Consider the following 61,237-nt stretch of genomic DNA (forward strand, 5'->3'; position numbering starts at 1 on the left):
GAAAAAATTTCAGCCATTATCTCTTCAAATATTGTCTCTTATTCTGCCTCTTCTTCTAAACCTCCAATTAAATATGTTATATCTACCCACTGTATCCTATATGTCACTGGTTCTCTATGGCAATTTTCATGTTTTTATCTTTTCATGCTACATTTTGGATAGTTTCTTCTCATTTTTTCCTTCAGTTCTGCAATTCTTAAGTTGTGTCCAATCTGTTGTGAGACCCACCTATCTTTTGTTTTTAATTTCATTTATTGTATTGTATTGTTTTATTTGTTTATTTGTTTAAGTTCTGTTTGATTCTTTATCAGATCTGCTATGTTGCTTTTATAGTTTCCTCTTCCCTGGAGATATTTTCAAGCTTATATATTATTTCAACATAATAAGCATGGGGACTTCCCTGGTGGCACAGTGGCCAATGCAGGGGACACGGGTTCGATCCCTGGTCTGGGAAGATCCCACATGCTATGGAGTAACTAAGCTGAGAGCTACAGCTACTGAAGTCCTCGTGCCTAAAGCCCGTGCTCCACAACAAGAGAAGCCACTGCAATGAGAAGCCTGCACACTGCAACGAAGAGTAGCCCCAGCTCGCAGCAACTAGAGAAAGCCTGTGCGCAGCAACAAAGACCCAAGGCAGCCAAAAAAAACCCCAAAAAACATAATAAGCATGGAGGCCTGATATCTCCTGGAACTGTTCATCGTGTGTGTTGATTCTCACTTGTGCTGGCTTTAATTTATTTATGTGCTGGTCATCATGTTTTAAAAAATATCTGTAGAAACAATCAGAAACCTAAGATGAAATAATGATTTTCATCTGATTCTTCCAGGCACTTGAGGCCCTTTACCTTTCTAGGACTATCTTAATCTAAATTCTGAGATTGAAGTTGCCTTAACCGCCCAGGTGAGGAATCTGGGTTATCTCTTGCTTTGAGAGTGTAGCCCTTTGGAAGACCTTAGTTTAATGGAGTAATGAGGTATGAGAGTCTCCGCCTGTGGTTGGACCTACGTTTTTGGCTTCTGTGCCCTTTGTCCAGTAAGGCCATTAAACCCAGCTAGGTTTGCTTCTCCAGGTTTTGACCTTCTCTTAGATTTTAGCCAGGTAAATTTCTCATTATCTTTTAAACTCTTTCAGTTCTTTTAAGAAGATTTAAAAAAATATTTCATCCTGCTTAATTTTCTTCAGAAGGATTGGTTTGAATTATTTAGGCCGTAGTTGCTGAATGCAGAGGCAAGTAAATATTTTTTGAAAAATTATACAGGAATACCTCATTTTATTGCACTTCACTTTACTGTGCTTCCAAGATGTTACTTTTCTTACAAATTGAAAGTCTGTGGCAACCCTGCATTGAGCAAGTCTATTGGCACCATTTTTCCAATAGCATTTGCTCACTTAATGTCTCTGCAACACATTTTGGTAATTCTCAAAATATATCAAACTTTTAAGTTATTATTATATTTGTTATGGTGATCTGTAATCAGTGATCTTTGATTTACTACTGTAATTGTTTTGGGGCACCGTGAACCATGCCCATTTAAGAAGGCAAACTTAATCAATAAATGTGTGTGTTCTGACTGCTCCCCTGTCTCTCTCCCTCTCCTCAGGCCTTTCTACTCCTTGAGACACAACAATATGGAAATTAGGCTAATTAATAACTCTACAATTGTCTCTCAGTTTTCAGGTGAAAGAGTCACATATGTCTCACTTTAAATCAAAAGCTAAAAATGATTAAGCTTAGTGAGGAAGGCATGTCCAAAGCTGAGATAGGCTGAAATCTGGGCCTCTTTCACCAGATAGTTAGCCAAGTTGTGAATGCAACAGAAAAGTTCTTGAAGGAAATTAAAAGTGCTCCTCCAGTGAACATATGAATGATAAAGTGAAACAGCCTTATTGCTGATATGGAGAAAGTTTTAGTGGTCTGGATAGAAGATCAAACCAGCCACAACATTCTCTCAAGCCAAAGCCTAATCCAGAGCAAGGCCCTAACTTCCTTCAATTCTATGAAGGCTGAGGGAGGTGAGGAAGCCACAGCAGAAAAGTTTGAAGCTAGCAGAGGCTGGTTCTTGAGGTTTAAGAAAAGAAGCCCTCTCCAAAACATAAAAGTGCAAGGTGAAGCAGCAAGTGCTGATGTAGAAGCTGCAGCAAGTTATCCAGAAGATCTAGCTAAGGTAATTAATGAAGGTGGCTACAGTAAACAAGAGATTTTCAGTGTGGATGAAACAGCCTTCTATTGGAAGATGCCATCTAGGCTTTCATAACTAGAGAGAAGTTAATGCCTGGGTTCAAAGCTACAAAGGACAGGCTGACCCTCTTGTTAGGGGCTAATGCAGCTGGTGACTTGAAGTTGAAGCCAATGCTCATTTACCATTCCAAAAATTCTGGGGCCCTTAAAAATTATGCTAAATCTACTCCACTTGTGCTCTATAAGTGGCACAAAGCCTGGATGACAGCACATCTGTTTACAGCATGGTTTGCCGAATATTTTAAGCCCACTTTGAGAACTGCTCCTCAGAAAAAAAGATTCCTTTCAAAATATTACTGCTCATTGAAAATGCGCCTGGCCACCCAAGAGCTCTGATGGAGATACACAATGAGTTTTCTTTTATTTTCATGCCTGCTAACACAATGCCCATTCTGCAGCCCATGGATCAAGGAATAATTTTGACTGTCAAGTCTTATCAAAGAAATACATTTCGTAAGGCTATAGCTGCCATACATTGTGATTCCTTTGATGGATCCGGGAAAAGTCAATTGAAAACATTCTGGAAAGGATCCACCATTCTAGATGCCATTAGGAACGTTTGTGATTTGTGAGAAGAGGTCAAAATATCAAATACCAGTTTGGAAGAAGTTGATTCCAACTCTCATGGATGACTCTGAGGGGTTCAAGACTTCAGTTGGGAGATGTGGTGGAAATGGCAAGAGATTTAGAATTAGAAGTGAAGTCTGTTATTTGTTTCTATGTGTCTGAATTGCTGCAATCTCATGATAAAACTTTAACGGATGAGGAATTGCTTCTTATGGATGAGCAAAGTGGTTTCTTGAGATGGAACCTACTCCTGTTGAAGATTCTATGAAGATTGCCAAAATGACAACAAAGAATTTATTTTTAAAATTTTATTACTATTTTTAGTTGGAGTATAGTTGCTTTACAATGTTGTGTTAGTTTCTGCTGTACAACGAAGTGAATCAGCTATATGTATACATACATCCCCTCCCTCTTGGACCTCCCTCCCACCCCCACCCCCATCCCATCCATCTAAGTCATCATAGAGCACTGAGCTGAGCTCCCTGTGCTATACAGCAGGTTCCCACTAGCTAGCTATTTTAACATGACAGTGTATAAATGTTAATCCTAATCTTCCAGTTAGTTCCACCCTTCCCTTCCCCCACTGTATCCACATGTCTTTTCTCTAGGTCTGTGTCTCTATTCCTGCCCTGCAAATAGGTTCATCTGTACCATTTTTCTAGATTCCACATATATGCATTAATATACGGTATTTGTTTTTCTCTTTCTGACTTACTTCATTCTGTATGACAGACTCTAGGTCCATCCACATCTCTACAAATGACCCAATTTTGTTCCTTTTTAGGGCTGAGCAATATTCCATTGAATATATGTACCACATCTTCTTTATCCATTCATCTGTAGATGGACATTTAGGTTGTTTCCATGTCCTGACTATTGTAAATAGTGCTGCAGTGAACATTGGGGTGCATGTGTCTTTTAAAATTATGGTTTTCTCAGGGTATATACCCAGTAGTGGGACTGCTGGGTCATATGGTAGTTCTATTTTTAGTTTTTGAAGGAACCTCCATACTGTTCTCCATAGTGGCTGTACCAATTCACATTCTCACCAACAGTGCAAGAGGGTTCCCTTTTCTCCATACCCTCTCCAGCATTTATAGTTTGTAGATTTTTTTGTTGATGGCCATTCTGACTGGTGTGAGGTGATACTTCAGTGTAGTCTTGATTTGCATTTCTCTAGTAATTAGTGATGTTGAGCATCTTTTCATATTACTTGTGATTGGTCTGTTTATATTTTCTAATTCTTCCTCATTCAGTCTTGGAAAGTTGTATCTTTCTAAGAATCTGTCCATTTCTTCCAGGTTGTCTATTTTATTGGCATATAATTGCTTGTAGTATTCTCTTATGATCCTTTATATTGCTGCAATGTCAATTGTAATTTCTCCTTTTTCATTTATAATTTTGATTTGAATCCTCTCCCTTTTTTCTTGATGAGTCTGGCTAAAGGTTTATCAATTTTGTTTATCTTCTCAAAGAACAAACTTTTAGTTTTATTGATCTTTGCTATTGTTTTCTTCATTTCTATTTCATTTATTTCTGCTCTCCTCTTTATGATTTCTTTCCTTCTACTAACTTTTGTTTTTTGTTCTTCTTTCTCTAGTTGCTTTAGGTGTAAGGTTAAATTGTTCATTTGAGATTTTTCTTGTTTCTTGAGGGGAGATGGAATTGCTATAAACTTCCCTCTTAGAACTGCTTTTGCTACATCCCATTAGGTTTTGGGTTGTCATGTTTTCGTTGTTATTTGTTCCTATGTATTTTTTAAATTTCCTCTTTGATTTCTTCAGTGATCTCTTGGTTATTTAGTAGCATATTGTTTAGCCTCCATGTGTTTTTGTATTTTTCCTGTAATTGATTCCTAATCTCATAGCATTGTGGTTGGAAAATATGCTGGACACAATTTCAGTTTTCTTAAATTTTCCAAGGCTTGATTTGTGACCCAAGACGTGATTTATCCTGGAGAATGTTCTGTGTGCACTTGAGAAGAAAATGTATTCTGCTGCTTTTGGGCAGAATGTCTTATGAATATCAATTAAATCTATCTGGTTTATTGTGTCATTTAGAGCTTGTGTTTCTTTATTTTATGTCTGGATGGTCTGTCCATTGGTGTAAGTGGGGTGTTAAAGTCCCCCCACTATTATTATGTTACTGTCGATTTCCCCTTTTATGGCTGTTAGCATTTGCTTAATGTATTGAGGTGCTCCTATGTTGGGTGCATAAATATTTATAATTGTTGTATCTTCTTCTTGGATTGATCCCTTGATCATTATGTAGTGTCCTTCCTTATCTCTTATAACAGTATTTTTATTTTTTTTATTTTTTTAATTAATTTTTTTTGCAGTACACGGGCCTCTCCCGTTGCGGAGCACAGGCTCTGGACGTGCAGTCTCAGTGGCCATGGCTCATGGGCCCAGCTGCTCCACGGCATGTGGGATCTTCCCGGACCGGGGCATGAACCCGTGTCCCCTGCATCGGCAGGCAGACTCTCAACTGCTGCGCCACCAGGGAAGCCCAACAATCTTTATTTTAAAGTTTATTTTAGCTGATATGAGTATTGCTACTCCAGCTTTCTTTTGATTTCCATTTGCATGGTATATCTTTTCCCATCCACTCACTTTCAGTCTGTATATGTCCCTAGGTCTGAAATGGGTCTCTTGTAGACAGCACATATATGTGTCTTGCTTTTGTATCCATTTATCCAGTCTTTTGGTTGGAGCATTTAATCTATTTACATTCAAGGTAATTATCAATATGTATGTTCCTATTACCATTTTCTCAATTGTTTTGGGTTTGTTTTTGTGGGTCTTTTTCCTCTCTTGTGCTTCCCGCCTAGAGAAGTTCCTTTAGCATTTGCTGTAAAGCTGGTTTGGTGGAGCTGAATTCTTAGCTTTTGCCTGTCAGTAAAGCTTTTGATTTCTCCATTGAATCTGAATGAGATCCCTGCTGGGTACAGTAATCTTGGTTGTAGGTTCTTCCCTTTCATCACTTTAAATATACCATGCTACTCCCTTCTGGCCTGCAGAGTTTCTGCTGAAAAATCAGCTGTTAACCTTATGGGGATTCTTTTGTATGTTATTTGTTGCTTTTCCCTTGCTGCTTTTAACATTTTTTCTTTGAATTTAATTTTTGTTAGTTTGATTAACGTGTGTCTTGGTGTGTTTCTCCTTGGGTTTATCCTGCCTGGGACTCTCTGCGCTTCCTGGACTTGGGTGGCTATTTTCTTTCCCATGTTAGGGAAGTTCTCAACTATAATCTCTTCAACTATTTTCTCAGACCTTTTCTCTTTCTCTTCTTCTTCTGGGACCCCTATATTTCGAATGTTGGTGTGTTTAATGTTGTCCCAGAAATCTCAGAGCCTGTCCTGTCAGTTCTTTTCATTCTGTCTTCTTTATTCGGCTCCTCAGCAGTTATTCCCACCATTCTGTCTTCCAGCTCACTTACCTGTTCTTCTGCCTCAGTTATTCTGCTATTGATTCCTTCTAGTGTATTCTTCATTTCAGTTATTGTTTTGTTCATCACTGTTTGTTTGTTCTTTAGTTCTTCTAGGTCTTTGTTAAACATTTCTTGTATTTTCTCAATCCTTGCCTCCATTCTATTTCCGAGATTTTGGATCATCTTTACTATCATTACTCTGAATTCTTTTTTAGGTAGGTTTCCTATTTCCTCCTCATTTATTTGGTCTTGCAAGTTTTTACCTTGCTCTTCCGTCTGTAACGTATTTTTTTGTCATCTCATTTGTTTTGATGGGTGGGGCTGTGTTCCTGTCTTACTGGCTGTTTTGCCTGAGGCATCCAGTACTGGAGTTTACAGGCACTTGGGTACAGCTGGGTCTTGGTGCTGAGATGAGGACCTTGGGAGACCTCACTCCATTTGATATTCCCTGGGGTCTGAGGTTCTGTTAGTCCAGTGGTTTGGACTCAGTGCTCCCACCACAGGAGCTCAGGCCTGACCCCCAGCCTAGGAACCAACGTCCTGAAAGCCATGCGGTGTGGAAAAAAAAAAAAAAAGAAAAAGAGAGCAGAATAACAAAGAATAAAAAATAAAACTAGAAAAATAAAAAATATATTAGATAAAAATACGAATGAAATGACAAGGCAAAACAGAACCACTACAGAAAAAAAAAAAAAAAGGCCAGAAGAAGCCTTGGGGGTGGGGCCTAGGCTCAGGACCCTCATGGCCAGAAAAGGCCTTGTGGGGTTGGGGTCGTGGCTTAGGCTCAGCCTAGACAGTGGGGGCCCCGGAGAGCGGAGGTAGAGGCCTGGGACCCCAGCAGGCTTGCCGGACCCGAGCAGTCAGGGGAGATGCTAGCTGCGTTCCCCTCTGATCCCCCAATCCCCCAGAGGCCTCTCTCTGTCCCCACTGATCCCTGCACCATGGGTGGGCTCCCCCTCTGGTCATGGAACCCCTCCCCTTCCCCAGCCACCCCTCACGGGTGCCAGTCCCCTGCTCCCTCCACTTTCTCTCCCCACTCCTTCCCTGCCACGTCCTACCTGGTTGTGTGGGTACTTTTCCTGTCCCTTTAGGTGTCCGACGTCCCCCACCAGAGCCTGGGAGTTGCCCTAGTTGTGTCAAGAATTTAGAATATTACATAAACGTAGTTGGTAAAGCAGTTGCAGAGTTTGAGAGGGTTGACTCCAATTCTGAAAGAAGTTCTACTGAGCAGGGTAAAGTGCCATCAAACAGCCTTGCATGCTACAGAGAAATCCTTCATGAAAGACAGACCTCCTTGCTGTCTTATTCAAGAGACTGCCTCAGCCACCCACCTTCAGCAACCACCACCCTGATCAGTCAGCAGCATCAACATCCGGGTAAGACCCCCACTGGCAAAAAGATTATGACTCACTAAAGGCTCAGATGATGGTTAGCATTATTTAGCAATAAAGTATTTTTAAATTAAGGTGTATACATTGTTTTTTTAGACATAACACTATTGCACACTTAATAGACTACAGTATAGTGTAAGCATAACCTATATGTACCGGGAAACAAAAACAATTTGTGTGACTCACCTTATTGCTTTATTGCGATGGTCTGGAACTTTACCTGCAATATTTTTAAAGTATGCCTGTATGCCTTTTATCTTATTAAGTACATATGTACACCTGAATACTCTTACACTATATGTAGGACTGCACTAATGCATGGAAATGTAAATATGTAATGCAAATTTAAAAAACAGGGCATGATCTTAGCAGTGATTTATCGAGTAATTCTGAAAACCTTTGACATCTTCATGTAATGTTTTTCCTTTCTTATGCAATAAATGCAGTTAATAAACTGTGACCGTTTTTCTTAATCAAGTTATACTAAGAGTCTGCATACCTTTCCCAGGAGAATTGTCAAGAGAACAGTAGTTAATGCCTGTATATTTCCTGGTTAAGAGTGTCTGCTTGATTTTTTCTATTAAAGGCAGAGAGAGAAATTTGCTCCTTGGTCTTTAATGAAGAGAAGAATGATTTTATTTCACCAAGTGGCAAATATTTAACACCAGTAGAATTTTAAAAGATTCAGGTTAAAGAAAATACAAAACCAAAACCCTACAATGGTAGTACCATGAATCTTGGCTATGGGTTGGTGAAAAATCCCTGTACCTGCCACCAACACCAAGACCCTTCTCTCCTGGGGTCTGGGATATGTGGGAAAAACAAACATAAACAAAAAAACCAAACTCCACAATCAGTGAATTGGTAATGGAATGTTATGTCTGAATTTGTTATTGTCTTGGATGGAGAATCAAGGGAAAATAAAAACCCTTTTGCCACGTCTATATCTTGGTGTTCTAAAGCATCATGTTAATAGCAATTAAAATAACTTTAATTAAATGAAAAAGGGAAGAGAACTTCCTGGCGGTCCCGTAGTTAGGACTCCTCGCTTTCACTGCAGAGGGCCCTGGTTCAATCCCTGGTGGTTGGGGAATTAAGATCCCACAAGCTGGGCGAGTGGTGACGATAGGTCAAAGTGGAGATATTCTTAGTTATGACAGGCTCCAAGTCCTATTTTTACATGGATTGTAACTAAAGAATAAATACATGAAAAAATAGACATATTTTAAATGAGATCAAAGGTGTAATTTGGGGGTCTCTTTATTTCTGAAGTCATTCAAATGCATAATTAAAAAATTATAATTATATCCATAAAAATATTTTAAAAATCATTTTTCCAGATTATGAAAGTAACACACACTCAAAAATGCCTTTTGTTTTTCCTTATCTCCAAATGATGTGCTAGGTATAGTTCTAAACTCCTAGGAAGAAGTAATAAAAATTCTTGGACTTTTTTTCTGTATTTTAAGTCTGATAGAAATCACACATTAAAAAAAATCTGTACAAGGTAATGAAAATATTGTTTCTTAGATTTTAACTGGCATTATTAAGTTGATGGTACAATGCTGATTATCACTGTAGATGTTCTGATTGACAGCTATATGCCTTTGATTAATAGAAATGTCACTACATAATGAGAGCAATATGTGACATGTACAGCCATTCAAAACATACAGTTTATGGGGAGAAAATACCTAAAGTGTTTCTTGGTAATGAAAAATACTGGAAGTACCCTAAAATATTTTAGTCCTCACTGTCACACCCTCCCTTCACCCTTCTGCCTTTATGGTGGTCTAAAGAACTTTTATGTCCCATACGTCTCATGGTTCAAGGGTAACCAAAGTAATCACTCAATTCCATAGGACAGGGACTTCCCTGGTGGTCCAGTGGCTGAGACTCCACGCTCCCAATGCAGGTGGCCCGGGTTCCATCCCTGGTCAGGGAACTAGATCTCACATGCCGCAACTAAAAGATCCTGCAAGCCGCAACTAAAACAAAGAAACCCGTATGCTGCAACGAAGATCCCACATGCTGCAACTAAGACCCGGCACAGCCAAATAAATAAAATAAATATCATAGAAAAGCTCTCTCATGAGAATGAGTAGTTGCTTCAGATTATCTAGGCTCCAGTTTCATCAGAGAAACAAGAATGAATCAATTGTTTTTTGTTTTTTTAAAATACTTATTTGGTTGCACTGGGTCTTAGCTGTGGCAGGTGGGCTCCTCAGTTGCGGCAGGCATGTGGGATCCAGTTCCCTGACCAGGGACTGAACCCGGGCCCCCTGCATTGGGAACTCGGTCTTAACCACTGCACCATTAGGGAAGTCCCAAGAATGAATGAATTATAATCAAACGCTACTTTCCTACAAAAGACTTCAGCACTCAGACTGCTGACCAATCTTAATGCTTAGAGATCCCTCCCAGAAGTGGCTAACACTGAATCTAGTCCTCAGAGATGCTTGATAGACTCCAAAATGTAATGAGTTACTTTCAATTAGCTAACTTCCTCAATTTGAAAAATCAGGGGATTAATTATGGTTTTCCATAAGTCCTTTTATGGGGTTGGCCCTTCCTGTCTCATCAATAAAACAATCACCCTGTATTTGTTCACCAGCCAGCACACAAACTTCTGAGAACATTTGAAAGAAACTCCCTTTGGGTAACCGCATCAATGATAGCAAATTCAATAAAATTTGGAAATTCCCTGACAGTCCAGTGGTTAAGACTTGGTGCTTCTTACTGCTGTGGGGTGGGCCCGGTTTGATTCTTGGTGGGGGAACTAAGATCCTGCAAACTGCATGGTGTGGCCTAAATGAATGAATTCTAGTCAATCTGTCACCGTAAGAGCCAACTTTGAGTCTTTTAAAACTAGATAGCTTTCAAAGTAGTTTATCATTTCCTTGAGACATTTATATATAGCCATGGTTTTTTTTTGTCTTAAGAAAACGCATTTTAGTCAGATTCTCAAAAGGTGATAAGCATTGGAACAGTATGAGAAAACCTGTCTGCAGTACAGTGCTTCTCACATATTTATAACACATGCTAGCCTTTGATAAACCAAACTCTTAAGCATTGTTACTTGAAATTTTTAGATTTTAAGTAACAAATCAGAGACTGTTGAATATCCCTTTCCCAATCACACTGAGATCATGATATACCTCCTCAAATGGGGGTACTCCTCTTGAATGAGTAGACCAAATAAGGTCAGGAATTAAACTGCCACTTAAAGCAACAATCTTTAGGATGTTCAGCATTACCCTCTAATCCATAGAATACCACTGTATTCTTTCCTACAGTTTATAAAACACAGTGGTTAAGTCAAAGTTTCCACTTTTTTCTATTCAACCAAAACTCACTGAAATCCCACATCTGACTATTTCAAGACAAATATAAAACCTCAACCAATCCTAAAGGAACAGCCCACATTTTTATGGCAATACACTTTTGAATGACTTTACATGAAAACAAAGTTGTATTGCTTTTGCTCAGAAAGTTGAGACCACAGTAGGTGGCAATTCTATTAAGTTGGAAAGTTTGAGAGAGATTTTTACAGAATGACATTTTCTGACTTCGCTTAACACTAGGAGCAATTCAAATGGCAGAAACGCGCACACACACACACATCTGTAACTAAAAACTGCAGTTTATATAAAATTACATTTAAAAGTGCAATTATAATTGCAGTGTCCTTGAATCACCTTTTTCATCAGTGAAACATAGTATCCTGTGGTGGACATCCTATCAGATACTTGCAACCTATAGCAATTAATTTCTCAGGTTTCTTTGTATTGAAATTTATAAGATTAGCAAAGGGTCCAGTTACTGTCACCATTATGAAAAAGATGCATGGAAGAGAATGAAATAAATGCTCTGCTCATCCATGTTAGTATCCCAATGACAGTTTAACTCTTAATCCCTAATCTTGTAAATGTAGCCATCAGACTACAGAATACTAACGTGTTAATCAACAAAACTGCTAATTAGGCTTCTTTCAGGGTAAGTAGCAACACATAGAACTTGCTCAAAACAACTCAGGAAGCATATTTAAGAATATACAGGTTAATTATGTTTGTCATAGGTACTTCAGTTTTTCTAAAAGACCTCAATAATCTCTAGATGTATTTCTTCAAAGTCATATATATCAAGACTTGACTGAAGAGTTTGGATTTTGTTTGAAAAGCCTTTATTCATTTTTGATCAGGGAAAGGACAATCTCAATGTCAACTTGTCACCTAATCATAAATTTGAACTTACAGGATTCACTGCCCTAAAGACACTGCACCTACTGACTTTGACAACATAACTTAAAATGAAAATCTCCTTTCTGTTCCCTAAGGTTGCATGTTGAACGAATCAAACAATCCCTTGCAACAGCCAACATTGGTACTTGGCCTAGGTGTAAGGTCAAATAGCAAAAACAGGAGCAAAAGGCCAAAAGCATTATAACTTGATAGCCCAGCAAGTACAAACATCATCGGAACAAAGAAAGTTGCAGGCACCAAATAAAACAAGGCAGGTTCATTAGCATAAAAAAATTTACACTTGGTTGAAGGTGAGGTCAACTATTCCACATATGAACATGTATGCCAATCCTAATGGCTAACATGGAACCACAGAAACAAAAACAAAAACCTTAAATTCAATAACTACACTGAATGTAAAATTCAAAACTTGAGTTTACCCAGGACATCCTCCAAAATCTACAGCTAAAACTTTTTTTTTAATGCACCAGAAGATCTGTTGTAATGACATGACTTGGTCACACTTAGATTTGCATTTACATAAGATTTAAGGGATGCCTTTCCCCACTATTCCTTTTACGTTTGAATATGGATATGCTTAACTATTCAGCTCATGCACTAACTGCGCTAAAAATGATGAAACTTACTACCATGATTTTTTCTAAGAACTCACACCACGTAACAGTTAACACCCAATACAGCTTCCTAAAAATGCCCCAACAGAAAACATTTTGTTCAGTTTGGTGCTTGCTGTGACATAATACCAACAGAATAGTATACAATTAATTTAGTTACTCATCCACTACGTCATATATTTTAATCTAACTTTTGTTCAAATTTTAGTAACTTCATACCTATTTGCCAAAATCCTTGTGTTAAATGTAACTACATCTGATATTCTTAAACTGTGGCTCCTATAACACAGTTCAAGTGTTTTTTCCCCTGGGTATATTTAGACAGTTTAATCAAGAAAACAAAGTTATGGTATTATGATTAGCCAAAGCTCTTTCTAGCAGACCACTGAATACAGCAAGTCGTAACAAATGCCTTTCCAGAGACAAGAGCAAAGCAAAATATTTTCTATTCATAAAAGGAGCTACCAGCATGCTTTGTGCCATTAAAAAGTTACTTTTCAAAATATAACCAGAAGACTTATGGTCTACTAGAAAGCTTCCACTCATCACAACACTATAACTACGCCACAGACACTTTCATGACAAAGTCTCCAGATATACAAAGAGAAAACAACATTACTTAAAGGTAATGTGGAAGCCTCAGTTAACAGGGAAATGAAGCCTTAGAACACAGAATACATCTAACAAAAAGAGAACAGAGTAGACACTGTAGCTGGCTATTTGTAAAGGACCACAGTTTCTCCCTATGGATCAACACTCCCTACAAAATAAACTGTGCCTTAATTATTGCTTATTTAAAATTACACTTTTACAGGGCTATTTAGTACCTGACGCAGAAAAACAATCACATAAGGAAGCATTTATTTGAGGTTTAACATGAAATCATACAAATAAAATTTGTATAAACACAAATCCACGTCGAGTCATAACACAGATAGCAAAAGACAAAGTAAAAACAAAAACTAATTGGCGGCTATATACAGTTGGACACAGTTGTGTCTTGTACACTAGAAAGTCTTTTACAAAATAATCATCTTAGATCAACAGAAGACCAATCTTCAATGTCGTCCTGCAAGATGGGTTACTTTAGCAATCTCTTCCTAAAAACAAAAACAAAATGGCAATTAGATTTGTGCAACTCTGACAAGCTTTCAAAGGTCCACTTTCATGAATTGTTTTAAGTTCTCACTTTATTCTTTTCTTCAATAATTAAAGATCACATGCAAATTCATTGACAAAACGCAGTTCGGGTAATTAATAAATTCACCCTGAAATTCCCAAATGATATTAAAGTAAAATTTACTTAGAAAATCTGGGAATGCAGTCTTCCCATATTCACAGGTTGAACTGTGCTAGGTTCAAGGTCTACTAGAAACATCTCTAGTAAGCCACGTACAATGCTATTACAAACATGAATTTCTAATAGGCTTGTATTGCAAGAAAACAAATTTCTGTGTGCATATGATCTTTAATTTATATCCCAGATTTTAAAGTTCTTGTTTTGGTTTGTAGATTTCACTATTAGCTATAAAAAGAAAAAGCAAGCATTAAATCTTAAATGAACACTTAAAATGAGGCTCCACAATTGAAATACAACACTAAACAGAAGACCAAAATGATTAAGCTGTAAAAAGGCATTTATGTACTTTAACTCCTGTAAAAAACCATTTAAGTTAAGTTTAGACACTTAATCTTCAAAAAGATTAAAAAAGAAGCCAAAGTCTGAAGTTTTCCACTTTAATCTTTACGCTGGTACATGAAGTTGGAAGAGACCATACCACAGGACAGCGTTTTCTGGTGTATGCCTTGCGCTCTGCCCGCAACGTGCGACCCCCAGAGATAGACGTGGTCAGGGTGACACACGGCCTGCAATGAAGTTCCCGCTGGCGGGTACAAACAAGGTATAATGTCAGAGTTAGAAGACAACATTCCTGTTTTCCTTAAGTTGTACCCATTTCAGTACTTTACCTGTTAATAGTTCTAAAAAAGTTTAATTATTCCTCTAGAACACCTGGTACACAAAGCAAACAGAAAAACTCTTAAGTTTTTCTGTAATACTAAAGAAAGTGAGATAAAACTTTAAAGTTAAAGATCTATAGACACTTTAGGCAAAACAGGTTCATAAAGCAAGTAAAAAATTAACAATTTAGTAAAAACAGGCTACGTGATATTTTGTTTTCACTTATTTTTCATTTGTCTATTGATCTTTAAATTAAATTAGAATTTCCACTGGTGTCTTGAACTCTTATACACACCTGTTTTCTCCAACGTCCCCTTTTAGTATGGCTGGTAATTATTTTGGTGATTGCCACCCCCTCGAGATGCCTTGCCATAAGTGCTCTGTTGGCCTATTTTGAAAAAACAAAAAATTATGCTTAGCTTTTAATGAAATGGTTTCACTGTATATTTAAAAACTATTAAATATGCAAAATCCTCCATGGCAATTAAAATAACCAGATATTTTAAAAGTCATTATAAACTAGTCACATATCACATTCTAGAATGTTTGTAATGACTGAAGTCTATCAGTATAAGCTCCTATGACTATTAAATGTCTCAAAAATTTAACTCCAAACACTTCAAGAAATAGAAAACACCCACACACACAGAGTCTCAGAATGGGATTGTACTTTAAACACTGAATTTTAGTACCATTGGTTTATGAAATTAAGTTAAATATTCTTACCACTGTAGTCTGTATATCCCTGTCCATATCCATAGTTCCCATAGTTATACCCAGTATAATCATAGCCGCCATAGCCACTATAGTTTTGATCACCACCATAGGCACTATTGTAATTTCCATATCCTTGATCATAATAGTTATTAAATCCTTGGTTCCAGTTTTGGCCCTGACCTGAAACAATGCACAATGATTGTTAGGAAACAACTTCTGACCCCCAATCCTAACATAAAATGATGCGTTCCTGTCCCTCACTCTGCAAATCTTAAAAAGGCAGAATGGATACCTATATTGCTAACTGACCAAGAAAGTATTATTACAGTTGGCATAAAAAAGGGGGCAGAAAGTCCAATTGTGCCAGTATCAGGCTTCCGAAATTCAATGAAAAATCAGGACAAAGGAGAAAACAGAGTGTTTATCTTTAAAACAAGGACTCCTGCCCTAGAAAACCTATCAGGCCAAAGTGTTCCATGTAATCTTAATTACGTTTAATGGTGTTATTTTCCCATCAGTAACGACACTGTCAGAGTAGCCATTGTTTGAAGAGGTGAAACCAGTAAATACAAAAGCCCACCCACTAAGCTGAGCAGTTTCCATGTTGTGACAGTTTAAATTTGGCTTCACTTTCCTACGGGCTTATTCATATTCCGCAGTTTATAGCTTACAGCATTGAGTCATTGCCCAGGAATTAAGTCTCACCTCGGCCACGACCCCTAGTACCACCTCGTCCACCAGCTGCAGCACCTCTTCCTCCTTTTTGTTGTTGCTGTTGCTGCCTATATACCTCTTTGGGTTGTGCAACTTTGATTTCACACTAAAAACAAAATTTAAAAAGCAAACAGAATTATTACCAATATTCTAATGTCAAGCCATTGATTTTCTTCTCAAAAGAGGTTGAAAAATTTCACTTTAAGAAAAGGATATTGTTCATTTACTATAATCAAAATGGCTTTACCTTCCCAGAACCAATTTGATGATATCTGCTTTCTAACAATTTCTTTACTGGCTCTTCGTCTGTATATGTAATAAAACAAAATCCTCTTCTTTCATTTGTTTTTGTATCCATGGGAAGTTCAATATTTTCAATCTGAAATCAAGATACACACTCAAGGTCACCCACTAATGGTAAAAAGCTACCAAGATGTTTTAGAATGCCACAAGTCCTTTTCAAGCTTCAACATAACATGTCATTCTAACGAAATAACTTCTATATAAACCACCGCTTTATTATCCACATCAAACTAGAGTGATCTGTTTCATCTATGGAGCATTGAGAAGGGAGAGTAAAACCTTATTTAATACCATTTCTTACTCCACAGATGCCACTAGTTAATAAATCCAAACCCTAACCACACCAAAGCATCCATCTTTTTGCTGAATTAGTTTCCATTAGACACTAGTTTCCATTATAACACAGAAAGCACTGATTAAGGTACAGTGACTGGAAGGGACTTGAGCAATAATTTAATCCCACCCTCATCCAACATTGAGTTTGCTCTGTAAGAACTGGATCAGGGATAAACATTATATAAACATATCAAATGAAAATACACGTAAACGTAAAAGCAGAGCGCACCTCTCCAAAGGCTCCAAAATATTCTTTAATTTGTTCTTCTGAAGTATCTGGGCTCAATCCACCCACAAAAACCTTTTTAGGGGGTTCCTTCCCTTTCAAAGCTTTGGCTCTTTTAGGGTCTATCAATTTGCCATCCAGCTTGTGTTCTTTCATTTCCAAAACCTAGAAGACAGATTTATTTAATCTGACAACATACAAGCAACCCTCTGAACAATTTGCAAGAAACACACAAAAGCACCACAATGCGAAACATGTTCCTACCTTATCAACACTAGCAGCATCTTTGAAAAGCACAAATCCAAATCCTCTTGATCTTCCAGTGACTGGATCTGTTTTAATTGTGCAGTCTACAACTTCCCCAAATCGAGACAAATATTCAGTCAGATCTTTCTTGCTTGTATCCCAGCTCAAGCCTCCAATAAACATTTTACTAGAAATAAAAGTTGTTTTTTAAGGTTAGCAGCAACTACAACGATTAAATTCTGAAATTACGTTTACGAAATAAAAGTATAAAATAAGCATGGGGAAATACATCCTGATGTACAAATAATTTAACCCGTTTACAGACAAACACGAACAAAAGACCACAAAGATCCCCAAGTTCCTCACTTATTCAAAACGGTGGACACCTTGCTCTCCTCACTGCACAATGCCAAGTTTAAACGAGGCCAACAATACATGGTAAAGATTGTTCCCGACTAGAAAATCCAAATTTCTATACTGATCCCACACAACTTAGGCTCACCGTCTTCCTCAACTACCAAGCCAACGTTCCACCTAAAAGAACTCATCATCACACGTACTGGGAATCTGGGTACCAGTTGCCTACAGGTTCCCAAACCAGGAGTTCCCTAAATCCTCCCCCTGAAAACTGCGCGGAACCGTAACACAGACACAATGAAAAGGCGGCTGCAGCTGCAGCATTGGGCATAGCGCGGCCGGCCCCTCCCCCTCGGGCCCCACGCGCGCCTGCGCACTCGGGACACAGACGCCGCCGCCCTCCGCCTCCAACCCCTCTGCCCTTCCCCCACCTCCCGCGGGCCTCTCGAGTCACCGCCCCACCTCCGTTTCCTACTTTCCCCTTCCCTCCAACCTAGTGAGGCCCAGCGGGCACGCGCGGAATCGACTTGGGGAAAGAACAGGGGCAGCACGCGGCCCCCGAGGGACGAAGGGGTGCATGCGGAGCGCTGGGGGAGGAGGGAAGAGGAGAAGCGTGCGGTACCCGTCATCCTGCTGATTCTTGCTCGCGTTGATCTTAGATCCCTCTGCAAATTCCTCTATGTTGCTGTACTCGTTCATGTCTTCCATAGCGGCTGAGTTACCGGCCGGGAGGCGCTGGCGTGCAATCCGTGTCGCGGCAGCAGCGGCGGCAGAACGTTGTATGCAGCTGGATTTAAAATGGCGGCGGAAGAGATCCGGGCGCCGCCTGCGCCCTCCCTTTATAGCCGCCCCACCCGCCAATCGGGAGGGCTGCTGGGCGGTGACGTGGCGCTGGGCCCGGCGCGCCCCCTGCCGGGCGGAGCTGGGAGCGAGCGAAGGGAGGAGTGGGGCGAGCTGCCGCGGCGCCCTCGGCCGCCAATGGGAGAGGCTGCGGGAGGCTAAAGTAGCGGGAGCGGAGGGGAACAATGGCGGCGGCACATGGGAAAGCCGGGGCGGGACCTCCATCGCGGCCCTTCCGCTGAGGAACGAGGTCGCAGGTGAAGGGACGCGGGCTTGGGAAAAGAGCGTCAGAAGAGAAAAACGAAGGGGCGAAAAGTCCTGGGTCAAAAATCCCGAGCAGCTTCACAGCCCCTCTTGCCTTGAGAGCCTTTGTCTCTGGCGTCCGGTCCAGCCCACTCCCAGCAAAGAGCCGTCAACCCCGCCTTTTTCCGCCCTCGGTCCCCCAGTGCGGAGCTGCTGCTATCGATTGGCACCGGGGCCGCGCTGCTCCGGAAAAAGGCGGATTGCGCCCAGCGCCGGTGGCTGAGGCGGCGAGCGCGCCCTGCCGTCCGCCGCGCGCACGCGTGTTTTGTCCTCGAGCTGGCTGGAAGCAGCCGAACAGGAAGCGGGCACGCGTTGGCCCCTCCGGACAGCGGCGCGGCGCGGGGGCCTCTTCCGCTGCCGCTACAGGCGCGCGGGCCGAGGGGGCGCGGCGGGCCTCCCTAGCCGATCGGCCGGAACCGGGGCCAACGCAGTCAGGCTGACCGGGATCCAAACGGCCTCTTTCGCTGGCTGACGGGAGGAGGGGCGCGGGCCCGGTCGGATTACTGTAAAAATGCAAAAGCGGAGGCCGTGGGCAGGGAGGGGGCTAGGTGCAGTAGAGGGCAAGGGGCACTCACATCCCCGGCGCGCCACTCGCGGGGCTCCCGTCTGCACGTGCCCCGGGCCTCTCCCGCTCGCTCAACCAGTCTGCGGAGAGCGCGCGCCCGCGCACCGGGCTCCCGCGTTCGCTTCTTTGTTCCCGCCCACGCGAGGCCCATTTTGACTGATCGGGTTAGAGGCCCTCTAGCGGCCAATCGACGTCGGTGCCATTACCTCTCCCCGCCCCATCGGAACCTCGCGAGGACCGCCCCATTTCCCTGCCCACGTGGTCTAGGCCTCCAGGCCCGGGCAGCTTGCGAGTTCAAGGTCCCTGTGCTGCGGGTTTCTCTATTTTCAGGGGCGCCGACGTGTCCTCTCCGCCTCGTGCGTCAGGCCGCGCGCGGTTGTGCGCTCCGGGACTCTTTTCGGGGCTGTCGGAAGCCCAGCAGTTTGCTGGGCGCAGCCGGCACGGCCCTCCGCCCTCCCTACCAGTAGGCCGATTCTCGTAGTAGCAGCCGGTGGGGAAATGGTTGTGCTTTCGGTGCCTGCCGAAGTCACTGTGATCCTGTTAGATATCGAAGGTACCACAACCCCGATTGCTTTCGTGAAGGTGAGGGGCGGAAGGGAGCGGGGAAGTTACTTGTGCTTTAAAACAAAAATTTTAAACTATTGCAGACCTTGCACTAGAGACACGAGGCGTGGGAGAAACGGTGTGGCTTTGCAGCTGCCCTGGGATGGGAGGAGGTAGTCTGCGGCGGATTGCGGGGATGCTTTTCCTCACCGTCTTCACCTTCCCGCGTTCCTGCCCTCGGTTATTTGCAGGTGGGAAGGGATGGAGGTGGTGGTAAAGAAGAGCCGAGGTGGGCAGGTACGCCGCGGCAAGGTGAAGCGTTGTGGGCGCCGCCCGCCGGGCAGGTGTGCGCCGCGTCGACCCGCTGGTGAGCTTCCGCCTTGTGGCGGGTTGGACCTGGCGAGGCGGCGGCCGCGATCTAGTGGTCCTTGAGGCTTCTAGTCTAGTAAAATGGGAAGGCTGAAGGATGAAGATGACTTTTCAGGTACCCCGGTGATAGGCGGTAATGGTTGCTCTTGGCCCTTTCCCACTCCTGCTCTTAGTGGCCGAAATGCACACTGTATGTTACTGGACTAGGCTAGCAAACGTCTAGATTCCATTCATTTTCTTCGAAAAACCATGGAAGCTTAAAGTTCTTACCAAAAGCCTTCCTCCTAGGATGTCAGTGCTAACCAACACTTGTCTATACCTAGTTCACAAACTTACAACTTTGCATTAGAGCAGGTTCCTTTTATATATATATATTGTATTTGCCAGGATAAGTAAATATCAAATATTAATATAATTTTTTAAAGAATTCCTCGGGCCTGGTCTTCTCTTATTTGACTTCTAGAGGTTTAAGATAAAAGTATTCACTAGAAGTGCTTGCGTGCAGTAATAACCGAGAAAGGAGGGAAAGTACAAAGTAGGAAAAATAATAACTGCTTTCTTGTAGTTTTCAAAGAAAAAAAGGATTCCTCATCTTTGTGGTTTATAGTTTACAAGTCACTATCTCCATTCTGGCTTTCTCTTGCTTGCCACTGTTATCAGGAGACCAGGGATAATGACAGTACAGGTAGTTGTTATATGGCATATGTAGCGTTCTTGGAAAGTTGATTTAGGGAGTAAGATACCTCATGCAAATCAATTTTGTAACAAAACATTATGTGTCTCTTTCACCTTTTTTACCCACTATGTCTTCTGTAAGATGACACGAGCCACTTCTTGGAATCTTTGTTTATGAAAGACTTATCCTGAGATCTTTCTGAGAATAAAAATGCCTTGATGATCTAAATAGCTTTTTTTTTGTTTTTGATTTGTTTCTTTGGTTTTGTTTGGCTTGCGGAATCTTAGTTCCCCGACCAGGGATCGAACCCAGGCCCCTGCAGTGGAAGTGTGGAGCCCTAACCACTGGACCGCCAGGGAATTCCCAAATAGATTTTTTTTTTGGATTTGACACCAGACTGCCAAAAAATGATTCGGGGTCTTGTTTAAAGGGTAGTTTCTTGTGCCTTGTTCTATAATCTGTTATTATTTTTATTAATATTAATCTATTACAATATAATCGTCTGTTAGTTTGTTATACATTAATTTACCAAAACCAGTGTTTCTAAAAGTATGTTCAGAAGAACATTATGTTTGTTTGGCTGTTTTTAGTAATTATGCAGAAAAGGTTTCCATTATTAAATCCACTTTGGGGGAATGTTCTATATGTATTCAACCAGGTTTCTTTATTGCACGCCTTCTCAGAGCCTTTATATCATGTACACACTTGCACACACACACACACACTGTGAGCCTTAAAGAGACTAGCATGTCACAAATTTACTTGAACCAGAAAAACTTTTAGCAGAGTATCTCTATCTTTTTGAACACCTTTTAAAGAGATGCTAAGTTATATGCTTCTTGGACCTCTGAGCATGGAACTGGGAATTGGGAGATGTTTGTTCTACTTGGGCTTTATTAGTCACATTAGGTGTGTGAACTTGTAGCCCTCCTTCCTGTGGAATGGTGTAAGGAAACATTGAGTAATGTATACCTGCAGCTTGTATACTTGACTCATCCTCAAAAACTTGGTGAGGTGTGTGTACTCTTTGCATTTTACTGATAGGAAACTAAGGCTCTGAAAAATTGAACAGTATGCCTGGGATTTGAAACCAAATTGTCTGACTCAACAACTCTTACTCTTTCCATTATTGCACTCGATCTCTGAAATGGGAACCACAGTGCTCGTTCCATTTTCTTTGCCTGGCCTTGTGGGTGTTAAATGACACAGCTGGTATGAGAGCACTTTAATCAGTAAGAAGTACCATAAAAGTATATGGCAGCAAATTTCAATATACACCACCTCTAGGTGGTAGGTATAAGAGTGAGCCCTTGGAACAGAATAACTATAGTTGAGTCTCACTTTATCTGGGGGGTTGCTTCTACAGTCAGCGTACACTGTGGAAGTTGAGTATTTTCAAAAATTGCCCTTGAACTACCCTTAGGAAGTCAGTTCTCTTTGGAAATTGATTCCGTCTTTCAGTAAGTCATATGCAGCCATTTTTCCTTCAGGGTTGAAACGTATCCCTGCTTCTTCCTTTGAGTATCAGAGGAAGTTGGTTTGGGATTAGGTGATGTAGATGAAAAATATATTGTCAAACTGTAGCCTCACAATGAACCATTCATGCTGTAAGAGACACTGAGGAACTGAGAGACTGTCCAAGGGAACAGAACACCTTCATTGAGTAGAATGGCAGACAGATTGCCAGCACTGGTTATGTGTTTTTTTTTCCCTTTCTCTCTCTCTCTCTCTCTCTCTTTTTGCTGAGCACTTAGAATTGAATGTGTATATGATGCAACTTAACTATATAAGATGACACTAACAGTGCTGGATATCTTATGGGATACCATAGAATCCTCCCAGTTTGGGTGCTCTGAGGACTGGCTGTTGCACTATCAGGGCATGCCTTCAGCCTTTGGGCTCCGGGCAACAATAAACAATGTTTTTACTTCCTGCTATTATGTCTTATTTTCTTTGGTCAAATTTCTAGAAAGGGAAGGGTTCCTAGCTTGGATCATCTAGTCAATGTCACAACCAGCTAATTAATTTCTCATATGAATCAACTGATGCCTGGGGGGATATCTTTGTGAGGATCCTCACAATGTGTTGGGGACAGAGCAGCAATAGATGGTGCATGTGAGTCCTCAAAGCCACCAGCCCACTGCAGGACGTGTGCCTCTGGAGTTTTTCTTTTCTTTTCAAGCGCTAACTTTGATTCTCTACAGTGGTGACCTCCCAACAGTTTTTGGTCATGTACATCATCAGCAGAATTGGAGCAGGCAGGCGCTACCAATAGAATTTATTGTGTACACATATTACTGTACTGTTATTAAGTTGTAAAGTAAATTGGAATTTAAAGATGAGATTTAAATAAGTGTAAATGAATGTTATTGTATTCACTTCCCTTCTCCCCTTGAATCATCTTGCATGCACCTCACAGAGCCACTGCTTGATCTTTGTCTGTGTGATGTAATATTCATTTTCTGACTTTGTGCATTGTATTATTCCAGTGTTTTTAGTCTGTAAGCTATGAAATAACACCATTACCAGTCCTTGGGGTTATCCTGTCAAGAACCTTCAACTATTGTTTTTGAGTTGGAGAAAATGGTGTTTTGCTTCTGAAAACGCTCTATAATTTGGTGCCTTTCCTGCCATTACATGTCAAGTTAGTACATGTAACAACAGTTGCGGCAGTTATGTTCTGTGAAGTTACCGTGAACGCCGTCTTAGCAAACACTGAATCATTGCCCCTAGAGAAAATGCAGGGTTTGGTTCCTGTGAGCCTCTGGTCACAGCATATTTGTCAGCTGATCAGTACATAACCTTGTTTTATGTGTGTCTGTTTGCCTTATCTAATATATATCGTTGATCCATTAACATTGAACTCACTGCCAGTAGCGCTATAGCTTATGCTTTAGCGAAGCTTATGTAACACATGTGTTTTCTCTCTGTAAGGCAGCTTTCTTGCCTTTAGGAACACTAGACAGCACTTTGCTTGGGGACCATTTTAAACTGCACACTCACCAACAAAAAGCACAAAATGTGGAAAATGTGGTGCTAAGTAGACCTTGAAAAGGGTACTTGTTTAAAATATGAGAGGTGAAATAAGAAGGCAAAGCATCACATACTGGGAACATGTGCATCTGGTTTTTCACAATTTTAGCTGTTCTGCTCATGTATGTACCTGTCCTCAAAAAATTGGGAAAGTGCAGTGAGTAATGATTTTGGGGTTATAAATAAGTTTTAGTGAGTAGGAGAATTTGCAAATACAGAATCTTTAAATAATGAGGATTGGCTTCGTAGAGTAGTATTTATAAGGATGGGCTTGGAGACTGCAAGTCTTGATTAGCATTCTGGCTCTTCCCTAAATGATCTCTGGCAAGTTAGTTAATGTCTCTGAGTCTAGGTACATATTCCCTCAACTGTACTTTGGGGATATCCACCTCATAAGGCTACTGTGAACATTTAATGAATGTTTAGCCCTTGAAAAAACTTTATAAAAATAAATATATTTCCATCACTATTTCATCCACCATCTCAACAAATCTTGTCAGGGAGTAGTGGGCAGGGGTACTAGCAGGGGCGGGGGCATGTTTTTCACTTATGCCTTAGGAAAACTTTTTGTGCCTGGAAATAAAACCTTTGTAATAATTAAGAACCTCTCATTAACTGAAAGTATGAATCTGATTAGAATATTTGTCCCTAAAATATAGTAAGTGGGTCATGGTGAGTACCCTTGCCAATGGCTCTTTGTATCTGTGCTTCTCAGACTTGAATGTGTTTGCAAATCATCTAGAGATCTGTCTAAAATGTAATTTCTGATTCAGAAGATCTGGAATGGAATTTTTTTTTCATTTTTAATGACATTGTTTTCTTTCTAATTTTACAAGCAACATATGTTCATTGCAGACAATTAGAAATACATAAAAGCATAAAGTGAAAATTACAATCACCCATAATCTCCACCCCCCCAGAGATAACCATTGTTTGCATTTTGATGCATTTCCTCCCAGTGTCTACATATTTTTTTTTAATGGAAGTATAATTGACCTACAATATTAATGTTAGTTCCAGGTGCACAACATAGTGATTAGATATTTCTATACATTACAAAATGATCACCGTGATATGTCTAGTTACCAGCTATCACCATACAAAGATATTACAATATAATTGACTATATTCCTCATGCTAAACATTTCATCCTCATTTATTTTGTAACTGGAAGTTTGTACCTCTTAATCTCCCTCACCTATTTCACTAATCCCCCAACCCCCTCCCCTCTGGCAACCACCTATTTCTTCTCTGTATCTATGACTCTTGTTTTGTTATGTTTGTTCATTTGTTTTTTAGATATGTGAAATCAGATGGGATTTGTCTTTCTCTGCCTGACTTACTTCATTTAGCATAATACCCTCTAGGTCCATCCACTTCACAAATGGCAAGATTTCATTCTTTTTTATTGCTGAATAATGTGGAACAGAACTTGATGCTGAATTTCGTACAGGTTCCCAGGTGATACTATGGTCCATGGACTGAACTCTGTAGTTAGGCTTTTTTTTTCCTCTTAATAAATCTATTTTATTTATTTATGTATTGGCTGTGTTGGGTCTTCGTTGCTGCACATGGACTTTCTCTAGTTGTGGCGAGCGGGGGCTACTCTTTGTTGCAGTGCACAGGCAGCGCAGTGCACATTGTGGTGGCTTCTCGTTGCAGAACATGGGCTCTAGGCACATGGGCTTCAGTAGTTGTGGCACATGGGCTCAGTAGTTGTGGCTATCGGGCTCTGGAGTGCAGGCTCAGTAGTTGTGGCACACGGGCTTAGTTGCTCCGCGGCATGTGGGATCTTCCCAGACCAGGGATCGAACCCGTGTCCACTGCATTGGCAGGCGGATTCTTAACCACTGTGCCACCAGGGAAGTCCCTGTAGTTAGGCTTTATACAAATTCGTAAGTTCTACCTGTGCCGAGGTCTGTTAGCACTCCTCTTCTCAGAGGAGGTGATAGAGCAGACCAAGGGTGTAGGTGAATTAGGGGAGGTCTATCATTAACAGAACCAAAACCTCTCAAAAGTCAAGTAAATTGATAAAGGAGAGCAAGATGATGAAATAAACTGGTAGACAACAAACCATTAAGCAAGTGGCCACTTCCCCAGCTTTTGCAAATTGTCTTCCAGAAATTGAACTGTAAAAACAACTTTCTTAATAATAGAAATAGAAAGGAGTTATGTGTACTTATAGGGAAGCAGGATAATAGGCCTGAAAATTCCTGACAGATCTCCAAAATTCCTCTGCGGCTCCCTCTTCTCCCTCACTACCACCATCTTATGTCATTTTCTAGATAATTTGTTAGTAGAAACATTTCACTGAATGTCTGTACAACAGGAACCTGAAGAATAAGGCTCTAAGTGTCCTGGCAGATGGGCAGGTGAGTAGTGCCTTGCTTTAACCTGCTGTATTAGTTCCTGTGGCTGCTGTAACTAATTGCCATAAGTTTAGTGGTTTAAAACAGTACAGATTTATCATCTTACAGTTCTGGAGGGTCACAACTCTGAAATAGGTCTCAGTGAGCTAAAAGGAAGGTGTTGGCATGGTGTGTCCCTTCTGGAGACTAGGGGAAAACTCTTCCTTGCTTTTCCAGCTTCTAGAGGCTACCCACATTCCCTGGTTCTTGGGCCCTTCCTCTGTCTTTAAAGCCCGCAGAGTAGCATCTTCAGATTGGTCCTTCACTCTCTGACTTTGACACTCCTACTTCCCTCTTTCACTTGCAAGGACTTTGATTATATCAGGCCCAACCAGATAATCCAGGGTAATCTCCCCATCGTGATATCCTTAATTTAAATCATGTCTTTAAAAACAGCCCCTTTTGCCGAGTAAAGTAACATAGTCATAGGTTTTGGGGATTAGGAACATGTACATTTGAAGGTAGGGGGCAGTTTCCTCTCTGCCACACTTGGCTAGCACCAACATTTCTGACTAATAGATCCCTTTCCAGGTTTTTGGCTACATCAGAGTTTGGCTTTATAGTAGCTCCAATTTTGTCTTGAAATTTATTATTTATGGTACTGGATAGGATCTATAAATTTTTTAAAAAATTGACAGTTTTTTTTTTTTTTTAAAGATTGTGTTTCTCTTAAGGATTTTGGTGGTGTGGAGGTTGGTAAAGACAGTGTTTAAGGGACTGGAATTTTACCTTAAAGAACAAGATATTTGGCAAGGTTCGAACAAGACTAAGGGAAAAGAAGAGATCTCAAACTGAACGTTCTGTGTTAGAAAATACGAATTAAGCAGACAAATCCTTGATCCTATAAATAATATTTATTTGAAGTAGCAGATACTCATTTAATTGAAAATCAAAATGATAAAGATATTGATTCAATTAACAGCAGAATCATGTTTGTATGCTTTTCTGACATTTGTTTAATGAATTTCTTTGGAATATCTTGATATTTTATGTTAAAGCACTTTTAGAAATAGCTAATACATTCTTGATTGTTTAACAATACTTGTAATTTACTCTTTTATGTTCTTTTATATTCTAATGATATATTTTGGAAGATAATAATCAGGAAATGTTGAAATTGACATTTTTTTCCTCATGAAAATGGTTATGTTAATTTTATGGTCTTTCTAAGAAGAGAGCTTGTGTTATCTGATAGTATCTCCCAACTTTAGTTAAATATCCATTTGGTAAGTTTTATCATTCTGCTCTCAGTATGAAACTGCTAGAAGACTACCCACAAGGGACAGCAACCACGAGCTTGCTTGCACCTGTGCTGTTTATTATTGATGCTAGTAACTAATTGTGTCATCTTCCCTGGCTTCATTCAGTCTAGGAATTTAGGCTTTTTCATCTTCAAGAATGGGGTAGTAGGATCCGTCATGCTTATAAGGTAGTGATGAAGATTGAGATAGAGTGCAAAAACCTTTGAAAAATATAAAGCCCTGTAGAAACACTGGTTATAATGCAGGAAATATCAGACTGTTTGGTGGAGACAGAAAGTGCTTATGAAGGGTCAGTGTGGAAAAGGGGGAACTAACATTTACTGAAACCCGCTGTGATTACCTCCGCCTCTGCTCCTTATGGCCCTGGCCAGATATAAATTAAGAACGAGATGCAGAACTTGGCTAACCTCAGAGAACTTGAGGAGGCACTGGAATGGCAGGACTGCCTTGATAAGTAGCTGTTGATGGGTTGATTAACATTCCCCAAACCTTCCCAGTTGCTCAGGATTCCTAAAGGGAGATATACCCATGGTGGTATGTGAGAGGAATTTTGTTGATTCAGCTTGAGACAAGGGGAGGAGCCTTTGGAGAATCACTGTATTGGGTCTGAGTATATCATGAGGTAGATTAGAAAACACCTCTGGCCTTAATTTCTGGTCTCTTATTTGTCTACCACCTTCCGTATCATGGCACTTGCATAATCTTTCCAGCCTAATCAATCTTCCCTTCTTTTCCCTCACATTTATTTGAATACTTATCATGTGCCAGGCTCTGCTAGGCAACCAAAATCCTTAAAGATGCTGCTGCCATCCTTAAGGAACCTAGTAAGGAAGACAGGAACATTAACAGGTTGTCTTTGCACCATCAGAATCCTTTGTGGTTTCCTGTTGGCTCAAAGATAGTTTCAACTCCTCAACTTCAGTGAATTGGGTTTTCCAACTTTCTATTCCTCTATTTCTTTACACTTTTTTTTAAATAGCTGAACATGCCCATTTGGGTCATGCCACACTTTCGTGCCACCACCATTCCTCCAGCTTGGGATGTCATACTTTTTCCTCTCCAAGTGCAAGTTGGTTCCATGTACTTATTAATTTAAAACATATTTATTGCGTTAGGTTATGGGAATACACAGGTAAGACCTGCTTCTGCTTTCACAGGACTTCTGTTTAAGCAGGAATTTCAAAATCCTCTCTCTCCCTCCTTTGCAGGGCCATGTATTTGCCACTGTAGCAGATGCTGCCTTGTGGTGGTGTCTGTGTGTGCTGTCTTCCAGCAATGCTGAGAGAGCTCCTTAAGGGCAGAAAGCAGAGCCTGGCATAGTACTTGCACATAAGGCATTCAGCAAATGCTTGTTGATGGCGATATGATGCATTCCAGAATGGACCTGGGAGGGGCTGGTATTGCTTCTCCCACTTCTGCTATCCCTGCTATTTCAGATTTCCTCAAGGTGATACTTTATCTTATTTGCACACTATGCAATTTAACTTATGTATTTCTAGAGTCTCATTAGAATATTCATTGACCCAAGATTTCTAAAACCTCTTAGTTTTAGAGAAAGAAGTCAGTTAACAATGGAAATTAAAAACCATAAAAAAATTTTGATTAACAATTAAATATAAGTATTTAAAGAGCTAAATACGTTTTTCTGTGGAAACTTGTATCTGTTAATGTGAGGAGAGAGGGAAGTGTTTTTTCCCCAAAATTTTTCCTCAAAAATTAATTCACACTTGTTATGAATTGCAAACATTACAGAAGATTATAGTGTAGAGAATGAATGCCCTTTCTGCTCCTACCACCCAGCAATAGTCATTAAGAGTTTGGTGAACATTCCTCCTGATTTTTTCCCCTATGCATACAGTAAAGTCACTTAGATCCTTGAAAGAAATGTAGTCACATTGACCCCCAAAAAGGTACCAATTCTACTAAATAACCCCTGTTTTGAAAATACATAGATAAGCCTTTATCTTGCTGAGATTAACTTTTAAAGGATTTCCTGTGTTTAGCTCTGAAAAGTCCTACCTTGTCTGATGGTTCTTAAAATTTTCCATCCTTACAGCTCACCCCATGTCACCCCTTCACTAAAAAAAAAAAAAAGTATTCTTTTTACAGTAAAAGCTTATTTTTGTATAAAACTTTAGATTTTCACATTTATTAACTCACTTAATTTTCAAAATTGGTTTTGGTTCAGGTAGGGGTCATAAGAGGGGTGGAAGCCAAGCCACCCTGACCCTCTTGCACCTGGTTCTCCATCACCTTTCTGCATTGTGTGGAAAGTTGGTAGCTCTGTCCTCAGAGGCCCTACTGGAAACTCATTGGACCCTTCCCAGGGGACTCCATTTCAGAAGCATGGATTTCTTTTCAAACACAGAATTCTTTAATACAGAAAAGGGTTCTTTGTCTTCTGGGTATGTACGTGAGCGGTTCATTTCTTAACTTGATTTTCTTTTCACTGATTCATTATGTGACCTTCTAACAAGTTCCTTTTCTTAAGTCTAAAAAGTGTGGAGCTGATACCCTTTACTGAGTAGAGAGAGACTTGCACATGTGGTTTGGAAACTAGTGGTAATCCTGGCAGTGGGGCCTGGGTGGGACTTGAGAGAGGAGCTCGTGGTTAGATCGGCGCTTGGCAGCTAACGTGGTGTGCTCCGAGAGGCTGGCTGACTCCTGCCCCGGGCCTTGTGTGGGTCCAGTAAGCTAATTAGATCCCTTCTCCTGGGATGATCGGGTTCTGGGGATCTGACTCTTCAAACTAAAAAAAAAGACCTGTTTGGTAAACTATAACCATAGTTTCTTAATTTATACTTAACCTTTATGTGCCTTTGTGAAATGGAGGAAATAAGGGCACTTGTTTCATAGAGCTATTATGAGGATTGAAATGACATAATTCAGGCCATTCATTAATCAATTCATTGAGTAAATTTGGAGTGCCTTGGGAACAGTGGCAGATGGTGAGAAGTGATAAGATTCTGGATGTATTTTGTAGGTAGGGCTGACTTATTTGCTGATGAATTGGTTGGATGTGGCATGTGAGAGAAAAAGGAGTCAAGCACGACTCTAAGGCTTTTGGCCTGAGCATCTTGGCAGGATGGAGCTGCCACTTACTGAGATGGGGGAGATGTGGGAGGAGTAGGGTTAAGGGCTAGAAGCAAGAGTTGAGTTTCAGACATCCAAGTGGAGATCTGGGGTAGGCAGCTGGAAAAAATCAGTCTGGAGTTCAGGGAAGAGGTCCAGGCTAAAGCTATGGATTTGAGGGTCATCAGCAACAGATGGTATTTAAAATCATGGATTAGATGAGATCACTAAGGATTGACTGTAGAATGAGTGCCTGGAATAGTGAGGGCTTAGTCAGTGTTGGCAGTTATTCCTACTATTACTACGATTACTCATATTATTCCTACTTAGTAGAACTGTTACAGAACTGCCAGGTGAACCAAAATCTCTCATTCTTTTTAGTACAAATCTCTTTGAGAAAAATGGTATTAGAAGTTTCTGTAGAGAATATATTATCAGTATCCAGGGATTTGGGTGATCCTAATGAGTTGTGCTCCCCGAAGTCATTCACCCACAGAGCTGGATAGGTTCAGGCATTAGAATTCAATAGACCTGGGGTTGAGTCTTGGCTTTACTTTGTACCAGCAGTGAAACCTTTTTTTTTTTTTTTTTTTGGACAATAAAATGATTTTCTTTTATCAAGCAATATTCTGTTAAAATAAAACAGCATTCAAGGAATTTAATGTAACCCAGTAACATACTTCATATTAGCATTCACCCTCAATATTAAAACATGTGGCATTATTATACAGTCTTCAAATGTACATCATAGTCACTTAATCTGTCATGTCTTATTAGAATCTGCTTTCAAAAACGGTGATGTTCCTAATTGGAAATACAATATTGATTATATGATGATAAAATAAGCCAGCTGTAGTGGGCTGAATGATAGCCCCCCAAAAGATATCCATTTCCTAATCCCTGGAACCTATGAATGTTAACTTACTGGAAAAAAGGAGTATTGACAGAGATGGAGAAATCACCCTTGATTATCTGGTGAGCCCTAAGTTCAATGCCAAGTGTCCTATAAGAGACACAGGGAAGATAGATGCACAGAGAAGGAGGAGGCAGTGTGAGCACAAAGTCAGAGACTGGAGAGATGCAGCTACAAGATCAGAAAATGGAAGTGGCGAGGAATGGAACCTCTCCTGGAGTCTTTGAAGGGAATCAGGCCCTGTCAACATTATGATTTCAGATTTTTGGCCCCCAGAACTGCAAGAGAATAAACATCTGTTGTTTTCAGCCTCACAGTTTGAAGTCATTTGTTACAGCAGCCATAAGAAACTAATAAAACACTAAGAGGTGCTTTTGGGCTTCCCTGGTGGCGCAGTGGTTGAGAGTCCGCCTGCTGATGTAGGGGACACGGGTTTGTGCCCCGGTCCGGGAAGATCCCACATGCCGTGGAGCGGCTGGGCCCGTGAGCCATGGCCGCTGAGCCTGCGCGTCCGGAGCCTGTGCTCTGCAACGGGAGAGGCCACGACAGTGAGAGGCCCGCGTGCCAAAAAAGAGGTGCTTTTTTCAAGTTTAATTATTTTTAAACAATATGAATGATAAATAAGAACTTTAAAGAGATCTTTTTTTTTCCATGGGCAAACCACATACATTTATTTGATTGGATTTTAGATTTTTGATTTTTCAAATCAGCCTCTTCTATTAAATAGCATCATGATTAAAAAAGTACAATAGACTAAGATGCAGTCTGGAAGACGAACATATAAAAAGGAAAATAGAGATCACCATATCTTAACCATTCGGTAATTGCTCAACAGTTTAGTGTATTTTGTCCCAGTATATGTGTTCTACATATATATTTTCTGAAGTTGACACTATTCAGTATAGAGTGAAACCTTTTTGAGCCTCAACTTCTTCATCTATTCAAAGGGGTCACCTTGCAGAGATGACAGGTGGATTCAAGTAAGTAAATGTTAGTTTCTTCCCTGTCTTCTCTGCTCATAGGGACTTGGACTCCATCCTAGAGCCAGTCAGGGTTCCCTCTCTGCAGCTCATGAGATACTGATATTCTTTCTGTCTCTGTGCTTCTTTTTAAAACCTTATGCCAACTACTAGCCCCTTGTAATGATAACCTTCCTTTGTGAGATGTGATTCATTGCAATTAATTAGATTATAGTTTACCTTTCTTGAATTACAGTTTAATCTTTTTTTTTTTTTTATTGGGGTACGCGGGCCTCTCACTGTTGTGGCCTCTCCCGTTGCGGAGCACAGGCTCCGGACGCACAGGCTCAGCGGCCATGGCTCACGGTCCCAGCCTCTCCAAGGCATGTGGGATCTTCCCAGACCGGGGCATGAACCCGTGTCCCCTGCATCGGCAGGCGGACTCTCAACCACTGCGCCACCAGGGAAGCCCGAATTACAGTTTAATCTTCTTAATGTGATTTAGAAGACACTTGTCTTATGAGCAACACATTTTAATTCTTTTTGAATGCAGACGATGAAATCTAATGTTCATCCCTTAAACACTTCAGCTTTCAAAGGGGAACGGTTATGTCTCTGCTTACCCCTTGAAAATAGGGACAGCAAAGTTATAATTTCTGAGCCCTTGTGGCCCTTTGTAGCAGCCAGAGCACCAAAACTTCTTTTTGGTAGCTCCTAGTATGGTCTTCAGGAAGGATATTTAAGGAGTAATTCTAATATCACAACTGCTGAAGCACTCTGATGGATGGCATGAGCCACTCCAAGAAGTAGTAAATTTTCCATTGTTAGAAGTGTTCAAGCAGGTACAGATTTCCGGTTATAAAACAAATAAGTCACGGAGATGTAATATATGACGCAGTGACTAGAGTTAATGATACTGTATTGTATATCTGAAGGTTGCGAAGAGAGTTAATCTTAAAAGTTCTCATCACAAGAGAAAAACTTTGTTTTAACTGTGTCGTGATTGATGTCAACTAGACTTATTGTGATCATTTCACAATACATACAAATATTGAACCAATATGTTGTACACCTGAGATTAATATAGTGTTATATGTCAGTTATGTCTCAATTTAAGAAAAGACTATACTAATTAAACTTAAAAGCTTCTGCACAGCAAAGGAAACCATAAACAAAATGAAAAAACAACCCACAGAATGGGAGAAAATATTTGCAAATGAAGCTACCAACAAGGGATTAATCTCCAAAATATACAAACAGCTCATGCAGCTCTATGTCAAAAGAAGAAGAAACAAAAAACAACCCAATCAAAAAATGGGCAGAAGATCTAAATAGACATTTCTCCAAAGAAGACATATAGATGGCCAAAAAAAGCACATGAAAAGATGCTCAGCATCACTAATTATCAGAGAAATGCAAATCAGAGCTACAATGAGGTATATCACCTCACACCAGTGAGAATGGCCATCATCAAAAAGTCTACAGGGCATTCCCTGGCAGTCCAGTGGTTAGGACCCTGCGCTTCCACTGCAGGGGGGATGGGTTCGATCCCTGGTCGGGGAACTAAGATCCCACGTGCTGTGTGGCACAGCCAAGAAAAAGAAAAAAAAGAAGTCTACAAAGAATAAATGTTAGAGAGGGTGTGGAGAAAAGGGAACCCTCCTACACTGATGGTGGGAATGTAAATTGGTACAACCATTATAGAGAACAGTATGGAGGTTCCTTAAAAAACTAAAAATAGAACTACCATATGATCCAGTAATCCCACTCCTGGGCATATATCCAGAGGAAACTCTATTTCGAAAAGATACATGCACCCCAGTGTTCATAGCAGCACTGTTTACAATAGCCAAGACATGGAAGCAACCTAAATGTCCAGCAACAGGTGAATGGATAAAGAAGATGTGGTATATATATGCAATAGAATATTACCCAGCCATAAAAAAGAATGAAATAATGCCATTTGCAGCAACATGGATGGACCTGGAGATGATTATACTAAGTGAAGTAAGTCAGAAAGAGAAAGACATCATATAATTATCGCTTATATGTGGAATCTAAAAAATGATACAAATGAACTTATTTACAAAACAGAAATAGAGTTACAGATGTAGAAAACAAACTTATGGTTACCAGCGGGGGAAGGTGGGGAAGGGATAAATTGCGAGATTGAGATTGACATATACACACTACTATACATAAAGTAGATAAGTAATAAGGACCTATTGTATAACACAGGGGACTCTACTCAATACTCTGTAATGACCTATATGGGAAAAGAATCTAAAAAAAAGTGGTTATATGTATATGTATAACTGATTCACTTTGCTGTACAGGAGAAACTAACACAACACTGTAAATCAACTACAATAAAATTTTTTTTTAAATCTTAAAAAAAAAGACTATACACTTTCACTGTAGAAATAAATATGTCAAAAAAAAAAGGGGGGTTTCCCCTAGGTATCTCATGACCCAGAGAAAACCTTTGTAAACCTTTATGTCCATATTCTCTTAGATTTTATCTGTTAGACATTTCCGAAAACACGATTATGCTCTATTTTTTATTTCTTATTTAGAGAATGTGATTTTTTAAAAATTAATTAATTAATTAATTTTGGCTGCGCTGGGTCTTCGTTGCGGCGTGCGGGCTTAGTTGCGGTACGTGGGATCTTAGTTCCCCAACCTGGGATCGAACCTGGATGCCCTGAATCAGGAGCATGGAGTCTTAACCACTGCACCACCAGGGAAGTCCCAAGAATTGTGATTTGTTCTTAAGATCCATCAAGCTACTTGATTTTCCTTTGCTTTTTAAAAAAAATAATTAATTTTTGCCTGTGTTGGGTCTTCGCTCCTGCGTGCGGGCTTTCTCTAGTTGCGGCGAGCATGGGCCATTGCGGTGGCTTCTCTTGTTGTGGAGCACAGGCTCTAGGCACACGGGCTTCAGTAGTTGTGGTGCGTGGGCTCAGTAGTTGCGGCTCACTGGCTTTGTTGCTCCGTGGCATGTGGGATCTTTCCGGACCAGGGATCGAACCCATGTCCCCTGCATTGGCAGGCGGATTCTTAACCACTGTGCCACCAGGGAAGTCTGTTCCTTTGCTTTTTATCCTCTGAGATTAATAGAGAAATAATAGCCCACCAATATTGCCTTTGTGTTGTTTAATTTTCTGGCTGGAAAAATATTAAGTTCTCAAATACTGTAAATCATTTGCACTGTGTGGTTCCTTTGGAAACCTTTTAAAATAGTTTCTTTAAATAGCAGTAGTATTACCCATTACTTTTTTATTACCCATTTTCTTCAAAGGAGACTTGAGTAAATATTATAGCAACAATTTTATTTTTATTGATTCTATGACATTTTCATTAAAACAGCCACTTGACCATAAAGCAAATCCATATTTGGACTTCTGAACATTTATGAGGCAACTTCTTTAATTAGATCGTCAGAAATATTGTAGCCCTAATGGAGCTTTTTCAGAATGCTGTCGTTGAGCTGTGTAGAATAATAAATTTCTGCTTGCAGAGTATCCCATCTAACATTTAGTGGAATTTAATCATAGTCCCCTGAAAGACAAGTACTCTCATTTAGTTCTGTAGCCTTTTGTTATATGTACTACTGTAACAACCCCGTAGGTGACTGGTGAACTAAAAATATTTACATGCTTATAGAATCCTGGGTTTATTGTAGCATTTTTACATACTATAGAATTCTGAAATTATCTATAAATGGATTATAACTATAACTGAAGTTAAAGTATTTATCATCACAGTTATTTCTGGAATTAATTTTAAAGCCTGAAAATTTTCAATGGGCAGGTTTGGGCAATAAGTACTAACTTTAAAAAGTCTATTTTTAGAGCATTCTTACCTGGTATCGTAGTACATATCAGGCTATGATATAATTATTGGCTTTTAAAAATAAGCAAATTGAAGGCATTTTTTTTGCATGATAGATGCTCAATAAGTCTGTTTAAAGAATGGATAAAATCTTCACAATTTAGTTATTTGCCCCATGTACTTTTATGTTATGCAGTAACACTTTTGCACTAAAATAGACTGTTCGATCTGCTAGCATGCCAATTCCAGTTATACTAAGTTCAAGCTTCATTGCCTGCCTTTGTGTATTAGTGCAGAGGGGAGTTTTATGGATAGAGGAAAGAGGCAAATTGGATGACCAGGAGTTCTAAAGTAATTTCTAAAGCTTTTCCTAAAAGCTTAGAATTGTTTGAAATCTTGACCTTTTATTTCTGTGAGTTCTCTGAGGAGAGGGTCTCTGGTTTATAACTCTGTTATCAGAAATGTCTGGCACTCAATAGGTCCTCAGTAAGTGTTGAATGAATGAGTTGGTTGTCTTTGTGATTTATCCTCTGGGGACTTCTCTGCAATTATTTATCACTAAATTGGGGTAAAGGTGATCCTTGCCCAGTTTAAATGTTTGTGCTGGAGTATATAATTAGTGGTAAGGTACTGGGTGCTTTCATCTGATTATCTCTAATGACTGCAGTGACTTTGCTTGGTATTGTCATTGCCGTTTAGCAGATGAGAAAACAGGCTCAAAGAGGATAAGTTACTTGAACACAGCTAGTAAAAGACAGAGGTAGGAGCCCAGCCTGGCATGCTGCCTGTAGTCTGTACTCTTTATCTGCTCTTCCACAGAGATTAAGGACCTGGGCTCTCAGGATTAACAGGCTCTTCATGAATTGTTCTTGGTACCAATAAAGCTGGTTATAGGAAATTCAACTTTGTGAAGCACAAAGTAAATAATACAGCACTGCATGCGTTTAGAAATTTTTTGAGTACTTCAGCTCTTCAGTTACTGGGTGGCCCTGAATCTGACCAAAAGTTTTCCCTGGGGAATATTCCAGTTGCTTAGGAGTTGGGGAGTAATGGAGGCTGGGCGCTGGAGGAGAAGGACCAAATGAGAAAGGTGTAGGACGAGGGATCAAAGGTGGCTTGTTTGTTTTAAAACAAGCAAGGATAAAGATTAATGTAATGACTATGCACCAACCACAAAGCTAATTAAACCTTCATATTATGTTTGTTTCAGATCTTAAAGAAATAGAACATTACAGCTATAACCGAGGCCCTTAGCACATCCCATTTTGTATTAGACTTTTATTCATGTGTTAGAGTTTATATTCATGTTGATAAATACAATTTTAGAACATTCATTTTTAACTGCTATGTAATGTTTTAGAGTGTGAATATACCCGTTTATTCTCTAGCTGATGACGATTTAGGTTGTTTCCAATTATTTTGCAGCATACCCAGTGGGACAGTAAACTTTTTTTTTACTTCTCTGCACATGTGTGTCTGCCTAGGAGAAGAAGCGCTGTGTATGTGCGCCTTCGGTTCTGCTGCATCTTCTCAGATAGCACTCTCAAGTGGGGGTGGGTTTGCAGTCCTGCCACAGTGCATGAGTGCAGGAGAGATGCTAAGTGGGAGAAAGCAAGGAATGAGGAGGGGCATGCTGAGAAAACCGAGTATTTCAAGAAAATCAGAAGTATATCAGCCCAGTAAAAGGAATCTCTTGCAGAAAAGGAAAGCTGTCAATCTTGGCTCTTCATTTTCCTTCTTTAAGATCAAAAATGAGATTTTATGGAGCTTAAACAAAGCGTTTGTGTCAAGTATGCTGAAAATTTTGCCTGATCACACTGTTCTGAATCTGCTGAGTGATCCATTACTTACTGGAATGCACCATGAGAACAAGCAAAATTGAATGGCTTCTTTTTTTTTTTTTGCGGTACGTGGGCCTCTCACTGTTGTGGCCTCTCCCGTTGCGGAGCACAGGCTCCGGACACGCAGGCTCAGCGGTCATGGCCCACGGGCCCAGCCTCTCCGTGGCATGTGGGATCTTCCCAGACCGGGGCACGAACCGGTGTCCCCTGCATCAGCAGGCGGGCTCTCAACCACTGCGCCACCAGGGAAGCCTGAATGGCTCCTTTATTTTTACTAGGGCAGGTGAAATTTGAAAAACGTATTGTGAAGAGAGGTAAACACTTCAGTCCTACCATTAAAAAAAAATCCAAAATAACTTTCTTGTGTTGTATATTTTCATTTGGGAGTGCAATTTAAGTTGAACTTAGAATTGGGTCTTCTGAAGTGTTAAAAAATTCTAATTATGGAGCCAAGCCTTTGTTCCAGTCAGGGAAATTCTATGCACACTAAAAAACATGGTTTTATTCATAATGATCTATTAACTATGTCCTAACCATGTCATCCCCCAGGCCTGTTAGCAGGAAATAAAATAAAAAGTTTTCTGTCAGCTTCCTCTTTTTTTTTTTTTAATTGAAGAATCGCTGACTTACAATATTAAATTAGTTTCAGGTATACAACATAGTGATTTGATATTTTTATACACTACAAAATAAGGATAAGTCTAGTTTCCATCTGTTACCATACAAAGTTATTACAGTATTATTGACTATATTCCCTATGCTGTACATTGCATCCCTATGCCTTATTTATTTTATAACTGGAAGTTTGTACCTCTTCACCTACTTTGCCCATCCCCCCACCCCCTCCCCTCTGCCAGCTTCTTTCTTCTCTTTTTGCCCTTGTTCACTCTATTGTAGCAGTAGTTAAGAAAATCTCATGATGCAGAAGCTTGTAATAAGGAGGAAGCGGAAAGGGAAGAGAGGGAGAAGACACAGATCAGTGGTTTTCAGCACAAAGCTGGGTGGTGGGCTGCTACTGGTTAGTACTAACCAGAAGAAGCCGGGTGTGCCGTTTGGCACAAATGACCCTGCAGTAGCACATGCTGGCGCTTAGTGAATTGGAGCCCATTCTTATTTTTACATTTAGTGAGCCCTCTCTGCAGGGAAGAGGATTGCTTGTCTCCAGGGCCTTTTGCACACTACGGGAGTCTTTCCCTACCCACACTGTTCTCTCTGTGTTACATTCTCTCCTCTAGTCTTCTCCAGGTTAGTCCTATCCACCTTTGGTGGTTCTCAGACTTCTTATTCTCAGGATTCCTTTACACGCTTAAAAATTTCTGAGGACCCAAAGAACTTTTGTTTATGTGGGTTATATATATATTTTTTTTTTAAAAAAAAATAAATTTATTTATTTATTTATGGCTGCGTTGGGTCTTCATCGCTGCACACAGGCTTTCTCTAATTGCGGCGAGCGGGGGCTACTCTTTGTCACAGTGTGCAGGCTTCTCATTTCAGTGGCTTCTCATGTTGCGGAGCTCGGGCTCTAGGCATGAGGGCTTCAGTAATTGTGGCACGCGAGCTCAGTAGTTGTGGCTCGCGGGCCCTAGAGCGCAGGCTCAGTAGTCGTGGCGCACAGGCTTAGTTGCTCCGCGGCATGTGGTATCTTCCTGGACCAGGGCTCGAACCCGTGTCCCCTGCATTGGCAGGCAGGTTGTTAACCACTGTGCCACTAGGAAAGCCCTATGTGGGTTATGTTGATCAACATTTACCATATTAGCAATTAAAACTGAGAAATTTAAAAATATTTATTCATTTTAAACAATAAACCCTATTAATTTGTTAACTTTAATAAATAATATATTTTTATGAAGAATATTTTGTTTGTTTTGGAAAACATGGTTAGAATACTGTTTTAGACATTGTTTTACATTTTATAAACGGGCTAGGAAGATAGCTGGATTCTCATATCTGCATTGGGTCTGTTGTGATATCACACCTGTGTAGCCTCTGGAAAACTATTGTACACTCCTGAAAGAATGAAAGTGAAAAAGGCAAATAACATCTTAGTATTTTTTTGAAAATAGTTTGACCTCGTGGAGCCTTCTAAAAGGGTCTCAGGACCTCAGGGGTCCTGAATCTCACTTTCAGAATCATTGCTTTAGATCTCAGTTCTGTTGTCACTTCTCCAGCAAAGCCTTCCCTGACCTCCCTCACTAGGTCAAACTTTCCTATTATGCCCTAGTAGTACTATGTACCTCTCGTCTGTACCATTTATTAAAGTACCACCTTAACTTTAATGTCTGTTTCTGCTACTTGGCTCCTTGAGATTAGGGATCATGTATGGGTTTTGTGCACAATTATATCCTCAGCCCTTGCCACAAAAGCCTGCCCTGTACTGGGCATTTGGTGCATATTTAAATAAATAAATGAGTGAATCAATTTAAATAAACAGACTTCTTGGATTCCACTTGATTATAGACTTTCCCTTAAAATGTAAGTCCTTCTCTGAATTGTATACCTGTTGTCTCTATTCAGAGCATATATTTATTTTCTGTTTTTTCAGACTGATTATTGCTAAGACTGTTGCAGGGCCATTACACCCCGGATCTGTGCAGCATTCTGCTCATACTCTGTCTCACCCATTGCACCATGTTACAATTCTCTGTTTACCTTCCATCCCCCATCACCCCCACTAGATTCTTCAGAAGCTTATTGAGAAAAGGGATTGTGACTTGTTTATCTTTTCAATCCCCTTCTCCATGCCGCAGTAGCATATCTTAGTATATAGTAGACACTAATATTTTCCTGAATGTGTCAAATTGGATTTGAAAAGATACATACATACATAGCATATCTTAGTATATAGTAGACACTAATATTTTCCTGAATGTGTCAAATTGGATTTGAAAAGATACATACATACATAGCATATCTTAGTATATAGTAGACACTAATATTTTCCTGAATGTGTCAAATTGGATTTGAAAAGATACATACACTACAATTGCAAGTAGATGTAAAAATTTTGACCTAAGAAAAATCATGTTCCCAATGCATGGACTACTGACAGGTTATTTATTTCTGAATTGTTTTGCACATCAGAATACATAGGGTAATTCTGTAGGTATTCTGATTTCCAAGAAAGAATCATCGTGATCAGGTGTTTTTTTAAAACATTTGTGGACTTCCCTGGTGGCTCAGTGGTTAAGAATCCACCTGCCAATGCAGGGGACACGGGTTTGAGCCCTGGTCCAGGAAGATCCCACATGCCGCTGAGCAACGAAGCCCATGTGCTACAACTACTGAGCCTGTGTTCTAGATCCTGTGAGCCACAACTACTGAGCCCGCATGCCACAACTACTGAAGCCTGTGCACCTAGAGCCCATGCTCTGCAGCAAGAGAAACCACCAGAATGAGAAGCCTGCACACTGCAACGAAGAGTAGCCCCCGGTCACCGCAACTAGAGAAAGCCCACACGCAGCAGCAAAGACCCTACACAGCCAAAAATAAAGAAAGAAATTAATTAATTTAAAAAACAACAACAACAAAAACATATGTCATACGTGGACATCATTCTGTCACAAGATATTTGAGTTATGTGCATGTCCCAAGTACTGTGGTGTGCAATGGGGATGTAGCTGTGAGCAGGCTATACTTGATCCCTACCCTCAAGGATGTATAGTCTAGCCATCTGGTTTGAGTCAGCAAACTTTTTCTGTAAAGGACTGAATACTAAATGTTGAGACTTTGAGGGCTATATGGTCTTGGTTACAAGTATTGCATTGTGGCTGGATTGTGGCCAGCTCTGCATTGTGGCCCCAAAGTGGCCGTAGACACCCTGTAAACAAATGAGTGTGGACACATTCCAATAAAACTTCATTTACAAAAATGGGAGAAGATTGGATTTAGCCCACAGGCTGTAGGTGCTGACTCTCGATCTAGTTCGTTTATTTCTCAGTCTCCGTCTGACTCCTATATCCGGAGCACCAATTTTCATATTTTCAATGAAATTTTCATTGTCTTATTTGCTAGAATTAGCTAAGGTGAGATTGTTGAAGAACTTGATCTCATGCAAACCACTAAAGCTAATTCTTGTTTTTTTCTTTTGCACTTTTATCCAGGACATTTTATTTCCTTACATCAAAGAAAATGTTAAAGAGTATCTGCAGACACATTGGGAAGAAGAGGAGTGCCAGCAGGATATCAATCTTTTGAGGAAACAGGTTGGGATATTTCTATTCCATTGCTTCTACATTCCCAAGGGTGTTAGAACTGAGGATGCCTAAAGACTTAGAATATTCTCTGAGCATATTTTAAAATAAGTGCTCTGGATTCACAGGGCACGGACACAGTAGTGACTTGCCTGCTTAGGAATTCACAGTACCTAATTAAAAGGCCAGATATAATGACATCAATGGCAGTTTGTTGTCTCTACAATTGCCTCTTTCTGGAGCTATTTCAGTTGCATAAAATATCATGTATTTATAAAACTAAGTCATTTCTGGGTGGAATGCAAAAGGGTCTTGTGCCATCTGATCATATTTTTCATTAATGTCTCCAAGTGATAACACTTCATCACCTCATTCTCCACTCGCTTCTCCTCATGGCGTGAGCCCCTGCTGCCCCTCCACAGAGTTCCTGGGCCCTCACATACCTCTCTCCCCAGCTTACATTCAGCCCAGCCTTCATACCTGCCTTCGCCTTCGTTACATGTACTTTTTTCTACTTTGATCCCTCCCCAGTTTTCAGTCTTTCTCCTTCCACATCGTGTGCTGTGGAACTCCCGATCTGTTGTTTTTCTTATTAAAATTGCTTCATTGGCAAAGGTCTTACGTGCTGTGCAGAGCTAACTCTCTGGCTTTTCTGAGTTAATTTTCTACATTGGACAATGTGGAAGGCTTTCTGTAAATTCTATAATGTTAGAAGTTAGGATTGGAAAGAGAGTCACATCCTTTGAGGCATGGGGCATTTGGGTTTGTTGAATTTTCTAGATAACTCAGGGTTAGTCTGAAACACTCCCTTCTTTACCTTTTTTTGTTGTCTCAACTCCTGTTGTTGAAACATACATACATATTCCCTCACTGTAGCATATAAATAAATCATTGAGTCTTTAGGGATTGGACATACGCATTGTCATAGGCTAAACAGCTTCTAAATAGCTATTAGGGTTTTGCAAGATGTGGGAGATTGCAGGAGACTGAATGTAAACCAACCCCAGACATTGCTTCACTAGTTTCTTTTCATTGAATTCGAGGCATAAACTAATTTCACTGAGATTTTCTTTATTTCTTTCTCAGTTATAGTGCAGAGGAAATGATCTGATTTAATTGAAGTCCTGGTTTGTTGATCCTAGTAAGTGAATCAACAAACCAGGTCTTATTATAACATTTTATCATTTTGTGCTATCTCTTTTCTCACACACAACATGCCTCTTGGTTTAAGTTTCAGCTTTAGTGATACAGGAGAGGTAAATTTATTAATTATAATCCAGTTTTTTTTAGGAATCATTCATATCAGTCCCAAAGCGTAGGATACTTTAATTTTAACAGGGCTCGGTGCTAATGGTGGTTGGAGAAAGTTGGTCTGCTAGTTTTCAGGTATCATTTAAGGGATATTTTTAAAAGTGAGTAAGAAACAAATTTTGTGTTTTTTATGATTTAAAGGCTGAAGAGGACTCCCACCTGGATGGGGCTGTTCCGATCCCAGCAGCATCCGGGAATGGGGCAGATGACCTGCAGCGGATGATCCAGGCCGTGGTAGATAACGTGTGCTGGCAGATGTCTCTGGACCGGAAGACCACGGCGCTGAAACAGCTGCAGGGCCACATGTGGAGGGCGGCATTCAAAGCTGGGAGCATGAAAGCAGAGTATGTAGCTCCTCAAGTGACTCTAAACACTTCACTAGCCACCAAAGCAAATACATTTTCCACTAGTCCTCTCTCTCCAGTGTAAGTTGCATGATTTGCAAAGTAGATAAAATCAACATTCTTTTTATTCCAACAAGTGAGTGTTTTATTTTGTTTTGTTTTTTCAAAGCTGCGATAAAGCATTTCACCCAGATAAATCCCCCAGGCCCGTGTCTGGCTTTGTGTGATGGTTGGAGACTTTTAACTCAAGTCTAAAACAGCTTCCTAGATGTAAATCAACTATACTGCAAATAAAAAAGAAAAAAAAAACCCCACACACAAAAAAACCAGCTTCTTAGAAAATGGCAACTTCCTTGAACTAAGTCATATCTGACCTTTAGTGTATGATTGACAGCACTGTTGGGCTGCTTCCCAGGATTGAAAGTTAGATTACCTGCTTTCTGCTCTGTTAGAGAAGTAAGAATGCTATAAAATTATGCACCCCGTCACTGTGGGGTTACTCCGTGTCAGCAGTGCCACTCTGTTCTGTGCTCTTACAGCAACTTCCAGACCTCGGAGTCTTGATTGTGGGGTTCCTAAGAGCACTCCTGCCGAAGGAGACTCGTGAGTCCTATGTTGCTATATTAAGAAATCTTAATAAGTTGCTGCCCCTAAGGAGTTCAGGGCATTGCCTGATGTAAACCCTAAGATCCAAGACTGTTACTAGCTGTCTATATTTCTTTTGTTTTTCTGTCAACTGAGATGCCATTCCTTATGTACTTTACAAGGGACTTCCACCTTTTAAGGATGCTTTAGAATTTCAGGATAAGCCAGTGATGTGGAAATAAATATCAGTTAGTTCACTTGGTAAAACACTCAAAGTATTGGAGTCAGGAGATGATGCTCACAGGAGTTAGCCCATCCTTCTCCTGGTTTTAGTTCCTTAATTATAAAACCAAGGACTTGAAATAAATCATCTTTGACTTCTAAGCCCTGCTTTGGAGCAATAACAGTCTGCAAATTCAACATGGACTAATCCTGTCTCTGAGTGCAAAGTAACATACGAAGTAACAGTTACTGCTTGTTTTGAACTAGTAGCTAATCCCTTTTCTTCAATTTGTTCAATGTTGTTTCATCCAGTAGAAGACTTCTCTGACGTTTTCCAGTTAATCTTTTATAGATGACTGGTTCCACATCCCAAGTTTCTTGTACTCCTCTTTTCACCCATCTCCTGTGATGCTGTCCACTGTAGAGTTGGTGAACAAGACTGTCAGGAATCATTGCTGATTAGCTAATGTGAAATGGCACATGTCTGTTAACTGCTTTGTTACATAATTTTTTTTCTGTATAGTAAAACCTAAGGTTTTCTTAGTTCTCAAGAAACGTAGTTCTGTTTTCTAGCTAATCAAAGATTAATAGCTTTGAGCCTCCAAACACTTTTTTAATTGTTTGGGTGTAGATTCTAAAAGCATTTCCCTGCTCTCTTAAGGCACACTGGACATAATTGAACCTTTTCTCGTCATGAATTATATCAAAGGCACACGACAGTACACTAGTATTGTTGTTTGCTTTTTTGAATTTCTTGGCAATTCAAAAAATCCCTTTCTCAGGGAGCTGTATTCAGTATCTTGTGATAAACTATAATGGAAAAGAATCTGAAAAAGGATACATATATGTGTATATATATATATATATGACTGAATCACTTTCCTGTACACCAGAAACTAACACAACATTGTAAATCAACTATACTTCAATTTAAAAAAAAATTCCGTTCTTATTTTATCTCTTTTTCTGTAATCACTTTTTACTGTCCTTAGTGTGGCTGTCTGTCAAAAACTCTTCTCCCCTCGACCTAAATTACTGCTTCTAATCTACTGTGACGCTGGAACTCTGGGGACACGCTCATTAGATCTGCAGGAGTTCACAGTCTCATGGAGGTGCTTTTCCTGGCCACCATTTGGACACAAGTAGAGAAACTTGTGGCAGCTATTTGACTGGTTTTCATTTGGCTGGATAACATGTTCCTTCATTTCAACTTGGTGGTCTTCCCTCTAGGTTCTTTGAAGATGTGGTTCCAGCAGTCAGGAAATGGAGAGAGGCTGGAATGAAGGTGTATATCTATTCTTCAGGGAGTGTAGAGGCACAGAAACTGTTATTTGGGCATTCTACAGAGGGAGATATTCTTGAGGTAAGTTACCCGATTACTTTGTTTTTTTGACACCATCAAAGCATAAAACAGTGAATGTGAGTGCTAAAGTTATAAGCTAAGCAGCATTCAGATAATTGCATTTACATATGCTATGCAGGTTGTAAAAAAGAAGTGGAAAAACTGGGGAATACATTGTGGAAGGGTGAAATGTAGCTGTGGTACCAATCTTTGCATCAGGGGTTCTTAAACTTTGCTGTGCATAAGGATCACCTGGGGAGTTTGTTAAAAATGTAGATCCCTGGGCCCTGTTTCCTGGCAAATCTATATCAGAAGGTCTGGGCTACGGTTGGGAATCTGCATTTTCAAATATCTACCCTAAGTGATTCTGATGACAGTAGTATTAGAACCACATATATATATATATATATATATATATATATATATATATATATATCTCACAGATAAATAAGACCTAAGCTAGCTTGTAAATCAGCTATCTTGTCAGTATTAGAAAATCATCAACCCAAAGCAAAGGAAACTAATGGCTTCTTTTGGTTGTTTAAAGTATTAGGTAAGATGTAAAAGAGTGGCACATGCCACTATCCCTCACAAAAGGGCACACAGACTTCTTGAATGCAGGAGAGTACATGGTGGATTCATTTGTTTCTGGTACTTTGGAGAGAGATAGATTTTATTTTAGCAGATTCAGCATTCTTCTGTAAGAGAACTGGGCATGTTATTACACAGTGATTACTTAAGGTCTCCTATTAACATTCCTTGTACCTGAGAAAAGTCTTGCTAGCTTTTCTGTCCCACAGTCCCTACGTCCCCTGGAAGACAGGGTAGTCGTTGGAAAAAGGGACTACATTTAGGACTTTAAAAAGAAATGCTGGCTAACTGAATACAGGCTGAAATTAGTGATTCACAGTAGTTTACTCAGCCAGCTATTCTTTTAAATAAATATTTATTGACCCTCTACCATGTGCAGAGAACACTTTGACTTTGGAGATTGTCATAGTCTCATCTTACTTTCCTGCTTTTCATCTTAGTTCTAAGTCAAATATTAAATCAGTAGTAAAACCCTTTAATTGCTTGTTAACTATTCTCCTCTGAATACAGATATAAGTTTCTTTTCTGCTCTCTCTGATGAAATAGACAATCAGGTGATAGTAGACAGGACACAGTAATTACCCTCTGAGTTCAGTAATAAAACTTTATTCTACACTTGCTTCGTGTGAGGCAGACTTCAGAGAGAAAGAAAATATGCAAAACAATTATTAACTTTAAAAATCACAACATTAATATTACCTTAATTTATCTTTGTTGGGCTTATTTTTAGTTTGTGAAAAGTTCTGAAAATATTCGAAAGATCACATCGTAATAGCTGATCCTAAATGTGAACTTATTTTAATGACTGTTGGTTAAATTAGTAAGTTATATATTTGACCCCAATTATTTCTAAGATGTCAAGGGTATATATGAGCTCTTGGGTAGAATTTTAAAATGTTTTAATTAGAAAATGAAGGTTTCTTGAAAGTAAAGTAATAGCTTACTAATTAGGCAGGTTAGAGAAATCTGGTCATTCTGGGATCAAAAGGACAATGTTGAGAACCTTTCATCGGGTGAAACCCAGTCTAACAAGTAGTTTGAGTGAATATAGTGTTTTAAGGATAGGAAGTAGGGCATATATATTTTAAAAGATTTTGGATACAAAATTAATGCTAAGGGAAGAAGGCCAAGATTATAAAATGATCTTATATACATTGAATTGGTAGTTTTCTTTTTCCAAATGTTTATTTCTATAAAACCTTAGTTTATATTTACTTTTTGTAGCTTCCATAAAATTCTCTATGAAGTAGACTTACAGGGAATATTTGTTGAGTGGATGAAGTCACTATGATTGTCGAGTAGTTCAGAGAAAAGGGATGAGAGACAGAGGGGCTGGGTTGCATGTGTGTTAGTAGCATCGTTCTTTCCCCTTCTCTGTGTCCAGCTTGTGGACGGTCACTTTGATACCAAGATTGGACACAAAGTGGAGAGTGAGAGTTATCGAAAGATTGCCAGCAGCATTGGGTGCTCAACCAACAACATCTTGTTTCTGACGGACGTTACCCGAGGTGAGTAATCTGACTTCTTGCACTGTACGCTCCAGGGTGGGAGCCGAGCCTGGCACTGCACACGCTTTGCCTTCGTAAGGAAAGTTTATGTGGGTAGCCCTGGAAAATGAAGCAGGTTTATAAAAGGAAACAGTGAAACAGCCAACCCACCTCCCTCTCCATCTACCCATCCTTGGGGGAAGTGGCATTGGAAAGATGAATTTTTCTCCTTTTAACATGAAATGGGGAGATAACAGAGGCAGCCAGCGGTAAGGGTGGGAAGGAGCATGCAGCCAGGAGTATGAGGGTGGGTGTGTGGCCAGTCCAGCACAGTCAAGTCACAGGAGACCTGCATCAAATGTACTTAACAGCAGTGACATCAGCTATACACCCTCAGCAAAAAAAAGTGAGAGAGAGAGAGAGAGAAGTCTGTAGTTGGAGCGATTTTGCCTCATTTTCCTGCTGGCTGATGAGTACTGCCCCTCAGCGAGGAGGAACCTCATTTCACCCTTCCCTCAGATGGGCTCAGGCCCTGGGCGCCCCTCATGTTATAAACCTCAGCCTCACTGCACATGGATCTCATGTTTAAAGATTGGCATCTTTTTTACCCAGCATGGCCCTCTTTATATGATATGCAGTGCGTTAGCACATGCATTATCACTGTAAGGAGTGAATGTATGAAACAGCACATACTGTACAGTATCGGCAATTTAAGTGATTTCAAGAGCAGGTTTTTTTTTTTTTTTTTTTTGCGGTACGCGGGCCTCTCACTGTTACGGCCTCTCCCGTTGCGGAGCACAGGCTCCGGACGCGCAGGCTCAGCAGTCATGGCTCACGGGCCCAGCCACTCCGCGGCACGTGGGATCTTCCCGGACCGGGGCACGAACCCGCGTTCCCTGCATCGGCAGGCGGACTCTCAACCACTGCGTCACCAGGGAAGCCCTCAAGAGCAGTTTTGACCAAACGTAAAGCATACGCTCAAGCATCTATCTGTGTGAGAATATGAGTCCTCCAGAGAATTACAGAAGGAACCGGTAGTGAAGAAGGAAGCAAGGGGCAGCAGGCGAAGAGGTCGGGGGGTGCTGGGGGAGGTGGGGGGTCTCTGCCCCTGGCTGGCGAGGCTTTCCCAGACTCCCCCAGCTGGCTGCAGCCTTTGATCTTGTGGTCATTTTCCTTAGAGTCTGTGCATGTCTCCGGGTCCTACTTTGGTGTATTGTAATTGCACTTGTGTTGGAGGATAGTTTTACTTATTTGTGTTTCTTCCACTCATCTTGGATCGTAAGTTTTACCCTTTGTTTACCCATAGTACAGGGCTTTGTGTACAGTGCAGCCGCTCTGATACACTCCATCTATTTCACCAGGCTCAAGAAGGGAAGTAGGGAAAAGGGGCGGAGGGCAGGGGTGCTCTCCTATCTGGTGGCTCCGAGGGGCTCCTGGGCCCCGTGGAAGCAGCTTCGGCAGTCTGTAGTTGACATTCCTCCCTCCAGCCCTTCTGTTCGTTGTCGCAGAACTAGAGTCACTCCCACTCACTGGGACTTTTCAGAGATGTCGCCCAAAGGCAAACCCAGGCTGCTGGCAAAGGCATCTTATCTGTGCTAGCGTGTGTGAGTATATTCTTTGTCTGCTGCTTTGGTTTATCATGTTTGGTACGATCTGTAGGCATATAAGCAAATATATACTAACTTGTGAAGCAGTTTAAAAAAAAAATCTTAACCAGCATAGGTCATCTAATGCCTTCAAGAAGTCATAATGTGTTTTCCAGAGAAAGAGTGGTAGACAGGCTTAATTTTACCTGACGTACAGTTGACATTCAGTAACTGCTAATATCTTTGTTAAATTTCAATCCTCGGTGAATCTAGACTGGAATTTTTGATCTAGGGAGATGGTAGCAAATCACAGCCATTTGTTGTTTTGAGTTTTGAAAGCTCAGTAGATTTAGCGGAGACCTGCCCCTGCTGCACGTCCTGGTTTGGATCAGCCTCAAAGTGCAAGGGTTCTACAAACTGTCATCTTATTTTTCTGCATCCTGGCAAGCTTTGCATTTGCGTGTCTAACTGCACTGAAGGTGAGAGACAGACGCGTGGACACACAGCTTCAAGGTTCACTGTGTAACCAGCTGGCCAGGCTACACCTATGTACCAATAGCCATTTCACCTGGCCTCTGCTTTGAACTGTCAGTGTACTGTAAATGTTTGCCTGTCATATTTCTGTGTATAAACCATTTACTCATTCAAAGCTACATTTTACCCTCTTCCTTGAATGGCTTTTTGGGGCTCTGAGTGGTGGGCTGGGGAGGTCACTTTACTATCTGTGTAGATAAAGGTGTGAGGAATGATAATTTGAAGACCTTTTGCTTTGTTTTGCTCCTTATGCAAAGGAAATAGGCCTCTTTCTGGTGAGTTTAGCTGGTTTAACCTGTGAATTGCTTTTCTTTAATCATTCACGTAACAGGGCTGTTGGAGATGAAAATCCATGGTTTGCCCTATATTTAATTCCGCTAGGATTTTGAACGGTGAGTGTCTGCAGGCTTAGAATTAGAGATCTGCTTTGTGACTGGAGCTCCCCACAAAGTCAGCCTGTCCCAAGCATTCTGGGATTGAATGCATGATTCAACCTGTGATCCCCAGACCCTTGCCTTATTCCCTGCTTTTTGGTTACCGCTAATAATTGTAACCCCTGCCCGAAGACCACTTATAGTTTCTTCATATTCTTGTCTTTAGCCACAGTTTTTTTCTAGTTGCCATCATAGTACATCTATAATTTCAAGTCTTTCTCTTTTCACTTAAGCCATATCCTTAGGTTGCAGTCCCAGAAATTATTCCTATTCTCTTTAGAGACTAGAGATAATCTCCAAGTTGTCTCTCCCTTGAGTCCTCTGCAAGGAGGTTTTATTCCTGCCGTTCATCTTCTGCCAGCCCCACTCCTGCTTAGGCAGTAGGGCCAGACCTGGGCTCACCTGTAGCTGGGACAGGGCCAGGCACCTGGCTGCCTGCCTTGCTCTTTTCTATTGTCTCTGATCCTGTGTTTTAGTAGCACGTGTCCAGACTTCCACTGCCAAGGCAGAGTGGAAGACTAAGTTGATATCCCAAATAATACTCAAATATAAAAGAGAGAACGGAAAGACTTTTCCCTTTGGAGGGAAAGAAAAAAGAGGTCCAGGGTTTGAAGTCAACAAGTATTATTAGATAAGTGTCTCAATAATATATGAAAAGAGCAAATAGATGCTTAAGGACAAAAACTTGCCCCACGGTGATCTTGGTAAGAGGCTGAATGTGGAACGGTCACTAGTAAGTCCCACATGGATCGTGATGACTCAACGTGGTTGAGATCTTGGGTTGCTGGTCCAGAGGACTGTGCTTGAGGCAGCCAGGCTGGGAACTTGGGGTGCGTGGAAGGCAATGCCTTTGCTGCTGGAGTGAATGGCATCTGCAGAATTTGCCGGAGGTGGGGATTTTGGAGCACTATTTTTGCTCTGGGAGGTGACAGTCCTTTCATAGGAGGTGGGTAGGTGGAAGAGACAGCTCTGCCCCATTTACTCTTTCTTAGTACTGCTGCCCTTTAATTAATGCATTCCGTTGCTCTGGCTGTTTTCCACAGATTGAGAAACTACTGGGGTTTCTTATTACACCAGATCTGAATTGCAAAGAATGTGTTTCAGATTCTTCCCCAGTTTTGCTCTATCTGCCCAAGTATGCCCCATCTCTCTGACCACAGACCTGTGTCCTGTGTCCATTCTCTTACTGTTTGCACATGTACTTTATGTCTGCCTACAATTCCTCCTCTCTTGCCAGTTTTCCTTCCTTGAAATTTCTGATCAAAACTTACTATCTGTGCAGAGGAGTCATTTGTTAAATTGCAGGTCCTAATTCAGTCGTTGCACATTGGGGAACCTGACATTCTGTATTTGTAACAAGCTACCACGTGATTTCCACACTGCTGGTCCAGGGACTACACTCAGAGCAGCAATGCTCTAGAGCAGGAGTTGGCAAAATTGTTCGGTAAAGCAGGGGATCCCCAATCCGCTGTTAGGATGCGGGCCGCACAGCAGGAGATGAGTGGCGGGCAAGCGAGGGAAGCTTCATCTGCCGCTCCCCGTCGCTCGCATTACCGCCTGAATCGCCCCCCACCACTACCCCGGTCCGTGGAAAAATTGTCATCCATGAAATCAGTCCCTGGTGCCAAAAAGGTTGGGGACCACTGCTGTAAAGGGCCAGGTAGTAGCTGTTCAACTCTGGTCCTTGTAATGCAAAAGCAGCCACAGATAGTACATAAGTGAGTGGGTGTGACTGTGTTCCAATAAGACCATGTTTACAAAAACAGGCGGTGGGCCATAATTTGCTGACCCTTGTTCTAGAGCACGGACCACAGAGTCTGACACACGATTTCAAATTTCATCTCTACCACTTGATAGCTCTCAGTTTCTGCATCTGTAGAATGGAGATAGTAATACTAACAACCTCAGGGTTGTGAAGATTTAGATGGGAATGGAAGTTCCAGGAAAGCAGGAACTTTGTTTTGTTCACATATCTCTGGTCCTAGAATAGTACCTGGCACATAGTAGGTGCTAAATTAATACAAGGTATTAACTATTATCTTTCAGATGGACACAAAATGAGGAGGGGTACATAACCCAAGACATATTAGAGATATCCCCTCAAATACATAGCTTACTTAGTTTCATTTGACTAGTCCTGTTTTTACTTCCACGCAGTCACTGATCTTAAAACACTCTTAGTCCAATGAGGAGAGAGACAACAGGTAATAACATGTCAAATCATATTGTCTTGATAGGACTAAATACAGGGTGTTAATGGAGCACATAGGATGTTCTAATACAGATGGTAGTAGCTCTAGAAGGTAGAATATTTGAGCTGAACTTTGAAGAGTAGGAATTTGCCAGACAAAAAATGGGCAGTCTAGCCAAGGGTTGTGACATGTTTGGGCTCCAGGTATGAGAGTAGGTATTTCAGCCTGATTAGATCCTGGGATTCCATTTGCCCCATATCTATTTAATTGGTATTATTCCTGACAGCCTGTCCTTTGGGAAACAGCTCAGTTCTCTGTAGGACTGATGGGAGGGAATGGAAGAAAGCTGTGGACATGGCTCTGTCTTTGTGCATTCATAAGTACTTAATAAAGCTTAGAAGTCTAGGGCACACTGCCCTCCTTGTCTGTCAGTACAGTTAGTTATGCATTTGAAAAAAAATTTTATGGAAAAATTAAAAATTATATAAAAGAATAATAAGTCCACCCCCTGTGCTTGTCTTTTAGCTTCAACAGTTACCAAATCTGGACCAGACTTATTTGTTACATTCCCACATCCCTCTGATTATTTTGAAGCAAATCCCAAACATCATATTCTGCCATTTCTGACACATATTTGGATTTTCGCAGAGGCCAGCGCTGCTGAGGAAGCTGACGTGCACGTAGCTGTGGTGGTGAGGCCTGGCAATGCGGGGTTAACAGATGATGAGAAGACCTACTTCAGCCTCATCACGTCCTTCAGTGAACTGTACCTGCCTTCCTCAGCCTAGAGGAGGAGTTCTAAGGAAGACCAAACTGTCTTCACAGAGTTGTCCCCGTAGTCTAGTTTTATTCTAATGGTAAAAGTAACTTACTTAAAAAATACATACAGACACATACATAAGGTATGTAAGTGTGTGTATGTTCAAATTACCTTTCACAAGCACGTAAGTGGGAAAAAGAATCTCAGTTCAGTGAAAAGGAAACTTATTTAAAGATGATGCTTTATATGTAGAAATTGTTTGAAACCACAGCTCTAACCATTATTGAGGGCGAAATATAGTTGATAGAAGAAATTACTACTATACAGGTCAAATGTGTTATGTTTATCAAGTCATGTACCAAAATAGAAAGGTAGGTTTGAGAAGTTACTCAGAAGCCTGGTTATTTTAAAAACTAGAAGTATTTCGAAGACATTCCTAGTAATAATCTACTCCTCTTTTAAATTGTGAGTTAGAAGATTACAGCAGCTGAATTTCAAGCTGTTAACCTTCCCTATTTACAAATGACAAAGCTATTTGCTTCTGCTCCAAAAGAGAGCAAAGTTGGGAAAGGAAACTCATTTGAGTCTTGATTAATCATATATCTGTTACTTAAGAAACTTGCTAATCGTTGTGGTACCCACAGCAAGCAGTTGCCTTACCAGTGAAAAAGATGCACTAATGTAACAGCTAAAATAGAAATGTGCTTCCTAATGTTTAACAAAACAGTCCTAACCCTGCCACTTGTCACAGATTTCAGAGTTAACCTTGCTAACTACTTCTTAGCACAGTTTGAGAACATATGTTAACTGCTGTTTACTATTAAAAAACATAAGGTTTGCTGAAATTTGTCCATAAGACCTAGAAGAGCCCTAATATCTAATGTTTTCTCTGAAATGGATATGAGAAATGTAAATTTTATAACAGCATTATTTATCCTAGTTCAGCCTAATAGGATGTCGTGTCAATTTCATGTGGTAATTAATAAAAACATTTTCTTCTTTGCTCAGTTGTTTTTTTTTTAAAATAAATTTATTTATTGTATTTATTTATTTTTGGCTGCGTTGGGTCTTCGTTGCTGCGCGCGGGCTTTCTCTAGTTGTGGTGAGCGAGGTCTACTCTTTGTTGCGGTGTGCAGGCTTCACATTGCTGTGGCCTCTCTTGTTGCGGCACGTGGGCTTCAGTAGTTGTGGCTTGCGGGCTCAGTAGTTGTGGCTCGAGGACTCTAGAGCGCAGGCTCAGTAGTTGTGGCTCATGGGCTTAGTTGCTCTGCGGCATGTGGGATCTTCCCGGGCCAGGGATTGAACCCGTGTCCCCTGTGTTGGCAGGCGGATTCTTAACCACTGAGCCACCAGGGAAGTTCCTTCACTCAGTTTTATGTAGGTTTGCTTACTGCCATAAGCAGAAGAGAAACTGAAGAGAGAGTGGACAAATAGGAATTTTAGTTTAGTTTTTTGCCTTAATCTTGTGTGTGTTTGTGATATGTGTGAATATGCATGTGTGTGTTTTAATGGAATGCCAGTAGAAAATCACTGACTGTCATTTGAGTTATATATACATATATGGCTAACCTTAGTGGTTATTATTTCATTTGGATAGTAAACATTCAAGATATGAGTAGATTTCTTAGATTTTTGAGAATCTTATATTTGAGGTATATAAGATAATGCTTGAAGGAGGCAATTATTCTCCTAATTAATCAAGAAAAACTAATGAATCCTGGAGGAATAATTTTGGGGATGCTTTGACTAAGGAAAAGGAAGTAGCCTTGCAAATATGAGAGGACAGGGAATATAAAAGATTTTATGTTGACAGTTTTTATCTTCTAGTAGCTAATGAAGAAATCTAAGGACTATGAAGATACAGAAGAGTAGTGAAAGGGGAATGAATTTACGTAAATCTTAGAAATAGGAGTAATTTGTAAGTGATGGTAAAGCCACAAATGGTAATTAAAGGATGAACTTCATATAGTTTCTGAAAAAGTTTATAAGAAGGCGAAAGAAAAGGGGTCTCTTAATGATAGTAAATGAACAATTGGAAAACTAAGGAAGGAAAGAAAGAAAATTATGCACCAGGGACTAGATTAGAAAGGAATTAAAGGAAAAGGAGGATGCTCAGTATCTAGCCAGCAGAGAATTGAGCTGGAGAAGTATCTTAGTCCATCTAGGTTGCTGTAACAGGATTCCAGACACTGGGTGGCTTATAAACAACAAAACTTTATTTTTCACAGTTCTGGAGGCTGGGAAGTCCAAGATCAAGGTGCTGGCAAATTCAGTGTCTGGTGAGAGCCTGTCCCCTCACACATGGCTGTCTTTTTCACAGTAAGCTCACATGGCAGAAGGGGTAAAGCAGCTTTCTTGGGCCTCTTTTATGTGGACACTAATCCCATTCATGGCCCCAAAGGCCTCCCAAAGGCCCCACCATCAATACATCACCTTGGGGGGACACTAACATTGTCTACAGCAAGAGACATTTACTATCCATGATAAAAAAAAAGGTACCAGAAAAACTAGTTTATACTGAGTAGCTGAAGATGGAAGTAGATTAAAAAATTAAGAGAAAGTTGCAATATCAGATTTAGTTTCTCAGAGTGGGCTGTGAAGGAAGGGAAAAAAGGTGAGTGGAATATTGCTGAGGTCTTAGGAAACGCATTCATAATTAACGTGATGGAAAAGGATCTTAGGAAGAACTTGAGTCATAAAGTAGGCTGGTCATGAGGAAGGGAAAAATGCCTAGAGAGTGGGTAGTGAGCTAGGAGGTGAGTCCAGTTCAAATCATGATCCTTAGTAAGGGAAAGGGGAAAAAATTCTCACCTCTGCAATTTCCGGAAACAGACAAAGTTACTAAATTTTCTCAGCATCTTGTCTGCAGAGAATGCAGGGGACAAAGGTCTCTTAAAGTTGTGGCTCTTGTTATTTCTATTTGTTAATCCAGATCTGCCTTAGTTGTACTCTTTCCCTCGGGGGCACTGATTTCCAATCTTGGGTCAAAACCCAAGTTGGTTTCTTAGAAGAGAAGCCTCAGACGTCTCTAATCTTATCAGCACTTCTGTGGTAGCAGGGCTTTCTGTCTGGCCTTCTGCAAGGCAGGCTTTAGTTGCTAAGCCCAACTGGTGTCCAGTTCATGGTGGCACAAGAAGTTGAGAGCCCAGCGTTTTTCACCAAGACAGGTGCACAGCAGGCTTTGCCCAGCAGATGGTGCTGTTTCTCTAAGAGACTAGCAAGTGTGAGGCCTCCCCAGACACAGCAGATGGGAGCTAGGAGGTAGCATTAAGAGAGGAAAATGAGTATATTTATTCTTAAAAACCATAACATGGGGCTTCCCTGGTGGCGTGGTGGTTAAGAATCTTCCTGCCAATGCAGGGGACACGGGTTCGAGCCCTGGTCCAGGAAGATCCCACATGCTGCGGAGCAACTAAGCCCGTGCGCCACAACTACTGAGCCCCCATGCCACAACTACCGAAGCCTGCATGCCTAGAGCCCGTGCTCCACAACAAGAGAAGCCACCGCAATGAGAAGCCCACGCACTGCAACGAAGAGTAGCTCCACTCGCTGCAACTAGAGAAAGCCCACAGGCAGCAACAAAGACCCAATGCAGCCAAAAAAAAAAACCCAAAAAATCATAACATGATATTGCAAAAGTCAGAGTAGTTTTGAAAAAATGGCAGTAATCCTGAATGAAATCTACCCACTAATATTTCTCTTCCCCCCTTGTTCCCTAAGTCACATTTTAAAAAAATCAGTGATTTTTGGATAGCTGGTTTTTCCAGCTGCAGTGTTAAAATGGACTTGTTTTGGGGTTTAAAAAAAAACCCATTGGAGTACAAAGTTGAATGTAATGTATGCCAAAAGAATTTGTAATTCCCAGCACCCAAGCCTAGATGGTAAACTGCTGTTATCCTCAACTTAATATTTAAGAATAATTTGTAGTTTTTGTTGAAACATTGGAGTAACTCTAACAGAAGTAAAATTCACTCTGCTTGCAGATTTTACCTAAGTTATTCATGCAAATATTTATTGAGCATCTACAGTATGCTGTAAGGGGACAAAGTCCCTCCCTACTCTCATGGTACATCCATTTTTGGAGGGAGCAGTCAATAATAAACAGCAACAGAAAATTAGACACCAGTAAGTGCTCTGCAGAGAAACTAGGGTAGAGTGGCTTTTTACAAAGGGGATGCTAAAGAAGGTGACATCTAATCTAAACATAAAAGAATAGATATTTGAGAAACTAGAAGGAAGAGCATTCCATGAAGATGGAACAGCATGTAGTAAAGATCTAGGGCAAAGCTTGGCCTATTCCAGGAATTGAGAGAAGGCCAGTGGCTGGATGCCATCAGAGAAGTGGGCAGAGCCAGATCGTTAGGGCTTGGTACCACAGTAAAGAGTTTGGGTTGTTTTCTAGGTGTGGTGGGAAGCCACTGGAGAATTTTAAATGGAAGATGGCATGATGTGATTTACATTTTTCAGGGAATTCTCTGTTGGATGGAGAATGGATTATAGGTGGGCAAGAGTGGATGCAGGAAAACCAGTTAGATATATCAGGGTTGAATGCCAAGGCAGAAACTGCTTTAGGTATTTTTTTCAGAGAGGGGTTTTAAAGAAAGAGCGAGACATTTACAAAATTGATGGGAAGGACTAGACTAGTAGTAGTGGGGGGCTACGGCTGGGCTACGGAGCTGAAGGACTCCCACAGTAGTTGAATCCAGAGCTCAGGAATCCTGCCATCACTGACACTGTGCCTCATATCCACAAAGCTGGCCAGATACTGGAATACCAAATTAACCCTTACAACTTCCTCCAAGCACTGGTACTCTGTGACCTCGCTTACCAACAGCAATACCAATAGGAAGATTGCCTCTGTCTTCTTTCTCTTTACAAATATTGTGCTAGTGCTTTTAACTGGCAGTAGCTGATTCTAACCCAGAACTCTACATGTTAGGGTGTCTGGAACATGTTTTTAGGTTTATAACCTCCAGTTCATGAATAAAATGGTACTTCAGAGAGACAGTTTGCTACATCTAAGATAGGAAGCTATTGCAGTAATAAAGGTAAAGGATGGTGGTGGCTTGGCTTAGGGTGGCAGAAGTGGAAATATATGGAAGTGGACACATTCAGAGTATGTTTTAGAGGTGACAATGATAGCACTTGTTTATTGATTGGATTTGGTAGGATAACTTCTAGACTTTTAGCTTGAGCAGTTGGATAGGTGGTGCCACTGACATAGCACGTAAAGTGTGAAATGCCAGGGTAAACGTGACCAACAAGCAGTTGAATTTAAGTCTAGAGCTGAGGGTCTTGCCCTGGCTGGAGATCAGATTTGTGAGCTCATTGGCCTGGAGATGCTATTAGAAGCTATGGGATATGGGCACATAAGAAGAGACTGTTGATAGAAGGCCTAGACAGAGCCCTTAGTCTCCAACGTTAGAGATCAAGCTAAAGAGAGAAACCAGCAAAGGAATGGAAAAGGATTGGGCCTGGAGGAAGGAAAATCAGGAGAGAAGCATGAGGGCCAAATGAAGAAGGGGGTGCTCAAATGTGTCAAGTGCTGGTAAGAATTCAAGTCATTTGAGAATAGCAGTGGCCCTTGGATTGGACAAATGCAGTCTCAGTGGAGTGGTGGGAACAAAAGTATTAGTTTAAGTTGAGATAATATGAGGTCTAACTAAAGATTTATCCATTTTGTGGATCTTTTCAAAGAAGCAACATTTGGGTTTTTTGATTCTCTATTTTATTTGTCTCTAATCTTCATTATTTCCTTCCTTCAGCTTGTGTTGGGTTTAGTTTGCTCTTCTTTTTCCAGTTCCTTAAGGTTCTCTATTTTATTTGTCTCTAATCTTCATTATTTCCTTCCTTCTGCTTGTGTTGGGTTTAGTTTGCTCTTCTTTTTCCAGTTCCTTAAGGTGGGTGGTTAGGTTATTGCTTTGAGATCTTTCTTATTTTTTTAAATATGGTCATTTATAGCTGTGAATTTCCCTCTGAGTACTGCTTTCACTGCATCCTGTAGATTTTGGTATCTTGTGTTTTCATTTTTGTTCATCTTTAAGTATTTTCTAGTTTCTTTGTGATTTCTTCTTTGAACAATTGGTTGTTTAAGAGTGTGTTGTTGAGTTTCCACATATTTGTGAATTTTCTAAATTTCCTTCTGTTATTGGTTTCTAATTTCATTCCATTGTACTTGGAGAACATACTTTGTATGATTTTGATCTTTAAAAATTTTTTGAGACCTGTTTTGTGGCCTAACATATGGTCTGTCCTGGAGAATGTCCTCTATGCCATGGAGAAGAGCATTGTATTCTGTTGTTAGGTGGAGTGCTCTGTAGATGTTCACTAGGTGTAGTTGGTTTATAGTATTGAGTCTTCTGTCTAGTTGTTTTTTCCATTGTTAAATGTAAATGTGGAGTATTGAATTCTCAATCTATTATTGTTGAACTATTTCTCCCTTTAATTCTTGTCTGTTTTTGCTTCATTTACTTTGGTGCTTTGTTTTAGGTGTATATATGTCAATAATTGTCATATCTTCTTGATGGATTGGCCCTTTAACATTATCATGAATAAACTTTTTTGTGTCTTGTAACAGTTTCTGTCTTAAAAGTCTATTTTGCCTAATGTTACTCTGACCGCTCCAGCCCTGTTTTGGTTACTGTTTACATGGCATATCTTTTTTCATTTTTTAATTTTCAACCTATTTTTACCTTTATTTTTATTTTATTTTTTTTTGCGGTACGCGGGCCTCTCACTGTTGTGGCCTCTCCCGTTGCAGAGCACAGGCTCCGGACGCACAGGCTCAGTGGCCATGGCTCACGGGCCCAGCCGCTCCACGGCATGTGGGATCTTCCCGGACCGGGGCACGAACCCATGTCCCCTGAATCGGCAGGCGGACTCTCAACCACTGCGCCACCAGGGAAGCCCTATTTTTACCTTTAAATTGAAAATGTGTTTCATGGAAACAGAGTATAGTGGATTATGTTTTAAAAATCCATTCTGTCGGTCTCTGCCTTTTAATTGAAGATTAATCCACCACATTTCATGTAATTACTGATAAGGACCTACTTCTGTCATTTTGCTATTGGGTACAAACTTGTAACTAGAAGATGAATAAGTTCTGGAGATCTAATGCGCAACATTGTGATGATAGTCAACAATACTGCATTATATACTTCAAGATTGATTTCTATATTTCTTATATCTTTTTTGTTCCTCAGTCTTCCATTACTGACTTCTTTTGTGTTAAAGAGGTATTTTTTAGTACGCCATTTTAGTTTGCTTGTTGTTTCTTTTACACTATATTCTTGAGTTATTTTCCTAGTGGTTTCTCTGGGGGTTATAATTAACATCTTAGTTTATACCAATCCAGTTCTAATTACTACTACCTTAATTTTAATAGGATATAAAACTTGGCTCATATGTAACTCCATCCCCCCCACACTTATGTTGTTGTCACAAATTACATCTTTATTGTGTGCCTATCAACATAGATTTATAATTATTTCTTTATGCAGTTGTCTTCTAAACCAGATAGGAGAAAAAAAAGGAGTTACAAACAACAAACATATTTATATTTTCTTTTAATATTTACCTGTTGTATTAGTTTTCTAGGGCTGCAAAATACCACAAATTGGGTGGCTTAAAGCAATAGAAATTTATTCTCTCACAGTTCTGGATGCCAAAAATCTGAAGTG

The 61,237-nt window shown here is 40.4% G+C and overlaps 2 protein-coding genes and 1 pseudogene across 8 annotated transcripts; 1 reads left to right on the forward strand and 2 right to left on the reverse strand.

Moving 5' to 3' along the window:
- LOC111187608 (small ribosomal subunit protein uS17m pseudogene) overlaps window positions 1-17 on the reverse strand; it is an 8,944-nt pseudogene extending 8,927 nt beyond the window's left edge.
- Window positions 18-13,347: 13,330 nt separating this feature from the next.
- Window positions 13,348-19,125, reverse strand: HNRNPDL (heterogeneous nuclear ribonucleoprotein D like). 7 transcript variants are annotated; one of them, XR_002648188.3, is made up of 8 exons: window positions 17,985-19,110; window positions 17,024-17,192; window positions 16,763-16,924; window positions 16,142-16,273; window positions 15,886-16,000; window positions 15,190-15,360; window positions 14,282-14,851; window positions 13,348-13,603 (listed from the first exon to the last, which is right to left on the reverse strand). XR_002648188.3 is itself a non-coding variant. In XM_022599366.3 (8 exons), the coding sequence occupies exons 1-7, from the start codon at window positions 18,425-18,427 to the stop codon at window positions 14,781-14,783; spliced, it is 1,263 nt and encodes a 420-aa protein (XP_022455074.2). In that variant the 5' UTR covers window positions 18,428-19,110; the 3' UTR covers window positions 13,348-14,386; window positions 14,759-14,780. The 7 variants fall into 7 exon arrangements, 6 of the variants coding, with proteins under 6 accessions (XP_022455074.2, XP_022455075.2, XP_089768262.1 ...); XM_022599366.3 differs by having other exon boundaries at window positions 13,348-14,386; window positions 14,759-14,851; XM_022599367.3 differs by having other exon boundaries at window positions 14,759-14,851; window positions 17,985-19,109.
- ENOPH1 (enolase-phosphatase 1) lies at window positions 19,041-54,561 on the forward strand. Its single transcript, XM_022599368.3, has 6 exons — window positions 19,041-19,652; window positions 42,081-42,182; window positions 43,623-43,825; window positions 45,863-45,995; window positions 47,950-48,073; window positions 53,447-54,561. Exons 1-6 carry the CDS (start codon window positions 19,569-19,571, stop codon window positions 53,584-53,586), a joined length of 786 nt encoding a protein of 261 aa, XP_022455076.1. The 5' UTR covers window positions 19,041-19,568; the 3' UTR covers window positions 53,587-54,561.
- The last annotated feature ends 6,676 nt before the right edge of the window (window positions 54,562-61,237 follow it).

Source organism: Delphinapterus leucas, chromosome 5 (assembly GCF_059928025.1).
Source record: "Delphinapterus leucas isolate spDelLeu-1000000601 "Yukka" chromosome 5, BTC_Dleu_Yukka2, whole genome shotgun sequence".
Taxonomy (NCBI): domain Eukaryota; kingdom Metazoa; phylum Chordata; class Mammalia; order Artiodactyla; family Monodontidae; genus Delphinapterus; species Delphinapterus leucas.

What these genes read in the sequence shown, in the direction of transcription:
- HNRNPDL (XM_022599366.3), bottom strand. Translation starts at nt 18,427, where the DNA reads ATGGAGGTCCCGCCCCGGCTTTCCCATGTGCCGCCGCCATTGTTCCCC. An exon ending in AAGAATCAGCAGGATGACGG is followed by an intron (nt 17,193 to 17,984) that starts GTACCGCACGCT and finishes TTTTATTTCTAG; the next exon opens with TAAAATGTTTATTGGAGGCT. An exon ending in ATTTTGGAGCCTTTGGAGAG is followed by an intron (nt 16,274 to 16,762) that starts GTGCGCTCTGCT and finishes TCTTGATTTCAG; the next exon opens with ATTGAAAATATTGAACTTCC.
- ENOPH1 (XM_022599368.3), top strand. Translation starts at nt 19,569, where the DNA reads ATGGTTGTGCTTTCGGTGCCTGCCGAAGTCACTGTGATCCTGTTAGAT. An exon ending in CCCCGATTGCTTTCGTGAAG is followed by an intron (nt 19,653 to 42,080) that starts GTGAGGGGCGGA and finishes ACTTTTATCCAG; the next exon opens with GACATTTTATTTCCTTACAT. An exon ending in TCTGACGGACGTTACCCGAG is followed by an intron (nt 48,074 to 53,446) that starts GTGAGTAATCTG and finishes GGATTTTCGCAG; the next exon opens with AGGCCAGCGCTGCTGAGGAA.